This window comes from Staurois parvus, unplaced genomic scaffold (assembly GCF_062004578.1).
Source record: "Staurois parvus isolate SC_StPar_1 unplaced genomic scaffold, SC_StPar_1.0 ptg000311l, whole genome shotgun sequence".
Lineage (NCBI taxonomy): Eukaryota > Metazoa > Chordata > Amphibia > Anura > Ranidae > Staurois > Staurois parvus.
In genome coordinates, this window is record NW_028318107.1 from 486,503 (window position 1) to 558,591 (window position 72,089).

Here is a 72,089-nt window from a genome sequence, read left to right on the forward strand (position 1 = left end):
GTTACTGAGGGACACAGAATCGTTACTCAGGGACACAGAATCGTTACTGAGGGACACAGAATCGTTACTCAGGGACACAGAATCGTTACTCAGGGACACAGAATTGTTACTCAGGGACACAGAATCGTTACTCAGGGACACAGAATTGTTACTCAGGGACACAGAATTGTTACTGAGGGACACAGAATCGTTACTCAGGGACACAGAATTGTTAATCAGGGACACAGAATCGTTACTGAGGGACACAGAATCGTTACTCAGGGACACAGAATTGTTAATCAGGGACACAGAATCGTTACTCAGGGACACAGAATTGTTACTCAGGGACACAGAATTGTTACTGAGGGACACAGAATCGTTACTCAGGGACACAGAATTGTTAATCAGGGACACAGAATCGTTACTGAGGGACACAGAATCGTTACTCAGGGACACAGAATTGTTAATCAGGGACACAGAATCGTTACTCAGGGACACAGAATTGTTACTCAGGGACACAGAATTGTTACTGAGGGACACAGAATCGTTACTCAGGGACACAGAATTGTTACTGAGGGACACAGAATCGTTACTCAGGGACACAGAATTGTTACTCAGGGACACAGAATTGTTACTCAGGGACACATAATTGTTACTGAGGGACACAGAATCGTTACTCAGGGACACAGAATTGTTACTCAGGGACACAGAATTGTTACTCAGGGACACAGAATCGTTACTGAGGGACACAGAATCGTTACTGAGGGACACAGAATCGTTACTCAGGGACACAGAATCGTTACTGAGGGACACAGAATCGTTACTCAGGGACACAGAATCGTTACTCAGGGACACAGAATTGTTACTCAGGGACACAGAATCGTTACTCAGGGACACAGAATTGTTACTCAGGGACACAGAATTGTTACTGAGGGACACAGAATCGTTACTCAGGGACACAGAATTGTTAATCAGGGACACAGAATCGTTACTGAGGGACACAGAATCGTTACTCAGGGACACAGAATTGTTAATCAGGGACACAGAATCGTTACTCAGGGACACAGAATTGTTACTCAGGGACACAGAATTGTTACTGAGGGACACAGAATCGTTACTCAGGGACACAGAATTGTTAATCAGGGACACAGAATCGTTACTGAGGGACACAGAATCGTTACTCAGGGACACAGAATTGTTAATCAGGGACACAGAATCGTTACTCAGGGACACAGAATTGTTACTCAGGGACACAGAATTGTTACTGAGGGACACAGAATCGTTACTCAGGGACACAGAATTGTTACTCAGGGACACAGAATTGTTACTGAGGGACACAGAATGGTTACTGAGGGACACAGAATTGTTACTCAGGGACACAGAATTGTTACTCAGGGACACAGAATTGTTACTGAGGGACACAGAATCGTTACTCAGGACACAGAATTGTTAATCAGGGACACAGAATCGTTACTGAGGGACACAGAATCGTTACTCAGGGACACAGAATTGTTAATCAGGGACACAGAATCGTTACTCAGGGACACAGAATTGTTACTCAGGGACACAGAATTGTTACTGAGGGACACAGAATCGTTACTCAGGGACACAGAATTGTTACTCAGGGACACAGAATTGTTACTGAGGGACACAGAATCGTTACTGAGGGACACAGAATTGTTACTCAGGGACACAGAATTGTTACTCAGGGACACAGAATTGTTACTCAGGGACAGACACAGAATTGTTACTCAGGGACACATAATTGTTACTCAGGGACACAGAATTGTTACTGAGGGACACAGAATCGTTACTCAGGGACACAGAATTGTTACTCAGGGACAGACACAGAATTGTTACTCAGGGACACAGAATTGTTACTCAGGGACACAGAATTGTTACTGAGGGACACAGAATCGTTACTCAGGGACACAGAATTGTTACTCAGGGACACAGAATTGTTACTCAGAGACACATAATTGTTACTGAGGGACACAGAATCGTTACTCAGGGACACAGAATTGTTACTCAGGGACACAGAATTGTTACTCAGGGACACAGAATCGTTACTGAGGGACACAGAATCGTTACTGAGGGACACAGAATCGTTACTCAGGGACACAGAATCGTTACTGAAGGACACAGAATCGTTACTCAGGGACACAGAATCGTTACTCAGGGACACAGAATTGTTACTGAGGGACACAGAATCGTTACTCAGGGACACAGAATTGTTACTCAGGGACACAGAATTGTTACTCAGGGACACAGAATGGTTACTTAGGGACACAGAATCGTTACTCAGGGACACATAATTGTTACTCAGGGACACATAATTGTTACTCAGGGACACAGAAACGTTACTCAGGGACAGACACAGAATTGTTACTCAGGGACACATAATTGTTACTCAGGGACACAGAATCGTTACTCAGGGACACAGAATTGTTACTCAGGAACACATAATCGTTACTCAGGAACACAGAATTGTTACTCAGGGACACAGAATTGTTACTCAGGGACAGACACATAATTGTTACTCAGGGACACAGAATCGTTACTCAGGGACACAGAATCGTTACTCAGGGACACAGAATCGTTACTCAGGGACACATAATTGTTACTCAGGGACACAGAATTGTTACTCAGGGACACAGAATTGTTACTCAGGGACAGACACAGAATTGTTACTCAGGGACACATAATTGTTACTCAGGGACACAGAATTGTTACTGAGGGACACAGAATCGTTACTCAGGGACACAGAATTGTTATTCAGGGACAGACACAGAATTGTTACTCAGGGACACAGAATTGTTACTCAGGGACACAGAATTGTTACTGAGGGACACAGAATCGTTACTCAGGGACACAGAATTGTTACTCAGGGACACAGAATTGTTACTCAGGGACACATAATTGTTACTGAGGGACACAGAATCGTTACTGAGGGACACAGAATCGTTACTCAGGGACACAGAATCGTTACTGAGGGACACAGAATCGTTACTCAGGGACACAGAATCGTTACTCAGGGACACAGAATTGTTACTGAGGGACACAGAATCGTTACTCAGGGACACAGAATTGTTACTCAGGGACACAGAATTGTTACTGAGGGACACAGAATCGTTACTGAGGGACACAGAATTGTTAATCAGGGACACAGAATCGTTACTGAGGGACACAGAATCGTTACTCAGGGACACAGAATTGTTAATCAGGGACACAGAATCGTTACTCAGGGACACAGAATTGTTACTCAGGGACAGACACAGAATTGTTACTCAGGGACACAGAATTGTTACTGAGGGACAAAATCGTTACTCAGGGACACAGAATTGTTACTCAGGGACACAGAATCGTTACTCAGGGACACAGAATTGTTACTCAGGGACACAGAATGGTTACTTAGGGACACAGAATCGTTACTCAGGGACACAGAATTGTTACTCAGGGACACATAATTGTTACTCAGGGACACAGAAACGTTACTCAGGGACAGACACAGAATTGTTACTCAGGGACACATAATTGTTACTCAGGGACACAGAATCGTTACTCAGGGACACAGAATTGTTACTCAGGAACACATAATCGTTACTCAGGGACACAGAATTGTTACTCAGGGACACAGAATTGTTACTCAGGGACAGACACATAATTGTTACTCAGGGACACAGAATCGTTACTCAGGGACACAGAATCGTTACTCAGGGACACAGAATCGTTACTCAGGGACACATAATTGTTACTCAGGGACACAGAATTGTTACTCAGGGACACAGAATTGTTACTCAGGGACAGACACAGAATTGTTACTCAGGGACACATAATTGTTACTCAGGGACACAGAATTGTTACTGAGGGACACAGAATCGTTACTCAGGGACACAGAATTGTTATTCAGGGACAGACACAGAATTGTTACTCAGGGACACAGAATTGTTACTCAGGGACACAGAATTGTTACTCAGGGACACAGAATTGTTACTGAGGGACACAGAATCGTTACTCAGGGACACAGAATTGTTACTCAGGGACACAGAATTGTTACTCAGGGACACATAATTGTTACTGAGGGACACAGAATCGTTACTCAGGGACACAGAATTGTTAATCAGGGACACAGAATCGTTACTCAGGGACACAGAATTGTTACTCAGGGACAGACACAGAATTGTTACTCAGGGACACAGAATCGTTACTCAGGGACACAGAATTGTTACTCAGGGACACAGAATGGTTACTTAGGGACACAGAATCGTTACTCAGGGACACAGAATTGTTACTCAGGGACACATAATTGTTACTCAGGGACACAGAAACGTTACTCAGGGACAGACACAGAATTGTTACTCAGGGACACATAATTGTTACTCAGGGACACAGAATCGTTACTCAGGGACACAGAATTGTTACTCAGGAACACATAATCGTTACTCAGGGACACAGAATTGTTACTCAGGGACACAGAATTGTTACTCAGGGACAGACACATAATTGTTACTCAGGGACACAGAATCGTTACTCAGGGACACAGAATCGTTACTCAGGGACACAGAATCGTTACTCAGGGACACATAATTGTTACTCAGGGACACAGAATTGTTACTCAGGGACAGACACAGAATTGTTACTCAGGGATAATAATTGTTACTCAGGGACACAGAATTGTTACTGAGGGACACAGAATCGTTACTCAGGGACACAGAATTGTTATTCAGGGACAGACACAGAATTGTTACTCAGGGACACAGAATTGTTACTCAGGGACACAGAATTGTTACTCAGGGACACAGAATTGTTACTGAGGGACACAGAATCGTTACTCAGGGACACAGAATTGTTACTCAGGGACACAGAATTGTTACTCAGGGACACATAATTGTTACTGAGGGACACAGAATCGTTACTCAGGGACACAGAATTGTTACTCAGGGACACAGAATTGTTACTCAGGGACACAGAATCGTTACTGAGGGACACAGAATCGTTACTGAGGGACACAGAATCGTTACTCAGGGACACAGAATCGTTACTGAGGGACACAGAATCGTTACTCAGGGACACAGAATCGTTACTCAGGGACACAGAATTGTTACTCAGGGACACAGAATCGTTACTCAGGGACACAGAATTGTTACTCAGGGACACAGAATTGTTACTGAGGGACACAGAATCGTTACTCAGGGACACAGAATTGTTAATCAGGGACACAGAATCGTTACTGAGGGACACAGAATCGTTACTCAGGGACACAGAATTGTTAATCAGGGACACAGAATCGTTACTCAGGGACACAGAATTGTTACTGAGGGACACAGAATCGTTACTGAGGGACACAGAATTGTTACTCAGGGACACAGAATTGTTACTCAGGGACACAGAATCGTTACTGAGGGACACAGAATTGTTACTCAGGGACACATAATTGTTACTCAGGGACACAGAATCGTTACTCAGGGACACATAATTGTTACTCAGGGACACAAAATTGTTACTCAGGGACAGACACATAATTGTTACTCAGGGACACAGAATTGTTACTCAGGGACACAGAATTGTTACTGAGGGACACAGAATCGTTACTCAGGGACACAGAATCGTTACTCAGGGACACAGAATCGTTACTGAGGGACACTGAATCGTTACTGAGGGACACAGAATTGTTACTCAGGGACACAGAATCGTTACTCAGGGACACAGAATCGTTACTCAGGGACACATAATTGTTACTCAGGGACACAGAATTGTTACTCAGGGACAGACACAGAATTGTTACTCAGGGACACAGAATTGTTACTCAGGGACACAGAATCGTTACTGAGGGACACAGAATCGTTACTCAGGGACACAGAATTGTTACTCAGGGACACAGAATTGTTACTGAGGGACACAGAATCGTTACTCAGGGACACAGAATTGTTACTCAGGGACACAGAATTGTTTATTTAGGGACAGACACAGAATTGTTACTGAGGGACACATAATTGTTACTCAGGGACACAGAATTGTTACTGAAGGACACAGAATCATTACTCAGGGACACAGAATTGTTACTCAGGGACACAGAATCGTTACTCAGGGACACAGAATTGTTACTCAGGGACACAGAATTGTTACTGCGGGACACAGAATCGTTACTCAGGGACACAGAATTGTTACTCAGGGACACAGAATTGTTACTGAGGGACACAGAATCGTTACTGAGGGACACAGAATTGTTACTCAGGGACACAGAATTGTTACTCAGGGACACAGAATTGTTACTCAGGGACAGACACATAATTGTTACTCAGGGACACAGAATTGTTACTCAGGGAAACAGAATTGTTACTGAGGGACACCTAATCATTACTCAGGGACACAGAATTGTTACTCAGGGACACAGAATTGTTACTCAGGGACACAGAATTGTTACTGAGGGACACAGAATCGTTACGTTATTTTTGGGGTGCTTATAGAATTAAAGAGTATGTCAGACAACACGCAGAGGAGTGGCAGAGGAGGCAATGTTTCAGGAGCGAGTAGACGTGGCAGCAGAGGAAGGGGTCGAGGCAGCACTAGTCGCAGCCAGAGGCCAGTGCTCCCGGTGTCATCCAGCGGTCGTGTCTCCACCGACAACCCTGCCGTCATCGATTGGTTGGCTCGGTTGTCTTCCTCTTCCCAGGTCACCTCTGACACCTACAGCCAACGGTCGGTGGGTACGTCAGACACAACCGTTAGTTGGCATGGCCCGGGAGCAAGCCCACTGAAATCACGTGTCCTCTACCTGCCCCTGTCCTTTGGTGTTCCCTCACCAAGCGAAGTATCGCATGCTGTGGGCTCAGCCCCACTGTACAGTGAGGAAGAGCTAACAGAGGGCGGTCAGGAACGGGGGGAGACATCCGCCTCTTCAGCAGCCAGGCGAAGAAGTACTGGCGAGGAGAGTGGCTCGGTAGCCGGTCTAGAGACAGGTCTGTCTCCTGACCCACACGCAGCCGAGAGGGCTAGTAGTGAGGCGGAGACCCTAATTGATGATGATGAGGCTGATCGCACTTGGCAGCCTCGTCGTCATCAGGCTATTGCTTCCGCACCATCAGGAGAAGAGGGTGCCAGCTTGGCAGCGAGCAAAACAGTCGGTGGGTTGCCCAGGAGGTAGCAGGGTCGCAGCAGTGTCAGTGGAGGCAAACGGCCACGGAGTAGAGCACCAGCTCCACTGCAGCCTACCACCACGGCCAGTAGTGGTGCCGGTGTGCACGGAGGAAGTAGCAGTCAGCCAGTGAGGAGTATCGGGGGCAAAGTTTCCTACTCGGCGGTGTGGCAATTTTTCGTCAAGCCGCCCGAGGAAGTAAACGTAGCCGTATGTCGACTATGTGGCCAGAAAGTAAAGCGTGGCCAGGGGGCCCATGTTGGGACTACAGCGTTGCGTCAGCATATGCAGCGTCGCCATTTGGTGGCCTGGGAAAACCGTGATAAAGATACGGCGGTTCTGCCTGCCCCAGCCCCCGCTCCATCACCCGCTCCGTTACTTGCTCCGTCACCCGACGTCAATCGCCCTCTATCAGCCAGTCAAGGCTCCAACACCTCTGCTGAGGGGAGTTGTCGCTCGTTGGCATCTTCCGCTCGTTCAGATGCTCCTTCTCCTGCTACTCCTCTTCACGGATTCCGTCAGCAGTCTTTCTTGGAATCCGTTTCCAAGAGACAACAGTTTGCGAGCACGCACCCGACGGTGCAGAAGCTGAACGTCCTCCTGTCCAAGTTGCTGGTGCTGCAGTCCCTCCCTTTCTAAGTGGTGGACTCAGCACCTTTCCGAGAAATGATGGCTTGTGCCGAGCCGCGGTGGAGAGTGCCAAGCCGGCATTTCTTCGCCAAAAAGGCAGTGCCAGCCCTGCATTCACATGTAGAAGAGATATTGGGCCAGTCTTTGAGCATGTCGGTCTCTGCCAAAGTGCACGGCAGCGCCGACGTGTGGAGCTGTAACTACGGTCAGGGACAGTACATGTCATTTACGGCCCACTGGGTGAACGTGGTGCCGGCACAGCCGCACCAGCAACTTGGACAGGTCACGCCGCTTTTGCCTCCACGTTTGCACGTCCTTGGTCCAGCAAAGATGTCCGCCTCTACCACCTCTTCTTCCGCCGTGTCCTCAGCCTCAGTTAAATGCTGTTAACAATGGCTGGTCAGGGTGCGGTAGACGTGGCGCACAGATCTCAACGCCACATGACCCCTGTGGGGGCAGGACAGGAAGAAGAGGAGGAGGTAGAGGAGGACATTGGTGCTCAGGAATTATTGAGTGAAATGGGTGGTTTTTCCACTCAGCGGACAGGAGTGGAGGAGCAGGAGCATCTGGTAGAGGAGGAGGAGGAGACAGAGGACCCAGATGCACCGTGGCAGTATGCTGTGGAGATGGAGGCAGGGAGTCCCTCACATTCCTTGGCACAAATGGCCCATAGCATGCTCGGTTGCTTGCGTAGCAACAGCCGAATAATAACCATCAGACAGAGGGATGACTTTTGGCTGTCCACCTTGTTGGACCCTCGCTACCGTTCAAAAATGGTGGCCTTTTTCACACCTGCTGAGAGGGAGGCCAAAATAAAGTACTATAAAAACCACCTATGTAGTCAGTTGGTCTCTGCCTTTCTGCGCCAACGTCCATCCTCAGACACTGTGGGCCCTGTGCGCTCGCGTTCCGCTGCCATGGCAGCAGGGGAGGGTGGGGTGGTAGGAGCAGTGGCAGCTCCACCAGCAGCGGCTGCCTCAGTCTGCAGTCGATGATGAGTAGCTTTCTTCACCAGCGCAGTGAGGAAACTACTAACCAGCCGCAGCAGCAGCAGCATCAGGTGGACCTGGAGCAGGACCTCAAACAACAGGCTCGGGCCTACTTGGACAGCACCCTGCCAACCGAGGTAGACAATCCCCTTGACTACTGGGCAACGAAACTTGACCTTTGGCCCCAACTAGCTGAATTTGCCCTTGAAAGGCTGTCATGCCCGGCCAGTAGCGTGGCATCGGAGCGCGTGTTTAGTGCGGCAGGAGGTATTGTAACTGCGCGGAGGACACGACTGTCCACCCAAAGTGTGGAGAGACTCACGTTTGTGAAAATGAATCAGGCGTGGATTAGTCTGGATTTCAAACCACCAGTTCCTGACACAACTGACTAAATCCGCCATGAATCATGCCCCAAACATGTTATTATTTTTAACATAGGCCTCTGTATGGCCTTCAATTTAAGCTGCTTACGCTTCGCCACTCTGCCATTGGCCCCTGTACCGCCTCCTCTTGCTGCTGCCAGGTCCAGAGTGTGTCATGGGTCCCTGTACGGCCTCCCATTGCTGCTGACTTCATCGCCAGACTCTGCCATGTGCCACTTTCAGGTCTCCTTATGCTGTTGGTGGGTTCCATTTTGTGATAGGGTGCTGTATGGCCTTCCATTGCTGCTGCCTCCACCGCCACCCTGCGCCATGTGTCTCTGTCGTCTGCTCACGCTGCTGACGGCTTCCGCTTTTTAACCTAGGCCTGCGTATGGCTTCCGAATACTGCTGCCTCCACCGCCACCCTGCGCCATGTGCCTCTGTCGTCTGCTCACGCTGCTGCCAGGTCCATACTGATTCATGGCCCCCTGTACCGGCTCCTCATGAACGTGGTTCAGCGGGTTTGCATCACTTAACGGCAAATCGTTGACAAACGCTGGGACGTTCAGTGTTGTGCGCATTAAGCCAGACACCAAAGGGCAGCACAGACCTGTTATTACTCGCTCAAGCATGGCTGAACAAAACCAGTCTCTACCACAAATTGGACCCAGACCTGCCCAGGGTCTCGTAAGTAGATTGCACGGAGGAGTAGAGTTCGTTATTGGAATTAACTGTGAGGGACTTTTTAAACTAGGCCTGTGTATGGCCTTCAATTGAAGCTGCTTCTGCTCCGCCACTCTGCCATTGGACTCTTGATAGTCGTCTCCCCACGCTGCTGCTGGGGGGACTTTTTAACCTAGGCCTCTGTATGGCCTTCAATTGAAGCTGCTTCTGCTCCGCCACTCTGCCATTGGACTCTTGATAGTCGACGACTATCAAGAGTCCAATGGCAGAGTGGCGGAGCAGAAGCAGCTTCAATTGAAGGCCATACACAGGCCTAGGTTTAAAAGTCCCTCACAGTTAATTCCAATAACGAACTCTACTCCTCCGTGCAATCTACTTACGAGACCCTGGGCAGGTCTGGGTCCAATTTGTGGTAGAGACTGGTTTTGTTCAGCCATGCTTGAGCGAGTAATAACAGGTCTGTGCTGCCCTTTGGTGTCTGGCTTAATGCGCACAACACTGAACGTCCCAGCGTTTGTCAACGATTTGCCGTTAAGTGATGCAAACCCGCTGAACCACGTTCATGAGGAGCCGGTACAGGGGGCCATGAATCAGTATGGACCTGGCAGCAGCGTGAGCAGATGACAGAGGCACATGGCGCAGGGTGGCGGTGGAGGCAGCAGTATTCGGAAGCCATACGCAGGCCTAGGTTAAAAAGCGGAAGCCGTCAGCAGCGTGAGCAGACGACAGAGACACATGGCGCAGGGTGGCGGTGGATGCAGCAGTATTCGGAAGCCAAACACAGGCCTCGGTTAAAAAGCGGAAGCCGTCAGCAGCGTGAGCAGACGACAGAGGCACATGGCGCAGGGTGGCGGTGGAGGCAGCAGCAATGGAAGGCCATACAGCACCCTATCACAAAATGGAACCCACCAACAGTGTAAGGAGACCTGAAAGTGGCACATGGCAGAGTCTGGCGATGAAGTCAGCAGCAATGGGAGGCCGTACAGGGACCCATGACACACTCTGGACCTGGCAGCAGCAAGAGGAGGCGGTACAGGGGCCCATGGCAGAGTGGCGAAGCGTAAGCAGCTTAAATTGAAGGCCATACAGAGGCCTATGTTAAAAAGTCCCCCCAGCAGCAGCGTGGGGAGACGACTATTAGCCTCCTCATGCTGCTGCCAGGTCCAGAGTGTGTCATGGGTCCCTGTACGGCCTCCCATTGCTGCTGTCTCCATCGCCACACTCTGCCATGTGCCACTTTCAGGTCTCCTCACACTGCTGGTGGGTTCCATTTTGTCATAGGGTGCTGGCAGATTACGGGCCTCCCATTGCTGCTGCCAGGCCCGTAATCTGCCATGGGCCCCCGTACCGACTCCTCATGCTGCTGCCAGGCCCGTAATCTGTCATGGGCCCCTGTACCGCCTCCTCATGCTGCTGCCAGGTCCAGAGTGTGTCATGGGTCCCTGTACGGCCTCCCATTACTGCTGTCTCCATCGCCACACTCTGCCATGTGCCACTTTCAGGTCTCCTCACACTGCTGGTGGGTTCCATTTTGTCATAGGGTGCTGGCAGATTACGGGCCTCCCATTGCTGCTGCCAGGCCCGTAATCTGCCATGGGCCCCCGTACCGACTCCTTATGCTGCTGCCAGGCCCGTAATCTGTCATGGGCCCCTATACCGCCTCCTCATGCTGCTGCCAGGTCCAGAGTGTGTCATGGGTCCCTGTACGGCCTCCCATTGCTGCTGCCTCCATCGCCACACTCTGCCATGTGCCACTTTCAGGTCTCCTCACACTGCTGGTGGGTTCCATTTTGTCATAGGGTGCTGGCAGATTACGGGCCTCCCATTGCTGCTGCCAGGCCCGTAATCTGCCATGGGCCCCCGTACCGACTCCTCATGCTGCTGCCAGGCCCGTAATCTGTCATGGGCCCCTGTACCGCCTCCTCATGCTGCTGCCAGGTCCAGAGTGTGTCATGGGTCCCTGTACGGCCTCCCATTGCTGCTGTCTCCATTGCCACACTCTGCCATGTGCCACTTTCAGGTCTCCTCACACTGCTGGTGGGTTCCATTTTGTCATAGGGTGCTGGCAGATTACGGGCCTCCCATTGCTGCTGCCAGGCCCGTAATCTGCCATGGGCCCCCGTACCGACTCCTCATGCTGCTGCCAGGCCCGTAATCTGTCATGGGCCCCTGTACCGCCTCCTCATGCTGCTGCCAGGTCCAGAGTGTGTCATGGGTCCCTGTACGGCCTCCCATTGCTGCTGTCTCCACCGCCACACTCTGCCATGTGCCACTTTCAGGTCTCCTCACACTGCTGGTGGGTTCCATTTTGTCATAGGGTGCTGGCAGATTACGGGCCTCCCATTGCTGCTGCCAGGCCCGTAATCTGCCATGGGCCCCCGTACCGCCTCCTCATGCTGCTGCCAGGCCCGTAATCTGTCATGGGCCCCTGTACCGCCTCCTCATGCTGCTGCCAGGTCCAGAGTGTGTCATGGGTCCCTGTACGGCCTCCCATTGCTGCTGTCTCCATCGCCACACTCTGCCATGTGCCACTTTCAGGTCTCCTCACACTGCTGGTGGGTTCCATTTTGTCATAGGGTGCTGGCAGATTACGGGCCTCCCATTGCTGCTGCCAGGCCCGTAATCTGCCATGGGCCCCCGTACCGACTCCTCATGCTGCTGCCAGGCCCGTAATCTGTCATGGGCCCCTGTACCGCCTCCTCATGGTGCTGCCAGGTCCAGAGTGTGTCATGGGTCCCTGTACGGCCTCCCATTGCTGCTGTCTCCATCGCCACACTCTGCCATGTGCCACTTTCAGGTCTCCTCACACTGCTGGTGGGTTCCATTTTGTCATAGGGTGCTGGCAGATTACGGGCCTCCCATTGCTGCTGCCAGGCCCGTAATCTGCCATGGGTCCCTGTACCGACTCCTCATGCTACTGCCAGGCCCGTAATCTGTCATGGGCCCCTGTACCGCCTCCTCATGCTGCTGCCAGGTCCAGAGTGTGTCATGGGTCCCTGTACGGCCTCCCATTGCTGCTGTCTCCATCGCCACACTCTGCCATGTGCCACTTTCAGGTCTCCTCACACTGCTGGTGGGTTCCATTTTGTCATAGGGTGCTGTATGGCCTCCCATTGCTGCTGCCAGGCCCGTAATCTGCCATGGGCCCCCGTACCGACTCCTCATGCTGCTGCCAGGCCCGTAATCTGTCATGGGCCCCTGTACCGCCTCCTCATGCTGCTGCCAGGTCCAGAGTGTGTCTTGGGTCCCTGTACGGCCTCCCATTGCTGCTGTCTCCATCGCCACACTCTGCCATGTGCCACTTTCAGGTCTCCTCACACTGCTGGTGGGTTCCATTTTGTCATAGGGTGCTGTATGGCCTCCCATTGCTGCTGCCTCCACCGCCACACTGTGGCTCCGGCTCCACACTCTGGTTTTGGCCCCGTGACTGCCCAAATGAGTGAAGTGTGCAGTGATTCTACGATCGACGGCACTCATCTGCATGTCATACTGACTGACAGTATTATTTCTCTTCCCCAGCAGACTCCAAGGGCATTTAAATTAAAGATACAGTGTTCTGCACTAATATAAAGGCTCTCTGAAGCCTAGAAACACCCTTTTATAAGTTAAATTCGCAGCGAATATATTCGCCTCAAATCAAATTTTTTCCGCGAATTCGGCGAATCAGCCGAATCGAATTTTTGAATACTTCGCTCATCTCTAATTATAAACATGGAAAAATATTAGAAGCTATTGGTATAAAGTCTTCCACATGATATCAGAAATTACTGGGATATTAGAACAACCCGATCCTACCCCCGCCATTCTGAATATAAATATACAGTGGGGATCGAAAGTTTGGGCACCCCAGCTAAAAATTTGTATTAATGTGCATAAAGAAGCCAAGGAAAGATGGAAAAATCTCCAAAAGGCATCAAATTACAGATTAGACATTCTTATAATATGTCAACAAAAGTTAGATTTTATTTCCATCATTTACACTTTCAAAATAACAGAAAACAAAAAAATGGCGTCTGCAAAAGTTTGGGCCCCCTGCAGAGTTAATATCTTGTACTGCCCCCTTTGGCAAGTATCACAGCTTGTAAACGCTTTTTGTAGCCAGCCAAGAGTCTTTCAATTCTTGTTTGAGGTATCTTTGCCCATTCTTCCTTACAAAAGTCTTCCAGTTCTTTGAGATTTCTGGGCTGTCTGTCACGCACTGCTCTTTTAAGGTCTATCCATAGATTTTCAATGATGTTGAGGTCAGGAGATTGTGAAGGCCATGGCAAAACCTTCAGTTTACGCCTCTTGATGTAATCCCCCGTGGATTTCGAGGTGTGTTTAGGATCATTATCCATTTGTAGAAGCCATCCTCTCTTTAACTTCAGCTTTTTCACAGATGGCATCAAGTTACCATCCAAAATTTGCTGAAATTTTATTGAATCCATTTTTCCTTCTACTCGTGAGATGTTCCCTGTGCCACTGGCTGCAACACAACCCCAAAGCATGATTGATCCAACCCCATGCTTAACACTTGGACAGAGGTTCTTTTCATTAAATTCTGTGCCCCTTCTTCTCCAAACGTACCTTTGCCTATTCCGGCCAAAAAGTTCAATTTTAACCTCATCGGTCCACAGAACTTGTTTCCAAAATGCATCAGGCTTGTCTATATGTTCATTTGCAGAGTTCAAACGATGATTTTTGTGGTGAGGACGTAGAAGAGGTTTTCTTCTGATGACTCTTCCATGAAGACCATATTTGTACAAGTATCTCTTTATAGTGGAATAGTGACCACAACTCCAGTGTCTGCCAGATCTTTCTGGAGGGATCGTGCAGTCAAATGTGGGTTTTGAATTGTTTTTCTCACAATCCTGCGAGCTGTTCTGTCTGATATTTTTCTTGGTCTTCCAGATCTTGCTTTAACTTCCACTGTTCCTGATGACTGCCATTTTTTTAATTACATTCCGAACAGAGGATATTGACATCTGAAAACGCTTTGCTATCTTCTTATAGCCTTCTCCAGCTTTGTGAGCTATTTTCAGTTTCAGTTTTCTAGACAACTGCTTAGAAGAACCCATGGTGCTGATTGTTGGGGCAAGGTCAGATGAGTCTGGGCATTTAAAACCTTTGAGATTGACATCACCTGGTCTTCCCAGACGATGATTGAGAACAATCCATGACACTGGCAGGTCTCAGCTTGGCAAAGGGGGCAGTGCATGCTATAAATTCTGCAGGGTGCCCAAACTTTTGCAGACGCCATTTTTTTGTTTTCTGTTATTTTATCTAACTTTTGTTGACATATTATAAGAATGTCTAATCTGTAATTTGATGCCTTTTGGAGATTTTTCCATCTTTCCTTGGCTTCTTTATGCACATTAATACAACTTTTTAGCTGGGGTGCCCAAACTTTCGATCCCCACTGTAGATACATATCCAATCCATGATCGACTGTTAGTGACACATATTCTTCTAACATCAAGACTTACCATTACTAGACACTGGAAAAAAGACTCCGCCCCTTCTCTAAAAGAAGTCATTGGGCGAGTCCAGACCCACTTCATCTATGAGGAATCTTTGGCTTACCTAAACGATAGAATTACTACATTTGACAAAGCTTGGACTCCCCGGTCCGACTGGTTCAAAACTGGAACCGAAGATATTATTATGTTTAACCTTTTCTTGGATACTCTAAAATGATTATTTGTGGAACTAGTAGGACTGTTAGGAATTATTCAATATTTCCTTTTTTCTGTTTGTTAAACTTTACCGCAGCACCTATACTGTGATAATGCATAGCTTTTAACTGTCCGATTTTTTTTTTCTGTGAAGACGTCGAATGACGAAACACGTAGGGCGGGGCTTAATGGATGTGATGTCAGGACATTCCTCGAGTCTGTCGGCTGGGTCACCGTGGTGAGCGAGGCTTGTCCTTGGTATTGACAGATGCTGTGATTGCTGGTGTCGGCATCCAATAAAGCTTATGTTTTTTAGAACGTACTGCACTATTATATTTCTGTTCAATTCCCCGAGCATTGCCTTATCCATGGAGAGAGGGAGGAGGTCCATTTGATATTAAAGTCTCTTGATACATGCGGGCTGGCTGATTGCAGAGTACTGCTCCCATACTTTTGGATATCTCAAACAGATCATCACTCCCAGAGCACTAGCCATTATGCTGATTTATAATTTGATCAGCATATCGCTCTGGTGAGTTTATTTAATTCATTTGATGGTGGATTTTCTTCACAGTGTCAATTGTTTATGCAAGATTGCAACATTGTTTATCACTTTTTGGTGGTTGGACTGTATACAAGATTTGTGGACATTTGTATCATTATTATTATTTAGTATATTTTATTTTTTGTTTTGAATTATTTGACACTTTAGTGCATTCCTTTTATTATTTTATTATTGAGCAATTTTTTTTTTTTTGTAACTATATTTGTAAAATCCAATAAAAATGTATTATGGAAAAAAAAGACCTACAAGTCGACAGCTGCTAAGGCCGTCGGGACTTGTAGTTTCTCATTCATAGAGGACTGTAAATGAGCGACATGGCCCAGGCGGGGCAGGGCCACCCATGGGGATGTTTGTTTTTAATTTTGACAGCTAGCAGGAGGAGAAGATTCCCCACTAGCTGTGGGGGAACGGGGCGAGCGGGGGCCATTCTATTCATAACATGTTACACCCTAAATATGGGTGTAATGTGTAACATGTTTTGAAATGTGAACTTATCCTTTAAGGCTTTAGAACCATTTTAAATAGGCCATAGATTACAACTTGTCCAGTTCAGGAGGGGCGGCTAAATTTCCATCTATGACTGTTCCTGATCAACAGAACTCAATCTAAATATCGACTTCAGTGGAATGGCAATGTTTGAACATTTTTGTTTGCTCAGCGTCTGCAGCCAATTGACTCTAGCGCTGATCAGTGTATTCTGACAGTGGAGGAGCCCCTGCTATCAGAATGCAATAGCACAGTGGAGGATTCCTTCATTTGCCTTGCTTATGTGGATGAGGGATTTCATTTGTTTTTCAATCAGCTGGCTGGCGAATTGAAAAAAATGATCAATGTATGACCAGCCTTAGACTTTCTCAGCCACTACGTCAATCCATGTCACTCCACTTCCATATGTGACCTCAGGATGTTGTGTATTCTCCATGATAAATTTAAACCTCAGAGCAGGCCTGGTGTAGAGTGGGCAGCACAGTAGCTGAATGGTTAGCACTTCCGCCTGGCAGTACTAGGGTCGTTGGTTTGAATCCCAGCCACGGCACCACCTGCCCACGCAGGCATGTTCTCCCTGTACCTGTGTGGGTTTCCTCCAGGTACTCTGGTTTCCTCCCACACTCCAAAGACATTCTGGTAGGTTAATTGGCTCCTGTCTAAATTGTCCCTAGTATGTGTATGTATGGACTTAGGGACCTTAGCAGGGGCAGAATGACAACTCATGGGGCCCCTGGGCAATAGGAGATCATGGGGCCCCTGTGTCCTTGCCCAAACTCAAAAAAGCCTATGAAAAAGTTACCAGGGGCATCTCATGGGGCCCCTTACTGACCCCGGGCCTTCGGGCAGTGCCTGAGTTTCCAAATGGTCAGTCCACCCTTGGACCTTAGATTGTACACCCCTTGAGGATTAGGGACTGATGTGAATGTACAATATATATACTGTATGTAAAGTTCTGTGTAAATTGATGGTGTTATATAAGTACCTGAAATAAACAATAGAGTGAGGACAATCCAACAGAAGATCTGTAAGCATCTCCGGATAAATATTTATTTACAGAAGGCAGTACAATACAATGATATTCTGGAGGACGTTCATTATTAGTAACAAACATACTCCAAATGCAAATGAATTCAACACAGATCCATTGTAAGTTATCATATGCTGTTGCCAAACATGTAAGTTCCTACACTTATGAACAACCAGAACCCCACTAACATCTCTTCACAAATTTCAAAACAACTGAAGAATTGGCTGGAGCAGAACAAAGCAGAGACGTAGCGGCTGGCTTCCTCCCGGTCACAGATAAAGTGCCCTCTTTCCTGAACTTCTGTTCTGGTCCATGTTGAGTCCTAAAGTTTTAATGGAATCTCCCCAAAAACAAACAGTCCCAATACCAGCATCATTAGCAAAACTAAAATATAAGCCACCAGGGGATGATAACGTTTACACTGAAAGAGAGAAGGGAGAGTATATGATTACATTGAAAGTCAAAAGAAAACTACTAACGGCACTTTTTGAGGTCTTATCATTACAATTCCAAATTCATTTTGCAATTTACAATTCATGTCACATTAGGATTGACATGAATTAGCACAAAAAACATTCAGAAACCATAGTTTTATTTACAGTGGATTGTAGCATTTGCCTGTCTGGGTTCTGTCCGGGTGCTAGATCCGCGATGATCAGTCATCTTCTATGAATTCTTAGGGTTCCACATCCAGTGGTTTTAGTGAAGCAGAACCCAAAGCACAATGTCACCAGGTGGTGTTTCAAGCAAGATATAGAAAATATCGGATATGTGAAGTACCCTCTTACTTAGGGTGATAGTAAGATTAGGAAAAGTTTTTTTTTATCTCCTCTGTAGCCAGTGGGCATTATTTGATTGCCTTTGGATGTTCTGGGTCCTGCTGGTTGCAGGCTCAACTGCTCCCCCCTGTTTCTAGTAGGTTCTAGACCAGCAATGGGCAAACTATGGCCCGCGGGCCGTATACGGCCCGGCAGACATTTTAATCCGGCCCGCGGAGCTAGGCTCCTCTCACAGTCTGCCCTGAAGACCGGTGTAGCATGAAAATCTGTCCCCTATGAGGATCTGTCCCCCTCGACGTATCTGCGCATGTGCCGGAGATCACCGATCGGCTGCTAATGCCTGAAACTGGCACATGCGCAGATACGTCGAGGGGGACAGATCCTCATAGGAGACAGATTTTCATGCTACACTGGAACGGCGCGGGACACGGCGAGAGGAACGCGCGGAGCAAAGGTAAGTGAATTGACACAGGGGGGACTTAATATGGGGGATGAATTAATATGGGGGATGAATTACTATATGGGGGATGAATTAATATGGGGGATGAATTACTATATGGGGGAGGAATTACTATATGGGGGATGAATTACTATATGGGGGATGAATTACTATGGGGATGAATTACTATATGGGGGATGAATTACTATATGGGGGATGAATTACTATGGGGATGAATTACTATATGGGGGATGAATTACTATGGGGGATGAATTACTATATGGGGGATGAATTACTATATGGGGGATGAATTACTATGGGGGATGAATTACTATATGGGGATGAATTACTATATGGGGGATGAATTACTATAGGGGGGATGAATTACTATAGGGGGGATGAATTACTATATGGGGGATGAATTACTATGGGGGATGAATTACTATATGGGGGATGAATTACTATGGGGGATGAATTACTATATGAGGGATTAATTACTATGGGGGATGAATTACTATATGGGGGATGAATTACTATATGGGGGATTAATTACTATATGGGGATGAATTACTATGGGGGATGAATTACTATAGGGGGGATGAATTACTATATGGGGGATGAATTACTATATGGGGGATGAATTACTATGGGGGATGAATTACTATATGGGGGATTAATTACTATGCTTACTATGGGGGAATATTACTATACTTACTATGGATGACACATACACATCATTCATCTACTCTTGGTCCGGCCCCCGGGTCCAATATATAAACCCATTGCGGCCCTCAAGTCAAAAAGTTTGCCCACCCCTGTTCTAGACTATAGTGGGTTCAGAGAAGCAGACCCTGGACTGACTATTCAGACAGCCTCAGCCAATCCCTTATCAAGGGAATGACCAGCAGGGGTCTGCCATATGTATAAATACTCTGGGACCTGAGACAGAAGGGTCATTTGACACAAAAATAAATAAATACTCCTGCGCCACAAAATATCTATAGCCCTAGGTATAAGATGCTGCTGTGCAGTAGTGTAAACACCAAAACATCAAAAACAAAATTAACCAGCGCAAATAATACCTATCCAATCACTTAAATCACACTAAATACATAAATGTGAGGAAAATTACCCATACGTGTGACACTCTTAAAAATGTATATACGATGATAATAACAAATGTGAATGTGCCCAAATCACTTTAATGCATAAAGATTATATATAAAGGAATATAAAAAGTCCACAAATCCTTTTCCCAGCCTTCACAGTGTATAGAAAAAAGAAAAAAAGAGAATCGAGGTCATGTTGGTTTGCACTGGTGGAAGGTGGAAGCATATTTGCACAGAAGATTGTTTTCTCTTTTTTTCTCTTTTTTTCTTTTTTCTATACACTGTGAAGGCTGGGAAAAGGATTTGTGGACTTTTTAAATTCCTTTATATATTGGATAGGTATTATTTGCGCTGGTTAATTTTGTTTTAGAAGGGTCATTTGCCCTGGTGGAGAAAGGCCCAGCCTGGGGGGGGGGCTGTGTGTCCTGGCTACCAAGCTGAAAACTGCAGGAGGGTGATCGAGGTCACAACTCAGGGAAAGCTGGGGGGCCTACTTCTAAAACTGCTGAGAACATATGGGAGAGAGTCTGCTAAGGATCTTGCCTGGAGGCTCACAGTACAGGGTCAACTGTGGAGGCATCCATGTACACAAAGTCATAATGAGTGGAGGTCTGGGAGAGATCCTAAAAAGACTGCTACTGTCTGACTTTAGATGGACTGTACCAAAGTTGCTGGCTTAGGGCTGCTTCCAAAGAGGAAGTCTCTTAAGCTGAATATTCACTGCTTTCTATTACAAGAGATTCATCCTAAAGAGTGTACTTACTACCAGAGAATATCTGCTGTTTGCACTGGATTTGGAGTATCCCAAAGCTCACCCTATAAACTATTTAAGTTCTTCAAGCAATAAATCCTAAAAAGACAGTTTTTGTCTGGCTATTGGGTGGAGAGAAGCTGCTGTGCACCCAATAGGGAATAGAACCTGGGACAAACAGTGGGATCATCAGGGGTCTTTGCTCTACACGTGTAAGAGAGTAGACAACCAAGGGTAGAGTCCAAGAAAGTCCATGTATTGGTACAATTTCACTGAACAAGGAACCCTCCTTCATGGGGGTTTGAACCCACTCATTTATTGCATCTTTTATGTAATTCCCACGGTTTATAGTCCTGGTGAAGGAGGTGCCAAATAACTCCTGAAATGCATTGGCTTATTAATGTGCATTTCATCAATAAACTGGTTTTCTTACTTGGATTTCACCTCTGACTTGCTGCTCTTTTTGTTCTATATTTTGAATACAAGCTCTTGATCTTCCAGTCTACATCACTTGGTCCAAATATTACTGAAGAGTCTATAGTTTTAATTCAGACAGACCCTGTCTGGTGGAAATGCAGTAAGATCAGAGGATGAGCAAGGCACAACCCTTGGCTGCACAAATAATAATAATAATAATAATCAGGTGTTCAAAATGTTTGGCTATAACGTAGAATTGAATGTGAATGTAAATGTTGCACTAAGTCATTGAATGGCTTTATAAATTCTTGTTAAATGCTATCACACTAAGGCAGAGATTAAATATCACACAGTGTCATCCAATTAAACCAAGTGATTATACGTGCTTCATAACAAATACTCCATCAAAATGTATGATTTTGTGGGTAACCATCGCCATTGAGAATTTTGCCATATGTTTCAGCCTGCGAATGTCGGTGTGCAACCTTGTGAATACACCACCACCAGACAGCTACAGCCTCTTAATGAATGAAAAGACCCCAGATTTTTGGTGTTCTTTAGAGATGAGCGAATTATTCAAAAATTTGATTCGGCTGATTCGCCGAATTTGTGGAATAAATTTGATTCGATGCGAATTTATTCGCTGCGAATTTAACTTATTAAAAGGGTTTCTAGGCTTCAGAGAGCCTTTATATTAGTGCAGAACACTGTACCTTTAATTTAAATGCCCTTGGAGTCTGCTGGGGAAGAGAAATAATACTGTCAGTCAGTATGACATGCAGATGAGTGCCGTCGATCTTAGAATCACCACACACTTCACTCATTTGGGCAGTCACGGGGCACAACGAAGAAGAAGAAGAAGAAGAATGAAAAGAAGAATGAAAAGAAGAAGAATGAAAAGAAGAATGAAAAGAAGAAGAAGAATGAAAAGAAGAAGAATGGGAAGAAGAAGAAGAATGAAAAGAAGAAGAATGAAAAGAAGAAGAAGAATGAAAAGAAGAAGAAGAAGAAGAAGAAGGAGAAGAAGAATGAAAAGAAGAATGAAAAGAAGAAGAAGAAGAAGAAGAATGAAAAGAAGAAGAAGAATGAAAAGAAGAAGAAGAAGAAGAATGAAAAGAAGAAGAAGAAGAATGAAAAGAAGAATGAGAAGAAGAATGAAAAGAAGAATGAAAAGAAGAAGAAGAATGAAAAGAAGAAGAAGAATGAAAAGAAGAAGATGAAGAATGAAAAGAAGAAGAATGAAAAGAAGAATGAAAATAAGAAGAAGAATGAAAAGAAGAATGAGAAGAAGTAGAAGAAGAATGAAAAGAAGAAGAATGAAAAGAAGAATGAAAATAAGAAGAAGAATGAAAAGAAGAATGAGAAGAAGTAGAAGAAGAATGAAAAGAAGAAGAAGAAGAATGAAAAGAAGAATGAGAAGAAGAATGAAAAGAAGAATGAAAAGAAGAAGAAGAATGAAAAGAAGCATGAAAAGAAGAAGAGGAATGAAAAGAAGAAGAAGAAGCATGAAAAGAAGAAGAATGAAAAGAAGAAGAAGAAGAATGAAAAGAAGAAGAAGAAGAATGAAAAGAAGAAGAAGAATGAAAAGAAGCATGAAAAGAAGAAGAGGAATGAAAAGAAGAAGAAGAAGAATGAAAAGAAGAAGAATGAAAAGAAGAAGAAGAAGAATGAAAAGAAGAAGAAGAAGAATGAAAAGAAGAATGAAAAGAAGAAGAAGAATAATGAAAAGAAGAATGAAAAGAAGAAGAAGAATGAAAAGAAGAAGAAGAATGAAAAGAAGAAGAAGAAGAAAAATGAAAAGAAGAAGAAGAAGAAAAATGAAAAGAAGAAGAAGAAGAATGAAAAGAAGAAGAAGAATGAAAAGAAGAAGAAGAAGAATGAAAAGAAGAAGAAGAAGAAGAAGAATGAAAAGAAGAATGAAAAGAAGAAGAAGAAGAATGAAAAGAAGAAGAAGAATGAAAAGAAGAAGAAGAATGAAAAGAAGAAGAAGAAGAATGAAAAGAAGAAGAAGAATGAAAAGAAGAAGAAGAAGAAGAAGAATGAAAAGAAGAAGAAGAATGAAAAGAAGAAGAAGAAGAATGAAAAGAAGAAGAAGAATGAAAAGAAGAATGAAAAGAAGAAGAATGAAAAGAAGAAGATTGAAAAGAAGAAGAAGGAGAAGAAGAATGAAAAGAAGAATGAAAAGAAGAATGAAAAGAAGAAAAATGAAAAGAAGAAGAATGAAAAGAAGAAGAAGAAGAATGAAAAGAAGAATGAAAAGAAGAAGAATGAAAAGAAGAAGAAGAAGAATGAAAAGAAGAATGAGAAGAAGAATGAAAAGAAGAATGAAAAGAAGAAGAAGAATGAAAAGAAGAATGAAAAGAAGAAGAAGAATGAAAAGAAGAAGAAGAAGAATGAAAAGAAGAAGAAGAATGAAAAGAAGAATGAAAAGAAGAATGAAAAGAAGAAGAAGAAGAATGAAAAGAAGAATGAAAAGAAGAAGAAGAATGAGAAGAAGAAGAAGAATGAAAAGAAGAAGAAGAATGAAAAGAAGAAGAAGAATGAAAAGAAGAATGAAAAGATGAAAAGAAGAAGAAGAAGAATGAAAAGAAGAAGAAGAAGAATGAAAAGAAGAATGAGAAGAAGAATGAAAAGAAGAATGAAAAGAAGAAGAAGAAGAATGAAAAGAAGAATGAAAAGAAGAAGAATGAAAAGAAGAATGAAAAGAAGAAGAAGAAGAATGAAAAGAAGAATGAAAAGAAGAAGAAGAAGAATGAAAAGAAGAATGAAAAGAAGAAGAAGAAGAATGAAAAGAAGAAGAAGAAGAATGAAAAGAAGCAGAAGAAGAATGAAAAGAAGAAGAATTCCAGTACAGCAAAAAGTGTATCTGCAGAGAGCTCCGCTATTTCTGACAGTTCTCTGACAGTTCCTTCACATTTACAGCGGTTGAAACATTGTATCTATTTGTTTCCGAATAAAAACATCTGTATCCTAAATGGAAACTAATAGATACAATGTTTCAACCGCTGGAAATGTGAAGGAACTGTCAGAGAACTGTCAGAAATAGCGGAGCTCTCTGCAGGGACATTTTTTGCCGGCTGTAGAAGGGATGAAAATCGGCCGATCGGGAAAAATTTGATTCGTGCATCCGAAGTTTGCTAATTTTCGGATTCGGTGCGAATCAAATTTTTCCTAATATTTGAAACGAATTCCACTTCGCCTGGTTCGATTCGCTCATCTCTAGTGTTCTTATAACAGCATGGTTATCGGTAATCATCCATCCACAGCTCTGAAACCATATGGGAAATCACAGCAGCAAGATATTCAGTGGCACTTAGAAACTCCAGCGCACACCAGCAGGAATTCACTGTCCGCACCTCCACTCCGCCATGTAAGAAATAAGCAAACATCCCATAATAATGTAACTCTGCTTTCAGGGTTTTTATGAGTGCGGCTGTGGGTGTTTTTGGTTTTACATATATTCATTGACTTAAACCCAAAAACCCACAATTATAGTGAAAAAATCAAGACCCAAAGAATTCCCAAAAATAAAAATATATAAAAGAACAAAAATAAAATAAAGTCCCAATATGCAAAGTGTCCAAATAATGTGTCCAAACAAAGATCAATTTCTTGATAGGAAGACGCTTCCTACTCCACTGAAGAAGATGCAAATCAATCACAGGTGCTCTTCAAATACCTCAAAAAACAAAATCTCAACATAGTATATTACCTTTTAAATCCCAGAACTAAAGTGCCACACGTGTATCATGCAAAAAAAACCACTCCAGTGTCACAGCACTCATGTGAAAAGAAAATGAATAAATATCACTGCAAACTATATATAAAGTGCATAATTACCCTAAAACAAACAGATTCCAGCTTGTAATCAACCACATATGTACAGAGTGTCCTTAGATTGGTATCCTCTTGTTCCTCAGGACCCCTTGCTACTCCTATCCAGCACTATCACTGTTGTGTCTTGGCATCGGTTGTACTTGTGGCGAGATTCGTTTAGACCCGGTCTGTCAGAATGTGTGCAGCAAGTTGAATGATCGCCTTAACAGATAGTTTACTCAATGAATAACAACTTCAGAGGTATTTCCAATGCTTCTTTATGCTTCAAGGTAGCAAAGGTATGAACATAAAGGTGTTTTCATAGGTAAATTTCCAGTGATGTACATAGCCTCCTCACTCTACAGCATCTTGATAACCACTAAACTAAAATGGATTTGCAACAGGAAATGAAGGGTGGAAGCAACCAACTAGTCAGAAACAGCAGGGGTGTGTGGATGATACCAAATAACATTATAACATAACATGTAAATAACAACTGCTAAACAGTAAAGCTGCGTGGCAGCACAATCACTTTGTAGCTCTGGGGGACACCTGAAGTGCACCGTTACTCTCCAGACCTCCAACACACAGGGATTCCAGAATCCAAAATGGCTGCTGCAGCACTTCCGGGAACGTCAGTACGTCACGTGCCCTGCAGGACACTGCCCTGGATAGGAGTAGCAAGGGGGAATTACCTGGTGATCGGGAGACCCTCTACACACGGAAAGGGGATCGTATACTGGGCATGAGGAGTTGGATGCTGTCTTGCTGATCTTATTGTTTTTATATGTAAGTGGCTACAATAAATTTTATATATAATTATAATTCACATACTGATTCCTGGTCTGTTTGTGAGGTCCTGAGGAACAAGAGGATACCAATCTAAGGACACTCTGTACATATGTGGTTGATTACAAGCTGGAATCTGTTTGTTTTAGGGTAATTATGCACTTTATATATAGTTTGCAGTGATATTTATTAATTTTCTTTTCACATGAGTGCTGTGACACTGGAGTGTTTTTTTTTGCATGATACACGTGTGGCACTTTAGTTCTGGGATTTAAAAGGTAATATACTATGTTGAGATTTTGTTTTTTGAGGTATTTGAAGAGCACCTGTGATTGATTTGCATCTTCTTCAGTGGAGTAGGAAGCGTCTTCCTATCAAGAAATTGATCTTTGTTTGGACACATTATTTGGACACTTTGCATATTGGGACTTTATTTTATTTTTGTTCTTTTATATATTATATATTTTTATTTTTGGGAATTTCTTTGGGTCTTGATTTTTTCACTATAATTGTGGGTTTTTGGGTTTAAGTCAATGAATATATGTATTATTAGTACTTCAGGGGAAGGATATTGATATGACTTTAAGGGATTTCTGAAGATTTTATATATATATGTGTGCTGATTTATACTTATTCTGTTTTTTGGTTTTGTTTTTTGCTTTCTGAGGCTGAGCTCTAAGCGCAGTCTTTTCTGTTATTCATCTTATTATAACATAGAATTACCAATGAACTGCTATCTTCTCCCGCTTGAACCTTCCTTCATCTAACCATCAACTTTCCATATGTGTTGAACGTGTCCTCCTTATGTAGGACTCTCAAGATCATTATGCTGTTTATTTTTTGCATACATATATTTTTGGGTTTATTATTTGAATGAATCTCTGTAGAGCTGTTAGTCCCAGATATAATATGTATAGACATACTGACACTTACCCCTAGCCTTCTGTTATGAGCTGTAGAAAGAGAAAGCACAATATTAGAAATGAGATATTTCTTTATTAATAGGAAAACAATATTGAGTCACTAGCAAAGTTCTGTGATTGGTTTTTTAAAATGAAAAAACTAAATTTCAACCATTAAAATCCAAATGAAAGTAAATTAGAAATATGGAAATAAATATGGATTTTTTTATAGGAACTTAGTGATAAACCAGTCTTTACATTTTGACCATCGTCAGTCTTGACTCCTGAAACATAATATTTCCTACTTCATCGTGTGTTAGTTAAAAGGCTTCAGGTTCCTGAGCTGACTATTTATGTGACTTTTATTTTCATCTTCATCCTCTACCCATAATCACTTTCCCTCCATCCTGAGCTATGACTACACTATATTGCCAAAAGTATTGGGACACCTGCCTTGACATGCACATGAACTTTAATGGCCCCCCAGTCTTAGTCCGTAGGGTTCAATATTGAGTTGGCCCCGCCCTCTGCAGCTATAACAGCTTCAACTCTTCTGGGAAGGCCGTCCACAAGGTTTAGGAGGGTGTCTATGGGAAGGTTGGACCATTCTTCCAGAAGCACATTTGTCAGGTCAGGCACTGATGTCGGGGGAGGAGGCCTGGCTCACAGTCTCCGCTCTAATTCATCCCAAAGGTGTTCTATGGGGTTGAGGTCAGGACTCTGTGCAGGACAGTCAAGTTCCTCCACCCCAAACTGGCTCCTTCATGTCTTTATGGACCTTGCTTTGTGCACTGGTGGGCAGTCATGTTGGAACAGGAAGGGGCCATCCCCAAACTCTTCCCACAAAGTTGGGAGCATGAAATTGTCTACAATGTCTTGGTATGCTGACGCCTTAACTACACATGTAGTCTTTATCTCTTTTATGTCTGTTTCTTATAATAAAAATTGTCATTTAGCCTTTCAGATGAACCTTCTGTGCGGTTCTGCCTTTAACCGCCTCTCGCCCGCCCGCCATATAGTCCAATAACGGGTGCAAGGTGGTTCTCTCGTTCTGAAAGGACATCATATGACATCCTCCTATTCTAACCTCGCATGCGTGGATCTGGGAGTGCACAGCGCGGCGATCGGCGGTGTGCTGTGTCCTTCGGACACAGCAGATCACCAATCCATGGAAAGAGCCGAAGATGTCGGCTCGGTCATGTGATCAGCTGTGTCCAATCACAGCTGATCACATGTAAACAGGAAAATGCTGGTTATCGGCATTTCTCTCCCCACGAGCTGTCACGCTGACAGAGGAGAGGAGAGCCGGTAATCGGAATTCCGCGGAGGGGACATGTACACTGATCATCAGAGCACTGATGATCAGTGTGCCCTGATGATCAGTATGGCCCCAGAAGTGCCACCTGTCAGTGTCCATCAGTGATAGCTGTCAGTGCTCATCCATGCCACGTGCCAGTGCATATCAGTGCCAAATTTCAGTGCCTATCAGTGCCACATCAATACCACATATCAGTGCCCATCTGAGCTGCCTTTCAGTGTCACCCATCAGTGGCAGGCATTGCCGCCTATCAATGCCAGTCAGTGCCACCTATCAGTGCTGCCAATCAGTGCCACCTATCAGTGCCTGTCAGTGCCGCCTATCAGGACCAGTCAGTGCCGCCTATCGGTGTGCATCAGTGCCACCTATCAGTGCCCGTTAGTTCTACCTTTCAGTGTTAGTCAGTGCTGCCTATCAGTGCTGTCTATCAGTGCAGCCTATCAATGCCGCCTATCAGTGCCATATATCAGTGTCATGTATCAGTGTAATGTATCAGTGCTGCCTTTCAGTGCCCATCAGTGATGCCTGTCAATGCCCATCAGTGCCACCTACCAGTGCCTCCTCATCAGTACCACCTACCAGTGCCTCCTCATCAGTGCCCATCAGTGCCACCTATCAATGTCCATCAGTGCAGCCTATCAGTGCCCAACACTACAGCCTCATTAGCGCACATCAGTGAAGGAGAAAAATCACTTATTTACAAAATATTATAACAAAAACTAAGAAAAAAACTTTTTTTCAAAATTTTCAGTGGTTTTTGGTTTGTTTAAGAAAAAAATAAAAACCCAGAGGTGATTAAATACCACCAAAATAAAGCTCTATCTGTCACAAAAAAATGATAAAAATTTCATATGGGTACAGTGTTGCATGACCGCGCAATTGTCATTCAAAGTGTGACAGCGCTGAAAGCTGAAAATTGGCCTGGGCAGGAAGGGGGTAGAAGTGTCCGGTAGGCAGGAAGGGGGTAGAAGTGTCCGGGAGGCAGGAAGGGGGTAGAAGTGTCCGGTAGGCAGGAAGGGGGTAGAAGTGTCCTGTAGGCAGGAAGGGGGTAGAAGTGCCCTGTAGGCAGGAAGGGGTTAGAAGTGCCCTGTAGGCAGGAAGGGGGTAGAAGTGCCCTGTAGGCAGGAAGGGGGTAGAAGTGCCCGGTAAGCAGGGAGGGGGTAGAAGTGCCCGGTAGGCAGGAAGGGGGTAGAAGTGTCCTGTAGGCAGGAAGGGGGTAGAAGTGTCCGGTAGGCAGGAAGGAGGTAGAAGTGTCCTGTAGGCAGGAAGGGGGTAGAAGTGTCCGGTAGGCAGGAAGGAGGTAGAAGTGTCCTGTAGGCAGGAAGGAGGTAGAAGTGTCCTGTAGACAGGAAGGGGGTAGAAGTGTCCTGTAGGCAGGAAGGGGGTAGAAGTGCCCTGTAGGCAGGAAGGGGGTAGAAGTGCCCGGTATGCAGGAAGGGGGTAGAAGTGCCCTGTAGGCAGGAAGGGGGTAGAAGTGTCCTGTAGGCAGGAAGGGGGTAGAAGTGCCCTGTAGGCAGGGAGGGGGTAGAAGTGCCCGGTAGGCAGGAAGGGAGTAGAAGTGTCCTGTAGGCAGGAAGGGGGTAGAAGTGCCCGGTAGGCAGGAAGGGGGTAGAAGTGCCCTGTAGGCAGGAAGGGGGTAGAAGTGTCCTGTAGGCAAGAAGGGGGTAGAAGTGTCCTGTAGGCAAGGAGGGGGTAGAAGTGCCCTGTAGGCAGGAAGGGGGTAGAAGTGCCCAGTAGGCAAGAAGGGGGTAGAAGTGCCCTGTAGGCAGGAAGGGGTAGAAGTGCCCTGTAGGCAGGAAGGGGGTAGAAGTGTCCGGTAGGCAAGAAGGGGGTAGAAGTGCCCTGTAGGCAGGAAGGGGGTAGAAGTGCCCTGTAGGCAAGTGGTTACGTTTGCAGTTTCTCCATCACATGACCCTCCAAAACGCCTCTTCTGGGAGCAAAGACTGGTGATCCTACACTGCAGTCAGGGCTTGACAAAGACCTGCCATATGTTGGGATGTTATCACACTGCTGGAGTCTTCTAAGTCCACTGATCAGTTAGAGGGTGGTAGGGGTTATAGGGTAGTGGACAAGGACTTTGGTTTTCAAATAACATTCTTTAAGCCATGCAGAGAACTGATTTTCAGAGTGAAGAGGAAAGGCATATCCATGTATATATATATTTGTTTGTAATGTTTACTTTGTCTCCTAGACAAAAATTACCTTCAAAATGTTCCTTATTACTGTATAAATGTCATAAAATAGGTATCACTTCTGCTGCTGTTGAGCCTTTTTGAAAATAATTAGTTGCCTGACTGGAACAATATGGAGATTTCGGATACAATAAGGTTCTTCATTAAAGTATATTTAAAGCCAACATGTTGTATTTAGTTTTTATTGAGTAGGAAAGAGTTAAGACTCCTTTCAGGGCAAGTTTTCCCTTCCACTGAGAGGCTTTCCCTTCACTTTCTGTCCCATTCCTTCATGTTCCTGTTCTGTGAAAAGAAATCTTTCCAAAGTCAAGAAAACCATCTTTTAGACAGTAAATGGAATACTACAAGAAAGAACCCCTACACACTTGCCTTCTGGACACTTATACCCCCTTCCTACCCAGGCCAATTCTCAGCTTTCAGAGCTTTTGTACTTTGAATGACAATTGCACGGTCATGCAACACTGTATCCAAATGAAAGTTTTATCATTTTTTTTTCACACAAATAGAGATTTCCTTTGGTGGTATGTACTTGCCTCCGTGTGTTTTATTTTTTGCACTATAAACAAAAAAAAAAGCAAAACATTTGAAAAAAAAGTTTGATATTTTCTATTATAAAATTTTGCAAACAGGTAATTTGTCTCCTTCACTGATATGCGTTGATGAGGCTGCACTGATAGCACTTATGGTCACTGATAGGTGGCACTAATTGGCACTGATAGGTGGCACTGATGAGGTGGCACAGAGAGGCAGCACTGATGGGCGCTGATAGGCAGTACTGATAGGTGGCACTGATGAGGTGGCACTGATTATGGGCACTGATAGGCGGCACTGATTATGGGCAGTGATAGGCAGCATTGATGGGTGACACTGACTGATGGCACTGACTGGTGGCACTGCAGGGCACTGCTGGGTGGCACTGATGGGTGGCATTGCTGTGCAGCACTGATGGGCACAGGTGGGTGGCACTGATGGGCACTTGTAGGTGGCACTGCTGGGCACTGATCATTAGGGCACTGATCATCAGTGTCCTGATGATCGGTGCTGATCCCTCCTCTGACAATTGCCAGTTATCGGCAGTAGCGCAAGGAAAGTGCAGCCGATAACCGGCAACTGCATTTCCCGGTTATCTGCTGTGTCATTGGACACAACTGATCACGTGGTAAAAGGCAGCTGTGATTGGCCCTTTACCACATCACATAATCAGCTGTGTCTGTAGGATGCGTTCTGGGAGGACATCATATGAGGCCCTCCCAGAACTGGCCGGCTGCAGTGAAGCCATCATTTGGCTATCAGCGGTCGGCAAGTGGTTAAAGAAGAGGGTTTTTTTGAATGGCTGTGAGATGGAGGGCGATATGTGTGTGGGGTGGTACATTTGCTCACTTAGGGGCTTACAATACACTCACCGGCCACTTTATTAGGTCCACCTGTTCAATTGATTGGTAACACAAATTGTTAATCAGCCAATCACATGGAAGGAAATCAATGCATTTGGGCATCTTGGCACGGTGAGGACAACTTGATGAAGTTCAAACCGAGCATTAGAGTGGGGAAGGAAGGGGATTTAAGTGACTTTGAACGTGGCAGGACTGATCTGAGTATTTTAAAAACTGCTGATCTACTGGGATATTCACGCACAATCATCTCTAGGGTTTACAGAGAATGGTCCGAAAAAGAAAAAATATCCACTGAGCGGCAGTTGTGTGGAGGAAAATGCCAGGACAGAAAAGAGTGGGTAGACTGGTTCAAGATGATAGAAAGGCAACAGTAACTCATGTCAATATGGACCAAAATCTCTGTGGAATGTTTCCGACACTTTGTTGAATCCATGCCATGAAGAACAAAGGCAAAAAGGGGTCCAACCCGGGTCTAGCAAGGTGTGCCTAATTAAGTGGCCAGTGAGTGTATAACTAAAGGCTAAATGCTTGTCTTCACTTTGGATAGGGAAAGGGATATTACAACCCCTATGAGTTTTCCTAATGAAGAGATTTCCCTTCACTTCTTCTTCTGTAGATGAAAAAGGATGTTAGAGGAAAAGTCTACAAAGTGAGGGAAAACCATTCTTAGACATCTGTCACCAGACCAGGGGTCCCCAATGGAAAATGTACCCTATTCTTTTGACAACTCCAAAGTTTTGGATTTTCCCACATTTTCTGTCCTAGTGACACCAGTTATCAGGACGAATGGATAATAAATATCCTTCATAGTGTGACATCAGATAAAACCTGACAGAGACTAAACCCTTACCTCTCCAGTGGCATTTTTTAGTGCCCTTACCTTTAACTTTTGTAAAAATCTGTTTAAGCTTTCTTTCCTTGTTACTGGAAGTCAGAAGAGGAGAATTCTCAATATCTCCACTGTTATAGGTCCTATTATTGTTGTCACTGAACAAGAACAAGTCGTCGGCCAATTTGAGAATACTGGGCTGTTGTTCCAGGATTTGGCTCTTTGCATCTTCGGAGTCATCCACATTATCAATCACCACAATGACATTGCTCTTTCCTGAGAAAAAAAAGGAAGTCAACGAAAAAAAAACCCATATATTGTTAATTTATGATTTCACTATGAAATGCAGTAATTGTAAAATAAATGATCATGAAGCTATAAAACTGAGTTTCTTCTTCCTGCAGATGTCAATTGGCTCCAAGATATGAAAATTAAATCTAAAGAAACCGCTAAACACACAGTAGGGATGCATACACTATGTAGCTAAAGGTGTGTGGACACCTGACCATCACACCGATATGATATGGTGGACATCCATTCCAACCTGCCCTTCCTCAGTCCTTGCTGGTACAATGGCCTCCTCTCTTCTGGGAAGAATTTCCACAAGATATTGAAGGGTGTCTGTGGGAATTTGTCCCATTTGCGAGTTCAGGTACTAATGTTGGATAAAAGACCAGGCTCACAATCAGCATTCCAATTCATCACAAAGGTGTTCAGTAGGGCACAGCTCTGTAGAGGACACCCGAGTTCCTTCACACCGAGGCCAAACTATATCTTTATGGAGTTTGCTTTGTACACAGGGACATCGTTATGGTGGAACAGAAAAGAGTCTCCACCAAACTGGTACCCCAAGGTTGGAAGACCACGGTTAGCAACAATGACGTTCATGCTGCAGTAACAACACCCTCACTGGGAACACCTGAACCCATTCGGAGGTGGTGGTGGTGGTTGTGTGGGGGGGGGGCTAGATTCTTTTGGTAACAAACGTGGGTGTGATGGTTCAGGCACCCACATTTTTTCTTAGGCCTAAACTATCAGTAAAAACATACATACACTCAAAGTATAATGTGTTACAAGCAGTATGAGGTTTATCTCACCTAACATTTGATGGAGATACAATAGTTCCACATCATACAAAGAGTCAGTGACACCGATGAGATTCAATCTTCCACGATTTTTGGTGTGGTACAAGATGGCAAATGTGCAATTTCTGACCTCCTTTTGGAATTCTGAAAAGTCGTTAGATATATAACAATGATTTACAGATTGCAGTAGTGAAGAATCCTGCAAAGACTGACTTAACCACTGATAGCAGCTTCGGTCATCTCTGGAGAAGATTCCCAGCATGCCCTTCTCATCACACATCTTCAGTCCAAAGAGACTTCCTGAAACATAGAGTTCAGTATCAACCCCAATATTGGCAACGGAAAATTTCACAGTATCATCCAACCTACAGAACGGGGGAGATTTACTAACACTGGAGCACTCAGAATCTGGTGCAGCTGTGCATGTTAGCCAATCAGCATCTAACTTCAGCTTGCCCAATTAAGCGATGCCAAAAAAAATCCTGGAAGCTGACTGCAGTGCCGAGACAAGGCCATCTGGAGCCCAGGGTGAATGTGCCAAACTGCACCCCCTGTGAAAAATAACAAATGAGCACTAATCTGCTTACCCCCTATGCATAAATGTCCCCTCCTCCAAGAACAAATCAACCCCCCCTTCTGGAAGCCCTCCCTCCCAGCACAAATCTTTGCCCCCCCCTCAGAGGTCAAACCCTGCAGCATGAATGCCCCCCTGCCCACCCCAAAAAAAAATCACCCCTCCTAGCACAAATCCTCTACCCCTCAAATATTCCCTCCATGCACAAATTCTAAAAACTCAAAATCCCCCTCCTCCTCACAGCACAAATTCCCCTTTCCTAGCACAAATACCATTCCTACTAGCACAAACCCCCAAATAGAATTTCCCCTCCTAGCACAAATCCCCTCCCCCCTCTACCATATCACCACTTCTAGAGCAAACGCACCAAATCCCCCCCTCCTAACACAAATCGCCTTCCCCATCCCCCCTTCCAACACAAATTCCCCCAAACTACTATTCCTAGCACCCCCCAAATTTCCCCTCCTAGAACAATTCTTACCCTCTACCGCCCCCCAAATCCTTCCTCACAACACAAATCCCCTCCCCCAATCTCCTTATGGCTACCCTCCACCTCACATATTACAGCAGTTCCCAGGGCACTCCTGCCGCCCCTTGTCCCGGTCCTGGCTGATTGACAGTCACCAGCCCTCTGCTCACTGAAGACGGAGGCCTGAGCGATCAGCGGTCTTTGATCACTCAGTTCTCAGTCTTAGAGGTGGTGGGAGACAGATGCAGCATCCACCTAGATGAGTACAGTTGTTTGTTATTCTACATTCCTGATTTTCTCTTTTAACCCTTCGCTTACTCTAACTTCTTCTCCCTTCAGATATTATTTTACTGATGATTTTCTTTTGTTTATTTTTATTTTATTAACCATTCTTTTTTTTTTTACATTTATTTGTTTTGTCAATTGAGTGACTTAGAAAAAAAAAAGTGCAAGGTTGCAAAAAAACCCTCAGTATTTCTTTTGCCGCTTTGCAATGCTTTGTACCGGAATAATCATTTTACTGTTGTTTAAAACAGGACAAATAACAAAATAAAATGTTACTTTTTATTTATTGTAAAACTATTTTTTAAAACTTACACTGGGAAAAAAAGTGTATTTTTAATTTTGTTTTTTTGTTTTACTTTTTTTGCCTAAGATCTGAGAGATTTCAAGAAAGAAATCCATGTTTGTCCTTAAAGAATAAGTTCACCTTATCACCATGTTACATGTTAAACCCGTGTGTAGGGTGGAACACGTGTCACCTGACCGCACTCCCCTCAACCCCAAGACAGTGAGCCGGGGACCTTCCCCCCCCCCCCTTCCCCCGCACTGTCACAATTCAGAACCGAACAAAAACGCAAACTTATGAAACGCCCTCCTTCTACGCCAACTCCCCCCTCGCGGCACGGCGCCCCCACCTGAAATATCAAAGCAAACCAGCAGCTACAAATATTGTATTGTGGAAAGTATTTGGGGTTAATACCTAAAATTAGAGTATACCAGCATTGTCCTGAAACTACAGTATATGGGGGCCGGTCCTCTGTCAGAGCACAAAGGAGCAAATACTACAATGTAACATGTCCTCCCTCTGTATTATACACACCGCTACAATGTAACATGTCCTCCCTCTGTATTATACACACTGCTACAATGTAACATGTCCTCCCTCTGTATTATACACACCGCTACAATGTAACATGTCCTCCCTCTGTATTATACACACTGCTACAATGTAACATATCCTCCCTCTGTATTATACACACTGCTACAATGTAACATATCCTCCCTCTGTATTATACACACTGCTACAATGTAACACGTCCTCCCTCTGTATTATACACACTGCTACAATGTAACACGTCCTCCCTCTGTATTATACACACTGCTACAATGTAACATATCCTCCCTCTGTATTATACACACTGCTACAATGTAACATATCCTCCCTCTGTATTATACACACTGCTACAATGTAACATATCCTCCCTCTGTATTATACACACCGCTACAATGTAACATATCCTCCCTCTGTATTATACACACCACTACAATGTAACATGTCCTCCCTCTGTATTATACACACTGCTACAATGTAACATGTCCTCCCTCTGTATTATACACACTGCTACAATGTAACATGTCCTCCCTCTGTATTATACACACTGCTACAATGTAACATGTCCTCCCTCTGTATTATACACACCGCTACAATGTAACATGTCCTCCCTCTGTATTATACACACTGCTACAATGTAACATGTCCTCCCTCTGTATTATACACACTGCTACAATGTAACATGTCCTCCCTCTGTATTATACACACCGCTACAATGTAACATGTCCTCCCTCTGTATTATACACACCGCTACAATGTAACACGTCCTCCCTCTGTATTATACACACCGCTACAATGTAACACGTCCTCCCTCTGTATTATACACACTGCTACAATGTAACATGTCCTCCCTCTGTATTATACACACTGCTACAATGTAACATGTCCTCCCTCTGTATTATACACACTGCTACAATGTAACATATCCTCCCTCTGTATTATACACACCGCTACAATGTAACATGTCCTCCCTCTGTATTATACACACTGCTACAATGTAACATGTCCTCCCTCTGTATTATACACACTGCTACAATGTAACATGTCCTCCCTCTGTATTATACACACTGCTACAATGTAACATGTCCTCCCTCTGTATTATACACACTGCTACAATGTAACATGTCCTCCCTCTGTATTATACACACCGCTACAATGTAACATGTCCTCCCTCTGTATTATACACACTGCTACAATGTAACACGTCCTCCCTCTGTATTATACACACCGCTACAATGTAACATATCCTCCCTCTGTATTATACACACCGCTACAATGTAACATGTCCTCCCTCTGTATTATACACACTGCTACAATGTAACATATCCTCCCTCTGTATTATACACACCGCTACAATGTAACATGTCCTCCCTCTGTATTATACACACTGCTACAATGTAACATGTCCTCCCTCTGTATTATACACACTGCTACAATGTAACATGTCCTCCCTCTGTATTATACACACTGCTACAATGTAACATGTCCTCCCTCTGTATTATACACACTGCCACAATGTAACATATCCTCCCTCTGTATTATACACACCACTACAATGTAACATGTCCTCCCTCTGTATTATACACACTACTACAATGTAACATTCCCTCTCTCTGTATTACACACACTACTACAATGTAACATGTCCTCCCTCTGTATTATACACGCTACTACAATGTAACATTCCTTCCCTCTGTATTATACACACTGATACAATGTAATATTTCCTCCCTCTGTATTATACACACTGCTACAATGTAACATGTCCTGCCTCTGTATTATACACACTACTACAATGTAACATGTCCTCCCTCTGTATTATACACACTGCTACAATGTAACATGTCCCCCCTCTGTATTATACACACTACTACAATGTAACATGTCCTCCCTCTGTATTATACACACTGCTACAATGTAACATGTCCTCCCTCTGTATTATACACACTGCTACAATGTAACATGTCCTCCCTCTGTATTATACACACCGCTACAATGTAACATTTCCATCCCCTGTATAATACATGTCAGTCACATGGACAGGAGCTGATATTCAGCGTTGCATATCCCGACTTACCTCCCGTGTAGTCTGTGGTCGGGTTGCCTTTTGCTGGAGATTGTCTTCCTTGTAGAATAATATTGAGGCGTCGCCCAACTCTGTACAAAGTGAAAGGAGACGCGGCCCTTCCAGAAAACCTGCCGAGCTGCTATATGAAGGGACGTCCTACTCCGAGGACACGGCTTCTGTAATGTGCTTTATGTAACCGAGAATCCAGGACCATGGATGGCTGGAGCTGTAGGGCGCTGGAGCTGTAGGGCGCTGGAGCTGTAGGGCCTGGAGCTGTAGGGCACTGGAGCTGTAGGGCGCTGGAGCTGTAGGGCCTGGAGCTGTAGGGCGCTGGAGCTGTAGGGCCTGGAGCTGTAGGGCGCTGGAGCTGTAGGGCCTGGAGCTGTAGGGCGCTGGAGCTATAGGGCCTGGACATCATTGGAACAGAAAGGGTTTAGGAAGAGTCATCCGTGTTATAGCTGGGAGAGAACTATTGGCTGCCATCCATTAGTCCACTATGGTAGTCAGAAGAAACGAGGATAATACAAATGGACTTCCTAGGCACAGAGACTACATACACGTGTCAATAAAATCAGTATTGCTTTATTTAACATTACGTCACTGTCACGGAGTGCCTGCTCCTCTTCTGCCCCACCCCACCCCCATGGTGCCTGTGTCTTCCCTGTGTCCCCTCACCCTCTTCTCATCCTGTCGCAGCCTTTAAAGATAGGCTGCACAGGATGAGAAGTGTCACCTCACCCCCCCTGTCCCTTGTCAACTCCTCACATCCTGACGCAGCCTTTGAAGACAGGCTGCGCAGGATGGGAGGAAAGTGACCCCTGCAGCAGAACTCACACCTCTCCCGGCCATATTCCGGCGCGGGGCCGCCGACCTGTTACCGCGGGCCTCCCGGCAGGTGCAGCACGGGCACGAGTCTTCCCATGCCCTGCACCCACCTGAGACAAAGGTTGCGCTCTCGAGAACGCGGCCCGTGTCAAGGGGGCATACCACAACCAGTGATGAGGCATACCCAATGGGGCGGAAACCAGGTTCTTTCTGGCCCCTCATTATCCACTGTATTTGGAATTCAGCCTTTTGAGGTACCTTTGGTTGCTGGCCTGCCATGCCTTTTTGCACCCCCATGCCTGGCCCCGTGGATGGTTTCTGCCCCGTTGGGTACTGTAGCGAAACATGTCGGGCAAACTCTCCAGCGCTCCAGAGAAGCGGTATATAATATATACCTATTGAGTCCAAAAATTCCCCTCAATCTAGGGCTTAAGCAAACCTATTATTGCATTGGGTATAACTCCTGTTTATAAAAATTGCAGTCTAGATTGAGGGGAATTTTTGGACTCAATAGGTACAGTGAGGAACAGAAGTATTGAACCCCCTGCAATTTTGCAAGTTCTCCCACTTAGAAATCATAGAGGGGTCTGACATTCACATTGTAGGTGCATTCCCACTCTGAGGACAGAATTCAGGAAATCCCATTGTATGATTTGTAAAGAATGTATTTGTCTCGCACGGCTGAACAGAAGTATTTGAACCCCTGAGAAGATCCGTGTTAATATTTGGTACAGAAGCCTTTGTCTGCAATTACAGAGGTCAGACGTTTCCTGTAGTCCTTGGCCAGGTTTGCACTGCAACAGGGATTTTGGCCCACTCCTCCACACAGATCTCCTCTAGATCTGTCAGGTTTCGGGGCTGTCGCTGAGCAACACGGAGTTTCAGCTCCCTCCAAAGATGTTCTATTGGATTTAGGTGTGGAGACTGGCTAGGCCACTCCAGAACCTCGATATGCTTCTGACGGAGCCACTCCTTGGTTCTCCTGGCTGTGTGCTTCGGGTCGTTGTCATGTTGGAAGACTCAGCCACGACCCATCTTCAATGCTCTGACTGAGGGAAGGAGGTTGTTGCTGAAAATCTCACAATAAATGGCCCCATTCATCCTCTTCTTAATACAGTGCAGTCATCCTGTCCCCTTCGCAGAAAAGCACCCCCAAAGCATGATGTTACCACCCCCATGCTTCACAGTAGGGATGGTGTTCTTGGGATGCAACTTATCCATTTTTTTCCTCCAGACACGACGAGTGAAGTTTAGACCAAAAAGTTCTACATTGGTCTCATCTGAGCACATGACTTTCTCCCATGCCTCCTCTGGATCATCCAGATGGTCATTGGCAACCTTCAGACGGGCCTGGACATGTGATGACTGGAGCAGGGGAACCTTCAGACCGGCCTGGACATGTGATGACTTGAGCAGGGGAACCTTCAGATGGGCCTGGACATGTGATGACTTGAGCAGGGGAACCTTCAGACGGGCCTGGACATGTGATGACTTGAGCAGGGGAACCTTCCGTGCAATGCATGATTGGAAACCATGACGGCGTAGTGTTCTACCGACAGTGACCTGTGAAACTGTGGTCCCAGCTCTCTTCATGTCATTGACCAGCTCCTCCCTTGTAGTTCTGGGCTGATTCCTCACCTTTCTTATCATCAGTGATACCCCACGAGGTGACATCTTGCATGGAGCCCCAGTCCGAGGGAGACTGACAGTCGTCTTTAGCCTCTTCCATTTTCTAACAATTGCTCCAACAGTTGATCTATTTTCACCAAGCTGCTTGGCAATTGCCCCGTAGCCCTTTCCAGCCTTGTGGAGGTCCACAATTTTGTCTCTGGTGTCTTTTGACAGCTCTTTAGTCTTGCCCATGGTAGTAGTTGGCGTCTGACAGACTGTGGGATGGACAGGTGCTACTAAGTTAGATGAATGAGTGGAGTAGAGGTGGACTTTTTAAAGGCGCAGTAACAGGTCTTTGAGAGCCAGAATTCTTGCTGTTTCTTAGGTGTTCAAATACTTCTGTTCAGCAGTGCGAGACAAATACATTCTTTACAAATCATACAATGTGATTTCCTGAAGTTTGTTTTAAATTCTGTCTCTCAGAGTGGGAATGCACCTACAATGTGAATTTCAGACCACTCCATGATGGAGAAGTGGGAGAACTTGCAAAATCGCAGGGGGTTCAAATACTTCTGTTCCTCACTGTATATACCATATACCATGTGTTATACAGCCAGCGATATGGGACATCATTCTCACGCATCTTTATAGGAACAGCACCAACTCTTCAAAAAGAGTAATTTTTGGAACTCCTAGAGGGGCATGTACAAGAGGAACCATTGATGTGTGAATGTCTTTATTGGAATATCCATATTAACTACTCTGGACCAGGGGCGGACTGACCATTTGGAAACTCGGGCACTGCCACAATAGATGCCCCTGGTACCTTTTGTTGGGAATACAACAGCATGTACTATATAGTATTGTGTGTTAATATCACTTGACCAGTAGATGGCACTATACACTAAAGGTTACTAGTTGTGTATATCTGAAGACTTGTTGGTTCTTCCTTCTTCTCTATCATCTCTTCAGGAAGTAATTTGTCTGCTGAAATGTGCTCTGTATGTTCATAACTTAAGCCACACAAGTAAAGTCATAATTCTGCCTCATCACTACCAGTGTCTTCTATAACACATAACCAACACCTTTTTCATAGGCTTTTTTGAGTTTGGGCAAGAACACAGGGGCCCCATGATCCCCTATTGCCCGGGGCCCCATGAGTTGTCAGTCCGCCCCTGCTCTGGACTGTCACCTCTTTTCATATACACCAATGTTTTTTTCACATCTATAGTGAGAAGAATTTTTTCTGGCCTTCCTCATGGTAATTCACATGAATTTATTTCATGGCACTCTAGCACTATTGGTATTTATTCCTCATCATTTAATATTTATTCACTTTTAGAGTCACTTTTTAGTGTGGATTCATTTCCATCTATGTTGGTTATCCAGGAAGGTTTATACCCACAATGCTTATATTATGGCACAGTCACTGAGAAGGTAAAGAGAGATATATCTTACTAATTTAATATGTGCATCCTATTAGGCTGATGTCATGATGATTATCCCGTCTCCTCTATATTCATCATTATCCACTATTCCATTCCTAGGAGTTCATCCATCCTTACTGCGATGTTCATGAAGGAACAGCTAAAGAAGAAAACGATTCCACTAGGTTACACAATATGGAACTTTACTGCAGATGAATACAGAAAGGAAATTCCATTGCCTCGTATTGATCATTTTTGCCTACACAGCCACTTTTGAAGATGCCAAACGGTTCTTTATTTTAATTTTTTGATTTTAATATGATTGCAACATGTTCACCATGTCAATGTCAACCTTTTTTTGTGATCTAAGTGATCGAATAAATACAAATATCGCATTTTTTTTTGTAGTGATATATTACTCTGCATAGGATTTAATTAACCACTTTCCAGGCGGCTCTGCACTAGCCAACTGCCATTTTTTTGTGTTCCACTCAGAACAGACCTCGCCATGGTCCACCAAAGAAGTTGAGTGCACGTGCTCAGCATCATATCCAGAGGTTGTCTTTGGGAAATAGATGTATGAGTGCTGCCAGCATTGCTGCAGAGGGTGAAGGGGTGGGGGGGTCAGCCTGTCGGTGCTCAGACCATACGCCGCACACTGCATCACATTGGTCTGCATGGCTGTTGTCCCAGAAGGAAGCCTCTTCTAAAGATGATGCACAAGAAAGCCCGCAAACAGTTTGCTGAAGACAAGCAGACTAAGGACATGGAGTACTGGAACCGTATCCTGTGGTCTGATGACACCAAGATCAACTGATTTGGTTCAGATGGTGTCAGGCGTATGTGGTGGCAACCAGGTGAGGAGTACAAAGACAAGTGTGTCTTGCCTACAGTCAAGCATGGTGGTGGGAGTGTCATGGTCTGGGGCTGCATGGTGGTGGGGGTGTCATGGTCTGGGGCTGCATGAGTGCTGCTGGCACTGGGGGGGCTACAGTTCATTGAGGGAACCATGAATGCCAACATGTACTGTGACATACTGAAGCAGAGCATGATCCCCTCCCTTCAGAGACTGGGCCGCAGGGCAGTATTCCAACATAACGACCCCAAACACACCTCCAAGATGACCACTGCCTTGCTAAAGAAGCTGAGGGTAAAGGTGATGGACTGGCCAAGCATGACTCCAGACCTAAACCCTATTGAGTATCTGTGGAGCATCCTCAAACGGAAGGTGGAGGAGTGCAAGGTCTCTAACATCCCCCAGCTGAGTGATGAGGACATGGAGGGGTGTAAGAAGACTCCAGTGGCAACCTGTGAAGCTCTGGTGACCTCCATGCCCAAGAGGGTTAAGGCAGTGCTGGAAAATAATGGTGGTCATGCAAAATATTGACACTTTGTGCCCAATTTGGACCTTGTCACTTAGGGGTGGAGTCACTTTTGTTGCCGGCGGTTTAGACATTAATGGCGGTGTGTTGAGTTATTTTGAGAGGACAGCAAATTTACATGTTATACAAGCTGTACACTGACTACGTCACATTGTAGCAAAGTGTCATTTCTTCAGTGTTGTCACATGAAAAGAGAGAATCAAATATTTACACAAATGTGAGGGGGACTCATTTCTGGGAGATACTGTATATAAAAATGTTTTCTTTAGGTGAAGTTTCTCCCTAAGCTCCTATAATATATGTACAGTAATTCCAATTGTTACAATCTCAAATACATTTGACCACATTAATTACTTCTTTGAAGTAATTTTCAATGTTTTTAAATGTGCAGTTTTAAGTAAAATAGCTTCTCTCCTTTGGCTTGACATGGTTTGTGTTCTCCTAGGCTTCCAGTTTGCCCTCACCAGCCCTTGTTCGGCGGTCTTCTGCCTGGTTTGGGGAAACATAACTCATGGGGGGACGCACCATCTCAGTGATCCCAGAGACCACCATACACACACTCCTACCATTGTCCTGAGGCTTCTGAGCTGAGCATCCTACCGTTGGGTCCAGGATCATGTGTCCTCCTACAGCTTCTGGGAATCTGTGTCTCTCCTGTCCATTGACTTGGTGATGTATGAATCTGGGCACTCCTACATGTCATGCTTTTTAACTCAACATTAAAGTGAATTTCGATTTTAACTGTTCCTCTATGGACTTCCACAGGGTTGGGAGCATGTCTATAGTTGTTGTTTTGTGCTCAGGTCTCATTGCTGGCCAGATGAGTAGTTGTAGCCGCCCATACTGAGGTCATCCACATATCCCCTGGAACCTCATTGCACTTGGAGTTTGCATTTTTTTAACGCTTTATCCCTGTCTTTCAATTATTCTCTTGTGTTATCACCCTGTCATATGGGCTTCCCACAGAGATTCCAATCAGTAGTCATTTCAACACACATTACACCGGCATGGTCCTCTGCTGTCACCATCAGGAAACCCGTCCTAAAAGCCATCCATAGACATGAGCAATTTGGTTCATTAAGAAACGAGATTTGGAAGAGATTTTCATTACTCAGAGATTAAGATGTGTCTGAATTTCCAAATCACAATAGTAAAGAATTTCAATGATTCAGAAATCATTTAGAACAAAATGAATTATCCAAATTCGAAAATGAATATGAATTTAAAATGGAAACATATTGTAATAAATACAGTAAAGAATAAATAAATAATATCCCCGGACTCCGCATTCTCTATATCTGCTCTCCCCGGACCCGCATTCCTTATATCCGCTCTCCCCGGACCCCGCATTCCTTATATCTGGTCTCCCCGGACCCCGCATTCCTTATATCTGGTCTCCCCGGACCCCGCATTCCTTATATCTGGTCTCCCCGGACCCCGCATTCACTATATCCGCTCTCCCCGGACCCCGCATTCACTATATCCGCTCTCCCCGGACCCCGCATTCACTATATCCGCTCTCCCCGGACCCCGCATTCACTATATCCGCTCTCCCCGGACCCCGCATTCACTATATCCGCTCTCCCCGGACCCCGCATTCACTATATCCGCTCTCCCCGGACCCCGCATTCACTATATCCGCTCTCCCCGGACCCCGCATTCACTATATCCGCTCTCCCCGGACCCCGCATTCACTATATCCGCTCTCCTCAGACCCCGCATTCACTATATCCGCTCTCCCCAGACCCCGCATTCATTATATCCGCTCTCCCCGGACCCAGCATTTACTATATCCGGTCTCCCCAGACCCCGCATTCACTATATCCGCTCTCCCCGGACCCCGCATTCACTATATTCACTCTCCCCGGACCCCGCATTCACTATATCCGCTCTCCCCGGACCCTGCATTCACTATATCCTCTCTCCCCGGACCCCGCATTCACTATATCCTCTCTCCCCGGACCCCGCATTCACTATATCCGCTCTCCCCGGACCCCGCATTCACTATATCCGCTCTCCCCGGACCCCGCATTCACTATATCCGCTCTCCCCGGACCCCGCATTCACTATATCCGCTCTCCCCGGACCCCGCATTCACTATATCCGCTCTCCCCGGACCCTGCATTCACTATATCCGCTCTCCCCGGACCCCGCATTCACTATATCCGGTCTCCCCGGACCCTGCATTCACTATATCTGCTCTCCTCGGACCCTGCATTCACTATATCCGCTAGTCCCGGACCCCGCATTCACTATATCCGCTCTCCCCAGACCCCGCATTCACTATATCCGCTCTCCCCGGACCCCGCATTCACTATATCCGCTCTCCCCGGACCCCGCATTCACTATATCCGCTCTCCCCAGACCCCGCATTCACTATATCTGCTCTCCCCGGACCCCGCATTCACTATATCCGCTCTCCCCGGACCCCACATTCACTATATCTGGTCTCCCCGGACCCCGCATTCACTATATCCACTCTCCCCAGACCCCGCATTCACTATATCCGCTAGTCCCGGACCCCGCATTCACTATATCCGCTCTCCCCAGACCCTGCATTCACTATATTCGCTCTCCCCGGACCCCGCATTCACTATATCCGCTCTCCCCGGACCCCGCATTCACTATATCCGCTCTCCCCGGACCCCACATTCACTATATCCGCTCTCCCCGGACCCCGCATTCACTATATCCGCTCTCCCCAGACCCTGCATTCACTATATTCGCTCTCCCCGGACCCTGCATTCACTTTATCCTGTCTCCCCGGACCCTGCATTCATATATCCTGTCTCCCTGGACCCCGCATTCACTATATCTGGTCTCCCACAGTACACAGAACATGGAAGTGCAATTATTTTAGTAAATATAAACTGCTAAATATAAACACTATATCTGGTCTCCCCGGACCCCGCATTCACTATATCCACTCTCCCCAGACCCCGCATTCACTATATCCGCTAGTCCCGGACCCCGCATTCACTATATCCGCTCTCCCCAGACCCTGCATTCACTATATTCGCTCTCCCCGGACCCCGCATTCACTATATCCGCTCTCCCCGGACCCCGCATTCACTATATCCGCTCTCCCCGGACCCCACATTCACTATATCCGCTCTCCCCGGACCCCGCATTCACTATATCCGCTCTCCCCAGACCCTGCATTCACTATATTCGCTCTCCCCGGACCCTGCATTCACTTTATCCTGTCTCCCCGGACCCTGCATTCATATATCCTGTCTCCCTGGACCCCGCATTCACTATATCTGGTCTCCCACAGTACACAGAACATGGAAGTGCAATTATTTTAGTAAATATAAACTGCTAAATACCTTTTCTCATCAGCAGTATATAGCAGTCTTGTGACTTCTATCAGTGTCCAGCAGAGCACTCGTTAAAGCTTGTAGGAGTTTTCTTTCTGCTCTAGGAGGATGCAGAACCCCTTACCTCTGTTTGGGCAGTGCTGATTGGCTCTGCACTCTCCAAGAAAAAAAAACTCTCTAGCAATACACACCAAACTGAGCATGTGCAGGGTGACTCCATACAATATGTCTTATCAGGAGATAAGAGGGGGGTACTGGAAGAAGGGGAGGATCAGATAAGACAGGATCAAACAGCCTTTTTGCGCAATGCAGAGGATTAACCCCTTAGCTTCCACAGTGAGTATAACCAGCATGCTTTACTGCATCTACAGACTGATTGTGCTGTTGTGGGTTTAGTAACACTTTAATGTATTTATTACAATATGTTTCCATTTCAAGTTCTAATTAATTTTCGCATTTTAATTCATATTCAAATAATTTCAAATTGATTTGAAAATAACGAATATACGTAACGGATCCGAAGATACAAAACAAATTCTGAAAATGAATCATTCTAAAGTAATGAATGTGACAAAATGAAATTATTAATCTAATGAATGAATTTGAACAAAACAAATGTTTTCTGTGGTCACATCTCCAGCAGGCAGTCATCGCTGGATTGTAGGTAGGAAGGAAGTAGCTGTAACAATGCTTCAGGAGATGAAACATCGTCACCACTGTTGTCACCGTACTCTCGGTTTTTCATTTTGTATGATTGTGAGCTGCAGTAGGACCCACAAAGGAAGCTCATCTCAGCCGAGGGATTGTAGCTGATGATGGTATGTGGACAACCCCGCGCATGTGTCCTGCAGAGAGCTGCCACTTCCAGTATTGGGTCACTGGAGAGATGGCTGAGCATTAGGTTTCCTTACTCAAATGATACTGGTGTGGTCTGGAGGCAGGTGTGGTCCTGGACAGTGACATCTAAGGAGTGTTGGAGTAACTAGAAGAACCCGGGAGGGGAGATATCCACAAGTCTGGTTAACTCTTATACTAAGAGCAGGAGGTCAGAGATCTCTGGTGAGTGCAGGAGCACCTGAGGGGGGGGGGTCACAGATTGGTCATAGAGGTCACCATGAATATATCATTGCACCATACTAGAGGACTTCTCTTTCACAGACTGTAACTAGAAATTGAGAGACTTCATTCTTTATTGATCATATGTTGGTTATGCAGAGCATGTTATTCATGAGTTCAGAAACTAGACAGCGCTGTGAACGATTACTGATTAAGAATATAAAGTGCCTGAAAGTATGACATGCCTGTTCTAGAGGAAGGATTATTTTACAATTCCAGAAGCTGAGTAGATCTGTTGTCAGCCATGTTTCTGTGTGCTCTTTGTGTGCCATGTCTTGTAGGGATGATGAAGGAATAAGTGCTTCAAAAATGCAACATACAGTGTAAAAGCAAATAAAACAATGAGGATAATAGCCAGAAAAAACCATTTGTTTTTCCAACATTCTGTGACCTGAAAAAGAGAAAAGACATAAATGCCCTGCAGCGGTAAGACCCAATAAATATCTGACTGAATAAAAATATATTTGTACAAATTTCTAGCATCTATGGAAGCTTAGGTTGACTTGGAGTCATGGATACAGTTTGCAGGAAACAACCCAATGTCAGGTTATAGGGATACAGGAAATTGCCCCAATGTCAGGTTATATGGTTACAGGAAACCATCTCAATACCAGGTTATGGGATACAGGAAACAACCCCAATGTCACATTATGGGTTATAGGAAACTGCCCCAATGTCAGGTTATGGGTTACAGGAAACTTCCCCAATGTTAAGTTATGGATTACAGGAAACTGCCCCAATGTCAGGTTATGGGTTACAGGAAACAACCCCAATATCAGGTTAAAAGGAACAGGAAACCATCAAAATCTCAGGTTATGGGTTACAGGAAACAACCAAAATCTCAGGTTGTGTGTTACAGGAAACTGCCGCAATGAAGGTTATGAGTTTGTAGGGAGGTGCTGTGTGGTACAAGCAGTAAATACAGAGTCCAGTTACAGTAAAACTTGGAACTTGTATTAGACAGAATGCCAATGTTACTAACACACTGGCAGAAGAGCATCGCTGGGGCAATAACTCCTAACTAGATGTGGCGGAGAGGTGCCAACAGCATCTGTTTCAGATGGTGCAGCCCGGCCTGGCTAATCTGATCCCAAGAGGGAAGTTTCTTCCCTAATCTTTCCCTGCTCATCAGGAACCTTTTCCTACCGCTAGTTACTTTTCCTAACAAGCGGGTCTCTCTCTCTACACCAGCCACACACCAGAAGAGTACCAAAACCCCAAGGGCAGGGACAGATAGACTCTGCTGACCCCAGGTGGCCACCAAGGGTCACATGGGTTCACTGTAGCCAACCGGAACACTGCTCCATTGACCCAGGAAACCCAAGAGAAATGTTGTTATTCTTGGACTTCCTCTCCAGGCTGAGGTGTCACTTGATTTGAGCATCACCAACAGTGGAGAAAACCTACCTGCCTACAAGTTACAGGAAATCGCCCCAAGGTCACATAATGGGTTACAGGAAACCACCTCAATGTCAGGTTAAATATTACTGGAAACCATCCAAATCTCAGGTTATGGGTCATAGATAACCTTCCCAATGAAGTTTATGAGTTACAGGAAACTGCCCCAATGTCACATGATGGGTTATAGGAAACTACCCCAATGTTATATTACAGGAAACTACCTCAATGTCAAGTTACAAGAAACTGCCCCAATGTCACATTATGGATTACAGGAAACTTCCCCAATGTCACATGATGGGTTATAGGAAATCACCGCAATGTCAGGTTATGAGTTACAGAAAACCACCTCAATCTCGGGTTATGTGTTACAGGAAACTACCCCAATGTCACTTTATGGGTTACAGAAAACCACCCTAATGTCAGGTGATGGGTTACAGGATACCACCCCAATGTCAAGTGATGGGTTACAGGATACCACCCCAATGTCAGGTGATGGGTTACAGGATACCACCCTAATGTCAGGTGATGGGTTACAGGATACCACCCCAATGTCAGGTGATGGGTTACAGGATACCACCCCAATGTCAAGTGATGGGTTACAGGATACCACCCCAATGTCAAGTGATGGGTTACAGGATACCACCCCAATGTCAGGTAATGGGTTACAGGATACCACCCCAATTTTAGGGTATACGAAACTACTTCACTATCAGGTTATGGGTTATGGGAAAGTGCCCTAATTTCAGGTTTTGGGCTACAGAAAATCACCCCAATGCCATATTCGGGGTAACAGAATACCAACTTCCCAAGTTATTGGATATAATTGTTTCTCACATTGGACACTTAATAATGTAAAGTCATCACCTCTGTATTGTGGTTTGCAGTAATGATTGTACACTTGTACATTATTAATGGAGACATGGCCAGAAATAGGTCAGTGGGCATTGCGTGTCACCATGTATTGGACTAATAGTAAGCAAGCCATCACTGTGATGTCACAGATAAAAGTTGTCACCCAATGTTATGACTTACCCACAGTCTTCTGTTGTGAGCTGTAAAAGGCAAAAAGAGAGGAAATCAATACAGAGAACTCAGTGGCCTTTCATCTTTTTGTCTTTCATTATTCTGTACATTTTTCCATCCATGGTGAGTCGAACTGATGAATCAAACACCTTTTTTTTAAAGGGTTCACAGTATTATGTTAATAAGGACCTGGTCACACTACCATCCAGCTGCAGCAGACAGCAGGGAAAAAGCTCACCTACTTCATGCGTTGCTCCCTTCCAGTCCAAACAAGTGAAGTGTCTCCTCCTCAATGACAGGAAAACTCTAGAGAATGTCAGTGATCAGCAATGGAGGGCATCCAGCCGGTGAGGAAGTGACACATTGAAACAGCTGAGTATTTCACTTGCACTGCACAGCCCTGCAGGGCAGTAGATAATTATTTTCTGGGGGGTCAGATCTCAGACTCCAAGAGAGACACAAGATGGTGCCTCTTGCACTGCTCAGTAAGGTTGGCTATGGGGGTGTATCTGAAAGCAGTGGTCCTGTGTGCAAGCGGAAAAAAAGGGTGGTGCAACGAATATTGGAGGTGGTTGTCATAGTGCTGAATATTGGCCGTGGCTTATATGGACACGGAGTTCAGGTGTCAGTAGTAAGTGTGTGTTACATTTCTGAGAGTAGTTATGGTTAGGCAGGAATACCACTTTAGGAATAAATGAAAGAACATGCCAGCCACATAGGGAGTGCATTGTTTTATGTTGACTGTTTGTCAACGGTTTAGGAGAGTAGGAGAGAGGTGAAATGAGTGGGAGATGGGTGGGAGTTGCTATAACCTGGGGGGATTAGGTGGGTGACAGGGATGCACAGTGATTAGGAAGGGATAGAGGAAGGGGCTATACCTGGAAGAGAGAAGGTGAGATGGTATGTAGGGGGTGAAGCAGTATGGGGGGCAGGTGAAGTGGTATGAGGGGGAAGGTGAGGCAGTATGGGGGGTAGATGAAGCCATATGAGGGGTAGGTGAGGCAATATGGGAGGTTGGTGAGATGGTGTGGAGGGTAGGTGAGGTGGGGTATGGGGGGGTAGGAGAGTGTGGAACTATGGGGGATATGTAAGGCAGTATTGGAGGTGGGTAAGGCAGTATGGGGGGGGGGGGGGTGGATTAAGTGGTATGAGAGGGGAACTGAGGCAGTATGGAGGGTAAGTGAGGTAGTATGGGGGATAAGTGAAGTAGTATGAGGGGGTGGGTGAGACACTATGAGGGATAGGTGAGTAGGTAAGGGGGGGGGGGGGTAGGTGAAGCGGATCGGTGCTAGGTGAAGTGGTATAAGGGGTTAGATTAGTTGGTATAGGGGGTAGGTGAAGTGGTATGGGGGGTAGGTGAGATGGTATCAGGGGTAGGTTAAGTGGTATAGGGGGTAGGTGAGGCAGTATGGGGGGTGGGTAAGGAAGTATGGGGGTGGATGAAGTGGTATGAGAGGGTGAATGAGGCAGTATGGAGGATAGTATGGAGGATAGGTAGGGTGGTATGGAGGATAGGTGAAGTAGTATGAGGGGGTGGGTGAGACAGTATGGGGATAGGTGAGGAATTATGGGGGGGTAGGTGAGGTGGTATAGGGTTCTGTGGGGCAGTATGGAGGTTAGGTGAAGTGTTATGAGGGGGTAGGTGAGACAGTATGAGCGGTATGTGAAGCGGTATGGGGGAGGGTAGGTGAAGTGGTATGAGGGGATGAGTGAAGCATTATGGGGTCAATTAAGTAGTATTGGGAGTAGGTGAATTGGTATGAGGGGGTAGATGAAGCAGTATGGTGGGGTAGGTGAAGTGGTATGAGAGGGTGGGTAAGGCAGTATGGGGTGTAGGTGAAGTGGTATGAGGGGGTAGATGAGGCAGTATGGGGGGTAGGTGAGGCAGTATGGGGGGGGTAGGTGAAGTGGTATGAAGGGGTAGATTAGGCAGTATGGGGGGTAGGTGAAGTGGTATGAGAGGGTGGGTGAGGCAGTATGGGGGGTAGGTGAGGCAGTATGGGGGGTAGGTGAAGTGGTATGAAGGGGTAGATGAAGCAGTATGGGGAGTAGGTGAAGTGGTATGAGAGGGTAGATGAGGCAGTATGGGGGTAGGTGAGGCAGTATGGGGGGTAGGTGAAGTGGTATGAAGGGGTAGATGAGGCAGTATTGGGGGTAGGTGATGCAGTATGGGGGGTAGGTGAAGTGGTATGAAGGGGTAGATGAGGCAGTATGGGGGTAGGTGAAGTGGTATGAGAGGGTAGATGAGGCAGTATGGGGAATAGGTGAAGTGGTATGAGAGGGTAGATGAGGCAGTATGGGGAGTAGGTGAATTGGTATGAGAGGGTAGGTGAGGCAGTATGGGGAGTAGGTGAAGTGGTATGAGAGGGTAGGTGAGGCAGTATGGGGGTAGGTGAAGTGGTATGAGAGGGTAGATGAGGCAGTATGGGGGTAGGTGAAGTGGTATGAGAGGGTAGATGAGGCAGTATGGGGGGTAGGTGAAGTGGTATGAGAGGGTGGGTGAGGCAGTATGGGGGGTAGGTGAGGCAGTATGGGGGGTAGGTGAAGTGGTATGAAGGGGTAGATGAGGCAGTATGGGGGTAGGTGAAGTGGTATGAGAGAGTAGATGAGGCAGTATGGGGAGTAGGTGAAGTGGTATGAGAGGGTAGATGAGGCAGTATGGGGGTAGGTGAGGCAGTATGGGGGGTAGGTGAAGTGGTATGAAAGGGTAGATGAGGCAGTATTGGGGGTAGGTGATGCAGTATGGGGGGTAGGTGAAGTGGTATGAAGGGGTAGATGAGGCAGTATGGGGGTAGGTGAAGTGGTATGAGAGGGTAGATGAGGCAGTATGGGGAATAGGTGAAGTGGTATGAGAGGGTAGATGAGGCAGTATGGGGAGTAGGTGAAGTGGTATGAGAGGGTAGGTGAGGCAGTATGGGGGTAGGTGAAGTGGCATGAGAGGGTAGATGAGGCAGTATGGGGGTAGGTGAAGTGGTATGAGGGGATTAGTGAGGCAGTATGGGGGGTAGGTGAAGTGGTATGAGAGGGTAGGTGAGGCAGTATGGGGGGTAGGTGAAGTGGTATGAGGGGATTAGTGAGGCAGTATGGGATCATTGAAGTAATACTGGGGGTAGGCAAATTGGTATGAGGTAGGGGAAGCGGTATGGGGGGGGTAGGTGAAGTGGTATGAGGGGATGAGAAAAGCAGTATGTATGGTAGGTGAAGTGGTATGGGGGGTAGGTGAAGTGGTATGAGAGGATGAGTGAGGCATTATGGGGTCAATGAAGTAGTATTGGGGGTAGGTGAAGTGGTATGAGGGGGTAGGTGAGGCAGTATGGCGTAGATTAAGAAGTTTGGGGTTGTAAGTGAGGTGGTATGGGGGGTAAGTGGAGCAGTATGGAAGGTAGGTGAAGTGGTATGAGGGTGTGGGTGAGGCAGTTTGGGAGGTTACATACAGAGTGCAGAGTTGGACCTTCTTCCGCAGCTACTTACCTCTGCATCCCCCATCCACATCTCACTTTCACCCCTCTTCATCTCTGACCTCTGCATACAATCCCCCCTCCACTGCCCCCATCTTCTCCCCCCTCCATCTTCCACATCTTACCGTTGTTGCTGTATTAAGCTGAAGCACCCAGTTAGATCTAGTAACTCCTCCCACACTGTAGGTGGCTCCGCCTCTCTCACTTGCAGGTAGATCATTGTGTGGGGGTGTCGGTATCCGCACTGCACCTGCATCTCCTTTGTCCCCATTCTGCACTCAGTGGGAGCCACTCAGGAGATCAGATCTATGGGATCCACTGGGGGACAAGCTGTCCCTTGTAAGCACAGAAGCCGGACTTCTGCCTTTACAAGTGATATCGGTGAGCGGGGAGCAGAGGGGCGGAGACAGAGGTGGGGGAAGTTACAGCTGAGAAAAGCCCTGATTAGCATGTTAATTCAATTTAAAAAGTAATTTTATTGTTTTTTTTCTAAACTATAACTTTTACTAAATAAATGATTTTGACTACTCCAGGCACTTCCTGTTACAAGCTGACAACACTCTGTTCCTGCCTCCCAATTGTTCTCTTGTGTTGTCACCCTGTCACATGCTCTTCCACTGCAGACTCCAAGTAGCCGTGCACTTTTCCCCAATACATGGGGCCAAAATCATACTAGTAGATTTAATACATGAAACACAAATATGGCCATAGCTTGTCCATGTGTTTCTATGATTGTGGTGCCGGCATTAGAGTGTAAGCTCTTCTGAGGAGGGAAACAGCAACACAACACAGATGAATTCATTACCTCGGATGATGTGTTGGATCTGTTGATGCTTTTTCAAAGATGCTTTTGTTTTTATCTGGTTAATGAACATTTTCTTGTCCTCTTTTCTAAAAAGGACAAGTTCCTGGGCCAGTTTCTCTATACTTGGCTGACATTCCAGAATCCTCTCCTTCTCTTCATCACTGGCGCTCTCCACATCATCGATCAGCACAATCACATTCTTCCTCCCTGTGGGGAAATGATTGCCTTATTGATGATCAGTTTTGTATTATTACATTGCACAGATCTGTGTAGCAGAGCTTTATTGTCTATACAGTACATACTCCATGCAGAGGGGTAACTAGAGCCTTTCATGCAAGCAACCATAAAGGGCCCCTCTGACACCCGGCCGAAGCCCTTCCCCCACGGTGGTGGAATGCCAGGGCCTGGTCAAAAGTACAACCTATATGACCCTGCTAGTTCAGCAACTGTTGTCAGTAGTTTTTTTACATTTTTGTCATTTTATTTTTTATTTTTTTGTCATTTTGTTGGGGGATGTGGTGAGATATCAGGGGTCTAAACAGACCTCTGATGTTCCACATTTGAGACAGAAAGAGGAGATTGATGGCACAGCCCTCAATCTCCGTCTCTGCAGCCTCAGCTACACAGAATGAATGGGCAGGAAAAGCTCTGTACAGAGGCTTCCTATTCATTCACAAACTGAAGCATAGGAAACAGTTCTCTATGCCTTTGTTACTGTGTGAATGAACAGAATCAGCGATCAGTACGGATCACTGACTCTATTCATTAAATCAAGGAAGGGACAGTAAATTACACATTTACCGGCCCCTTCCCCACTTTCCATCCCATCCCATGCAGTAGGTGACGGGAGAGGGGAGGGGGGAACCTGTTAGCGCTGGGGAGGGGGGTGAGGGTCAGCTTGGGGAATACACAGGGGCCTGATCACATTACAACAGGAGGTGGATAGGAAAGGCTGTGTGGCAGCATAGAGAGGAACTGATCCACTCCATTTTCCTCCTGCATCCCCTGAAAGGCTGGAGGGGATTGGACCCTCTAAATGCCAGCCCCATTGCCCCTCCTATCTAGATGTACAGGAGCTTCACAGGCCCCCTGGAGCATGGGGCTGTGTCACAATTGTGACCCTTGCAACCCCTATACATATGCTCCTGACTCTATGTCATTCCTTGACTCCATGATGTCTGGGTAACAGTGTCAAGCTGTTCTTGGCTCAGCTTAGTATAAATAAAGACAGAAATGTTTTGTTAAACACACAAATAGCCTGAGATCTATTGTAGAAGTATGTTGGTGAAAGACACTCGGTGGCCCTGGTCAAGGACATGTTTCGTCCTCATCTCTGTGGTGTCCCCCTGTAGTCGCCATCTTACAGAAGGAAGTTTTGGCTCATTTTAGCAGATGAGAAAGATTATAAGTACAGCGATCATCACAAATAAAGTTTACAGGAAAGCTTAGTCCTTTCACCTAGGATGTCTGATAGATCCTTCAGTTCCTCATCGTACAAAGAGTCGGTGACATTGGTGACATTAATTCTTCCTCTGTTCTTGGTGTGGTAGAGAATACCAAACGTACATTGGCGTATTTCCTGTCTGAGGTTCCAGGTTTTATTTGAGATGTAGATGTGGTGGACATCTCTCACAAGGGATGAATCCAGGAGTAAATCAATCAGCCATTTATAGCAGCTGGCAGGTTCTCTGGAGAAGATCCCAACCAGCCCCTTCTTCTGACACATCTCCCTTCTTATCCAAGGAGACTTCTGAAGTCCTGGATCTCACCATCGGCTCCTAATAAAGACGGTTCTCCATGATTTCTGTAAAGTATATAGAAAATGGCAATGTGATCTTGTGGTGCTAATTCCTCATATTACATTTATGGGGCTTCCTACGATGGCTGCAAGGAGGATGAACATTATTTATAGTCTAAATTCTACTGGTGGTGTTCCTCTCTTCCGAAACTGAATTGAAATGCCATTTAGCTGGGCAAAATTTGTTCTAAATGTTAATCAATTTGTTAAAGATAAATTACTTGATACAGTACAAAAAGAATAATAACGCCACACAATCATTCAATGCAAACCCTTTTGGATGACACTTAGGGGGTTATTTACTAAAACTGGAGGGTGCAAAATCTGGTGCAGCTCTGCATAGAAACCAATCAGCTTCCAGGATTTATTGCCAAAGCTTCATTGAAGAAGCTGAAGTTAGAAGCTGATTGGCTACTATGCACAGCTACACAAGTTTTAGTAAATGTCCCCCATAGCTTGCTCTGTGCACTGCATATGATAAACAATTGGCATAACTTCCTGCTTTCCACCTTTTTTAATCCTTTGTTCCATCTCAGTGCTGCTGATTGTCTGCAGCGTCTATAAAGCCCCTTCCTGTCTATGTGCATTGCTGCATTGGCTACATGACATTTCTAGGGCGGGTTTACTGATGACCACAGTGGATCATGTCACTTGCAATGTTCCTTTAGAAGCCCATGTGGGGGGGGGGACCACTAGACTTGTGTGTTTCGTTTCATAACGATTCAGTTTTCGGATGAAAATTTCCGAATATTTGGATGTATCTGAATTTCCAAATGTACATAGTAACAAATGTTAATGAATCTGAGAAAAAGTTATAACTGCCCCCCTTTTCAAATCTATACCAGGCCCATCAAGTCTTGTATGGATTTTGAGGGGAACCCCACAACAATTTTTTTTTTAAATGGCATGGTGTTCTCCTTAACGATTTCAATACCGTGCAATTTTCCCCCTTCCTGCCCAGGCCATTTTTCACGTTTCAGCGCTCTCACACTTTGAATGACAATTGCGCGGTCATACAACATTGTACCCAAACTAAAATTTTATCATTTTCTTCACACAACTAGAGCTTTCTTTTGGTGGTATTTAATCACCGCTGGGGTTTTTATTTTTTGCTAAATTAACAAAAAAAGACCAAAAATTTTGAAAAAAAAACCACACATTTTTCTTTGTTTCTGTTATAAAAGTTTACAAATAAATAATTGTTCTTCATAAATTTAGGCCGAGATGTATTCTGCTACATGTCTTTGGTGAAAGTAACCCAAATTAGGATGTATTTTTTAGTTTGTAGGAAAGTTATAGAGTTCACAAACTATGGGATAGATCTGAATATTGATCAATCCTGAAGTACTGACAGCCAATCTAATTTCTTGAGGTCCAAGAATGTCAGGACAGTACAGATATCCCCAAATGACCCCTTTTTGCAGAGTAGACAGTCCGACGTACTTCATAAGAGGCATGGCGAGTTTTTTGAAGTTGTATTTTTATGTCATAATTTTTTGGAAAATGAAAAAAATTAAAAAAATTATTTTCACTATTTTTTTTTTTACATACTGTCACCAGTGCAGTACAGCGTCATCATATAACTGGCATGGCGGTTAACAGGGACACTGACTGGTGACAGTATGAAAAAAAAAAAAATATATTTTTTTTATTTTTTTATTATATTTAATTTTTTATTACATTTTTTTTTTTTTTTAAGATTTTTTTTTCATATTTTACTATGACCAAAGTAGTACAATGTTACCATAGTAACACTGTACTACTTTGGGGAAGTGATCAGTATTTTTTTTTTTTTTTTTTTTTTTTACACAATTTGCTTATAGCAAAGAATTACTTTGCTATAAGCAAGCATTTACCTGAATGAAATCGATTCATTCAGCTTTTTTTTTTTTTTTTTTTTTTTTTTTGTGCTTAGCTGTGATTTGGTCACAGCTAATCACATGACATGTGCATGTGATCGCTGTGACCATTCACAGCTAGGCACTAGTATACAATGGATGGCATCATGAATGAAGCCATCCATTGTATACAACTGTCATGTGACCTGCTGTGATTGGTCACAGCAGGTCACATGGTACCAACAACGGGAGCCGGTACTCGGATCTGTCATCGGCCGTGTCCGAGGTGCACGGCCCGTGACAGATCCCGCTGCTGCGCCGCTCTGCATTACCGCAAACGGCGCATGTGCAGGAGCACGCCAAATGGCGTGCACCCGGAATGAAGAGGCACATCTGAAGCCGCCAAACGGCCATTGGCCGGGCGGCTAATGGTTAAAATCCATACGAAACCCATATCTGAACATGTGGCCTGGCAGGCCAGTAAAGAGGAGGAGGCAAGCAAGCACCTCCCCTCTTGAAGCATACCAGGCCCCTCACGACCCACACAAACATGAAAAAAACACGTGAACATGACAGATATCATCGAGAGATGTTGCTCTGAGACCGCTTTCCATGACTTCATAGGGAGATTGATCACCCGGGACATCATGGGTGACCACGCTCCCATGTTTACTTGCTGGCACGTGCCTGTCATTCCGCGAGTATTTGGCTAGTATGGATTCAGGAATGGAAGGGGCTGGTAAGTGTGACATATTGGACACATCCAGCACCTCCTGTGCTCAGGGACCCAGATCAGAAGAAGGCCAATTGAATAAAATGATAAATGTTCATCCAACACTGATCAAAGGTTGTGGGGCTCTGAAACACGTCAACTTGACCAAGAGTTTATCTCCCTTCCGGATGGGACTTGCATGTGTCTCCTAACCCTCTGTTTGGTTTTGGATGTTATTTGCTTTTTTTACTGCTACTCTTGTGAGTATAATTTATCATTAAATTTAGGAATTACTGAATTAATGCGCAAGGTTGGTGCGCTTTGTTTTTTGTTCTCTACTAAAGTGTGGCATATGTACAGGACCCTTCCCCCATTCTGCATCCTGAAGGATCCTATTGTGTGCTTGCAGCTGCCAGTAGGAAGGAGAGGAGGGAAGCCGGCACCACTGCAGGGGTAGGGGGCACACAGGGGGGCCTGGACAGCAGAGGGAATTGTATGGTGCACAGGGAGGGTGATTGGTGTGGCGGGGGGGGAAATTACTGGAACACCCCCCTGTATGGCTTTTTCTGCAGCAGCTGAAAACCAGCAGGAGGAAGAGGAGAAGCCAGCTTTCAGCTGCTGCAGAGAAAGCCATACAGGGGGTTGGTTCCAGTAATCCCCCGCTCTGTGCCGATCACCCTCCCTGCCTACATCTGATTCACCCAGCTGCCTGGACCCTATACATTGGTAATACCCTCCCATCTACAGCCCTGATACACAGTACACAGAGCAAACTAAATGTTCTTCAATTTACATCAACAGTAAAGGGCGACCTTACTCTTCCTAGCAAGTTTACAGACTTTTTCTCAGCCCCTCCTTCTCCAAAATGATTGTAATTTTTTTAGGGGGGAGGTATAAACACAGGGACCCCCTCCCGGCACGTCATTATTTCTGGCCTAGTTCTTAAAGACCGATGCTACCGTTGTTCACATCCTATGTGGCCCAGGGTAACCTACAGCTCATGACTCCAAAGAAACAGCCCCCCCGGAGATATCAGGACAAGAAGATGGGATGTTTACTGTGGTGAAGAGACAGATCCCTAAGGAGCACCCTGGATTGCCAGATTTGTGAGTATACTTTTGGGGAATAACCCGGCTACACAGGTAAGGGGGGGGGGGATGATAAGCTCTTCCTTAAAAGACATCGTAGACTTACTGCTGGCTTGGCTTCCCATCTACTTACTGTAGTTACCGTCTCATCTGATTTACATAAGAATCCATTGTTCCTCTAAACTACAATCTGGGCTCTCCAGTCTTCTGGAGCTTCAACAATAACATGAAAATAATCAGCCGGTGCTTACCATCCATAATGGCTTCCCAACCGCTGTACCCTCCCGCTTCGGCTTACCTGTGTGCACCTCTCCGACTGCCACGTTTGCTGATCATTAAAGGTTTTTCTTCTTTAAACTTTCTTCTGATCTGCAAGAATAACAATTGTAAATGGTGAAATGTGGAAAAACCAGTCCCCAGCCTGATATTTCCCCTAGCTGCTGTAGGGCACGTCACATCTTTACCTCTCTTCCATCCACCAACATTTTAAAAGAAAAAGAACCTTTTTCTTCGATCTGATCGATATATATTGTCCAAAGGATGCAGATCACTTCATACCCGGCTGTGATGAGCATGTTATATAGAAATACAGACACACTTGTATTCATTGTGATATATTTTAACCACTTGCCTACCGGGCACTTATACCCCCTTATTTACCAGGCCAATTTTCAGCTTTCAGCGCTGCCGCACTTTGATTGACAATTGCGCGGTCATGCAACATTGTACCCATATGAAATTTTGATCATTTTTTTCTCACAAATAGAGCTTTCTTTTGGTGGTACTTAATCGCCACTGGGTGCTTTACTTTTTGCGCTATAAATAAAAAAAGTACAAAAAATTTGAAAAAAAAAAAAAGTTTCTTTGTTTCTATTATACAATTTTTCAAACAGGTAATTTTTCTCCTTCACTGATGTGCGTTGATGAGGCAGCACTGATGGGCACTGATAGGCGGCACTGATGGGCACTGATAGGCAGCAGTAAAGGGCACTGATAGGCAGTACTAATGAGGCGGCACTGATAGGCAGCACTAATGAGGTGTCACGGATAGGCGGCACTAATATGCAGCACTGATAGGCGGCACTGATAGGTGACACTGATGATGGGTACTGATAGACGGCACTGACTGGCATCACTGCTGGGTACTGACTGGCGGCACTGACTGGCACAACCGCTGGGCACTGACTGGTGACACTGACTGGCAGCACTGCTGGGCTGCACTGGTGGGCAGCACTGGTGGGTGGGCACAGGTGGGTGGGCACAGGTGGGTGGCACTGCTGGGCACAGGTAGGTGGCACTTCTGGGCACAGGTGTGTGACACTGCAGAGTGGCACAGGTGGGTGCACTGCTGGGCACAGGTGGGTGATCTGCTGGGCACAGGTGGGCGGAGCTAGTGGGCGCACTGCTGGGCACAGGTGGGCGGAACTTGCGGGTGGCATTGCTGGGCACTGATCATCAGGGCACTGATCATCAGTGCCCTGATGATCGGTGCCGATCCGCGCTCTGACAACTGCCGGTTCTCGGCAGTACTTTCCTCACAATCTGACAGCGTGAGGAAAGTGCAGCCGAGAACCAGCACTTGCATTTCCCTGTGATCAGCGTGTCATTGGACACCGCTGATCACGTGGTAAAAGGCCGCTGTGATTGGCCTTTTACCACATCACGTGATCAGCTGTGTCCGTAGGACACAGCGATCACGGAGATCGCCAGGTGCGCGCCCCCTGGGGCGCGCAGGAGAGAGCATTCTGGGAGGACGTCATATGACGTCCACTCAGAACTGGCCAGCCGCAGTGCAGCCGCCATTCGGCTATCTGCGGTCGGCAACTAGTTAATGTAGATATAAACCCAACTGGTAAAATCTCTAACTTGTTAATTTTATTCCAAGTATATTTTCCAAATGTTTCAACTGTGCATCTCACATTAAAGTAATTCCTGGTGATCCTGCCATAAATGTCCTTGTCTAGCTATTTCCTGTAATAGTGTGACACAGCTCTGTTACTGTCTCCCAATTGCTCTCTTGTGTTGTCACCCTGTTACATGGCCCCTGGTGGAGAATACAAACACCTGTCTTGACATACATTGTGAGGGTGAAAAGGAAATATAATATATAGCTACTGGTCAGAATCAGACACCAGTAGTCATAGCAGTTGAGAGATTCCCAGTGACCAGCAGGATAAATACATGAGCAGATCATCCTGGCAGATGACACGGGCTTACCTGAGGTGTGAGGTCTAAGCACTAGCCACAATTCACCAGAGCTCCTGATGGTGGGGATGGGTTTTGCTACATGTTAGTACCAGGTTTTAGTCTTCAAGATCGCCCCACCAGGAGGTGAGCAAGACAGGATCCAAATGCAGATGTAGCAGTTAGGGATCACAGAAGCGTAGTGAGAAAACAAGCCAAAGGTCAGTAACAAGTGGCTGAAGGTTAAGATTAGACAGCAGTGTAGTCGAGGATCAAGTCAAGGTCAGTAAAAATGATTGGAAGTTGGGATTAAGCAAAAGTGTCAAGGAACCAGCCAAAGATCATTAACAAGTGGTAGCAAAGATGTGAATGGCAGAATGAGTAAAAGGAGCAAGATATTGGCTGGAGTTAGCTCAATAATCTGGCAAACAGGAAGTGCAAAGGCATGGCTTAAATAGGAAGTTCACAGGAGGAGCAAGGAGTTCAAGGTTCACAAGAAACAATAAGCGCATTATCCAAGGTTCATTTAAAAATGATTCAAAAGCAATAACATACAAACATGGCAGTCTATAAAGCCATTAAGATGACCCAACGTGGTAGCAGAGTTCCCAACTGGTTTTGAAGTTAGCCTGCTGACGTGTTTCGGGGAGGTGTCCCCTTCCTCAGAGCTCTGAGCTCTGCTACCACGTTGGGTCATCTCAGTGGCTTTATAGGCCTTTATGCTTCCATGTTTGTGAGTATGTTATCGCTTTTTTATGTTTTTAAATAAACCTTGGATAATGCGCTTGGTGTTTGAGCTCACTGTGTGCTTCTTTTTCCAGTTTGCGGTTTGATCCCCCAGTCACAGGAGGGCTGCACCACCAAGACCTGTTCCAAGGCTAGTTGCACTTCTGAATCTCTCACCCATTGTCTGCTTTCCGGTGTCGATCCCTTTGGAGCGCTGGAGAGATGGTTCTTTTGTGTCACAAGAAACAATGTTCAAGGGCAAGATTATCTTAAGATTCAAGCAAGATGTGTCCAGCATGCCAGGTGGCTGAACAAGGGGAGCTACTGCCAGATGCAGCGGATCTTGAGGGGTCAGATCCTGGCCCTGACATCTAATGAGTAAATAACAATAGAACATGCTTATATGCTAATGTTAGGTTCTTTGCAAAATAAAAGGTTTGTTTGCTAGAATGTCTTTGCAGTGAGATGTTATCAGAACATTTTGTTGTTCCCCATTCTTGGAACGTCCTGTTTTTCTAAAATTGTAGATATAGTTATACTCCATATATTCTATAGCGAGGCATGTCAGCGTGTGGGTTAGACATTTGCAGTTTATTTCATTACGAATTGAAATTTGTTCAAGATTTTTGTAATTCGGCGATTTGAATGTATCGGCATTTCCAAATCACAATAGTAACACATTTCAATGAATCTGAAATAAATAATATTTTGAATTTGAATTAAATTGAACGGATATAAGAAACAAATCCGAATATACAAAACAAATTCTGAAAACAAATCATTTGAACATAACGAATATGACAAAACAAAATGATTAACTTTCTGTAATGAACGAATCTGAAGCAAAAAACTATTTTTTAGCTCTGTGGGGGTCGCAGTCCCACTGATAAGGTGTTCCAAAATAACAGAAATGAACATCTCTTCAAATTGTTGATATGGTGGAAATTTCTCAGTGAATGAGTTTGTGCTTTGGGGGTCCCACATGATAACAGTCCAGGATTAAAGCTTAAAAGCCTCCCCTTAAATCCTAGGTATACTTACTTTAGTTTAGAAAGCAGAGAGATTCATGCACATGGCGGTTCTGGATATCAGAACCGCCATGTGCATGAATCTCTCTGCTTTCTAAACTTTACTTTTACTTTTTAACTTTTCTCTTCTAAATGTACTTTCAAAACTTTTCACCATGAGCAGAGGTTGATGATTTACTTATTAGTTGGTGGAGAATGCAGGTCTGTCCACAACCTCAGCTGACATGTCAAATTTGTCACTGCCATGGCAAAGTAAGAAACAGACAACTGGGAGAAAATCATAAAGTCCATACATTTCTCTGCTCATTTCTGAGCAAAATGGCAATAATGACCACAAGTGTAGCATGTATGTGTCAGGGCTCCGGGTATGACCAGAGGTATGTGAACTGACGCAGGGAAACGCAGGCTTCAGATATGTTATAAACAATATAATTTATTAATACCAACAATACAAACGCAGTGCAATACTAAAACATAAACACAGTGCAAACGAACCAAACCACCCACAGATAACAATACATACAATGCAAGCATAGTCAGGCAGGCCGGGTCAATAACAATCGGGCAGGTAGGAACAGGAGGAGCAGGCAGAGAGTAGTCAGGTCACGAGCCGGGTACAGCAACTAACGGGCAGGTAGGTACAGGGGGTCAGGCAGAGAATGGTCGGGGTCACAAGCCAGGGATCAAACAGGAGGAGTCAGCAGAGGTCAGGATCAGGTAGGGTCAGCAACGAGTCAGTCAGGCAGGAACAGGAAGATACAGGGGCCCATAGAAAAACACACACCAAGGCACAGACTGCAGGTCTGGCCATTCCTTAAATACACCTCCGTAATCAGCTTCAGGTGTTTGGCTGACTACAGGGTTGAGTCTCTGATTGCTGAGAGCACCCGGTGGCCAGCCCTGGTACTGCAGCCCACAAGGCAGGTGAGTCCTACCATTACTGGCAAGTCCATTCCTGACAGTACCCCCCCCCTCAAGGAGCGGCCTCAGGACTCTCCAAACAGTCCTAGCTGGGCAAAATGTTCCACCGCCCTGGTCTGGTAACTGGCGGGATATCAAAGACTGGCACATCGGGCTGGACTCCGGGCAGCGGCACATCGGGCTGGACTCCGGGCAGCGGCACAGGGCCCCCAGGAGGAGCGGCAGGCACAGGGCCTCCAGGCAGGGCAACAGGCACAGGGCCCCTAGGCGGGGCGGCAGGCACAGGGCCCCCAGGCGGAGCGGCGGGCACAGGGCCCCCAGGAGGAGCAGCGGGCACAGGGCCCCCAGGCGGAGCAGCAGGCGCCGGGCCCCCAGGCGGAGCGGCGGGCGCCGGATCATCAGGCACGACAGCGGGCATCAGGTCACCAGGCATCAGGTCATTTGGCTCGCCAGTGGGCACCGTGTCATCTGGCAAGGCAGTGGGCACCGAGTCACCAGGCACGACAGTGGGTTCCGAGTCAACTGGCATGACCGCGGGCATTGGGTCAGAGATTGGATCGTCTGGCTCGACAGTGGGCATCGGGTCACCAGGCATCAGGTCATTTGGCTCGACAGCGAGCACCGCGTCATCTGGCAAGGCAGTGGGCACCGAGTCACCAGGCACGACAGTGGGCTCTGAGTCAATGTGCACGACAGCGGGCACCGGGTCATCAGGTACCGGATCGTCTGGCTCGACAGCAGGCACCGGGTCATCTGGCGCTGGATCGTCTGGCTCGACAGCGGGCATCGGGTCACCAGGCATGACAGCGAGCACTGGGTCATCAGGCATTGGATCGTCTGGCTCGACAGCGGGCATCGGGTCATCAGGTACCGGATCGTCTGGATCGACAGCGGGCACCGGGTCATCTGGTGTTGGATCGTCTGGCTTGACAGCGGGCATCGGGTCACCAGGCATGACAGCAGGCACTGGGTCATCAGGTACCGGGTTGTCTGGATCGACAGCGGGCACCGGGTCATCTGGTGCTGGATCGTCTGGCTCGACAGCGGGCATCGGGTCACCAGGCATGACAGCGGGCACTGGGTCATCAGGCATTGGATCGACTGGCTCTACAGCGGACATCGGGTCACCAGGCATGACAGCGGGCACTGGGTCATCAGGCATTGGATCGTCTGGCTCGACAGCGGGCATCGGGTCACCAGGTATGACAGCGGGCACTGGGTCATCAGGCGTGATAGGATCATCAGGCTGGATCAGTTCATCAGGCTGGGTACAGACATCAGGCTGGGTAGAGACATCAGGCTGAAGTGCGGGTGCCGAGGCACCAGGCTGAACCACGGAAGGCAGGTTCTCAGACGGCAGGCTCACCGGTTTGGATACTGGCAGGATGGTACTGGTTGGAAAGAATTTTCGCTTTTTTCTGGTTTTAACTACTGGAGCACTGCAAGTAAATGCAGGTCTGCAAACGAATGGAGCAGCTGAGGACAGAGAAGAGCTGGAAGATGGAACAGAGGAGGGAGCAGTTGCTACAGAGGACTTCTTTACAAGGTTAAAGAAAGGATAGGTGCAGCGAGTGGGAGCAGAGGACTGGTATGTGGTAGTTAGAGTATACTGGGCAGTCACTGGGGGTGCTGTCAGGGATGCAGGAAGAGTGCCTTGAGTGGAGGAATGATGTTGTAAGCTGACTGAGGCTGGGTGCAACAAATCTGTCCATGTCTGCAGTATGGGTTGAACAAAGCTCAGCTTACACAAAGCCTGTCTGGTCAAAGACTGCACTGCGTTTATACAATCTCTTAGTACCTGTTGTGAACATGCAGCATAATGCTCCAGAAAGTAATCCACATCATCCTCTAATAACCACACCAGGGACTCTACCTGGTCTGCACTAAATGGCGGCAAAAATTCATCCCTGCATTGGGGGGTACCAGATGAAACCAACTCAGCACAAACCTGAATCAATGGCTGCACCTCAGAGAATTCTGTGCCCTGATCTACTAGAACATGAGCGAGCCGTATACATTCTAGCAGTTGATCCCGGGGATACTCCCTCAGAGTCTGATAAGCATATTCTCTGTCATCAAACACTAGCAGAGATAAATACACAACCTCATCAAGATCCATCCTTCCCAGCAACAAGCCAAGATAGCTTCCCTGTGCAGCCACTTCTGGTCAGGATTGGCCTTGGTGTAATGTCAGGGCTCCGGGTATGACCAGAAGTATGTGAACTGACGCAGGGAAACACAGGCTTCAGATATGTGATAAACAATATAATTTATTAATACCAACAATACAAACGCAGTGCAATACTAAAACATAAAACACAGTGCAAATGAACCAAACCAAACCACCCACAGATAACAATACATACAATGCAAGCGTAGTCAGGCAGGCCGGGTCAATAACAATCGGGCAGGTAGGAACAGGAGGAGCAGGCAGAGAGTAGTCAGGTCACGAGCCGGGTACAGCAACTAATGGGCAGGTAGGTACAGGGGGTCAGGCAGAGAATGGTCGGGGTCACAAGCCAGGGATCAAACAGGAGAAGTCAGCAGAGGTCAGGATCAGGCAGGGTCAGCAACGAGTCAGTCAGGCAGGAACAGGAACGCAGGTAACAAGATACAGGGGCCCATAGAAAAACACACACCAAGGCACAGACTGCAGGTCTGGCCATCCCTTAAATACACCTCCGTAATCAGCTTCAGGTGTTTGGCTGACTACAGGGTTGAGTCTCTGATTACTGAGAGCACCCGCTGGCCAGCCCTGGTACTGCAGCCCACAAGGCAGGTGAGTCCCACCATTACTGGCAAGTCCATTCCTGACAGTATGTCTCCTGGCCTGTCCACCCCAACTGGGACGATTACAAGGGCAAATACAATTTAAATGTTGGGTAAAGCCATACGGGTTGGAAGAGAGGTCTCTTTCATAATGGTCCTCAAATCCTGGATGTCTGTGGTACCTAATGTTTTAGGGTTACTTTGAATCCCTCCTCTTCTGTAGTAAAGAACCTTACTGAAATCATAATAATGAGGTTGGCAGAGCCAATTTGTTGGAATGAGCACTGACTTTACACTCTGCAGAATCCCTGCCTCTGAAGAATGGGTACAGTCTACATACATCTCCTTCAATTGAAATATAATATAGCCACTACGGTCCATTAAACCCATTACATGAGAGAGTGTCAACCTGAATGCATTAACCTATTTGATGGCACTCTCAGAAGAAGTCATCACATCCTCCATGGTCCCAGGGGCATATTTACCATGAGGCAAACATCATGAGAGGACTTCCCCGAGGGGGGTTCTTCTGGGCTGTGCTAGGCAGGGTCACTACTTTACACATGGGGTACTTTTACTTAATGGACTAAATGCAATTTCTCCTGCGCTCCGGGACCCAGGCCGGTGGTGAGTAGATCAAATCCCAACAAAACAACCACTGGGGCATACAAGGTCGTGCAGCTCCAAACCAAGGCTGGGGAAGCCCGAATAGAACTGTGAAGTAAAACAAGAAGAAGCGCACCAACCTTGCGCATTACCTCAGTAACCAAATTTATTTAGTAAAAGAATGGTACTCACAAACAGCAAATAAAAACAGGCATGTAAGTCCTCCCAGGGACTTCAAAGGCAAGAGGCCAGCGCGAATCCCATCATGGGGGTGTCTTGGAAATTCGCTTTAACAAATTTCTCCTTACCGTGAGTACTCGCAGTTGGATGCGCAGAAATCCCCCATAAAGCGGTGCGAATCTTGCTTACCACGACTGCAGCTAAACTACACGATTCCTGCCCATCCAACTGGGTTAGCTCTGTTGAAATGTGGGGGATGGAGCTCCGTTACCCTAGAATGATCAGGCGACACTCTCAGGATGATGTTTGAATTCACATAAGGGCCGGCTTCAGACTCAGCCCTCGGTTTTATTACAAGCACACACATGCCCCCCACATGAATAAAGTCAATCCCCTCCCACCGAACAATGCAATGGGGAGTGCCTATACACAGGATGTACATTCCAATTGGAGCATAGTCTTTCCTATTATCTATCACTGGTCCTCCCCCATGAGCCCTCTGAGGTCAGCAGACTTCCTCCCCTTCCCCCCATGAGCCCTCTGAGGTCAGCAGACTTCCTCCCCTTCCCCCCATGAGCCCTCTATGGAGAGCATATTTCCTGTCCTACTAGCTCCTATTGGTATGTAAATTCTTTGTACAAGCATTCCCTAGGAACACCAGTCTGTACCTGGATGGGCCCGATACGATCTTTATTAAAACACATCCATCCAGATACAGTTTTAAGTTGGTAATGGGTTGTAAGATATGCATAAGCCTACACGCGGGGTTCGTACTGCTTGGCGCCTTGCGGCACGAAGTCCATGTGGTACTATGCTGCTGATATGTGGATACAGGCCGTGGTGGTATACACGCCGGTCTATAAGCGCAGATCTGCCATCTCATCCATTACCAAGCTGAGTACTGTAATACATACATTGTACATGGCATGGCCCAGTTGCAGCCTTCAGAGCTTTAATTAAGCCACACGAGAGACATATGAATAACAAGAATATATGACACATTTAAAGTTCAACCAACAATACAAAATTTCCATGACATTCCCTCCTGTTTTATCATATTCTCCTTGTGTCCCTTCTTGATCTTCTTCAGCTTGATGGGTGTAGTCTCAAAACCTCAAAGAGTTGGTCTTAGACCAGAGTTCCTGTAGTTGTCCCTGAGAATAAAACTCCACGGGGTACCTGAAACAACAAGACCCGACGCAAACTCGACGCAAACAGGCTTGATTGAAGCGATGATCCTCAAGAGCGTTGGAACCTTCACTACAGGAAGGCTCTTGCAAAAACCACAAACAGACTTGTGGTATGAATAAAGCTTGTGATCCCACGGTGGTCTGGGGAGATCCAGCAGCAGATTCTCAAATTGCCCCTGCAGACGGGGCCACCCAAGGTTGGTCTCGACCCAGACAGTTTTCCAAATCGCAGACACAAACCATGATGAGGCTTGAAGCTTGCTTGGAGGTCTTGGAGAATGTGGTCTTCAGGGAGATAAATTAGAGGGAAGCCAGGACGTAATCTGCAGAGAAGGTGGTTGGTTAGTGAGGTCTTCCTCCGATTAGTGGTTGGAGTGGGATCCCAGGAGCGGGCATGGAGATGTGGTCGTCTGCCCGAGCTTGGTTTACACGGTCGATGAGGCAACAGGAACATCTCACCGCGGCATATAAAAGGGAGATGAAAAAGAGAAGCATCAGGACATACACTCCCACTTCCTTCAACCAAGATCCGATGGAGAACAGGAAATCTCCCAATCCTCCCAAACCCTTGAACGGATTCCAACCCTCACTAGCTATAGCTCTAGCTTTTCCCTGTAGTTCACTAACTTTGTCCATAGGAGCCTGGACCTTGTCATCCCTCACAGGTGGTAGTCCCAACAAACTTGTTACCTGTGCCAAAGCTGATGTGAAAGCACACCTGAGTGCTGTCTAGCTGTCCAGTTACCCATAATGGACTGACAAGGGCCATACAGGAGCTAGAGCTAATGTTGGTACTGAAACTGGTGTTACCTGCTAAAAATGTGTCATTAAGTTCTACAGACAAATGTCTACGTGGGGGCTGACCAGGGGTCCCTTGCTTTTTCATGCCGACGCGGATGTCATATAGGGCATGAACAGCGGTCATTGCGGACATGTGATGACTGGGTGGGGGCTTAGAGCATACCCAACAGTTGGTTTTGTTGGCGGTTCTGGCTAAACGCAGATGCATTTTAAATAAAAGGTTGGGGTATCTGCCGTCTTTTCCTCCGTTCACACACATGTAAGACATACAAACAAAAAGAAAAAGGAAAATGACACCCCTCATTTTCTGGTGTAGCTGAAAAGCTTCTTGCAGTGGCTTGCGTGCACCCAGTTGTCTTGTCCCTCGAGCTTGAGTGAGGTAGGTGTCGTCAGCTGGACTTGGTATGGTCCGGTGAACCGTGGCTCGATTTCGGTTCTTTGATGTTTCTTAAGGATGACCCAATCACCTGGCTCAATAGAAAGAACACCTGTTATTGCATTTGGATCCGGGAGCGATTTACAAACCCGGTGGTGTATCTTCTGCAGCTCCCGTTGCAGAGATTGCACGTAACCTGTAAGCTGTGAATACAAAGATGACAACTGTTGAGGAAAGTACAACCCTGTTTTGGGAGGTCTCCCAAACAACACCTCGTAGGGTGACAGCCCATGTGGTTGCCGAGGGGCATTCCGGATGGAATAGAGGGCAATGGGGAGACACTCAGGCCAAGGTTTTTGGGTATCGGCCATGATTTGGAGATCCTGTTTTTAAGGATTCCGTTGAGACGTTCAACCTTACCGCTACTCTCGGGGTGATACGGGGTGTGTCGCCGCTGACTCCAGTTCCACCAAAGAAATGCAGTCGTGTCCTTTGGAAAAGAGGTTAGTAGTGGACAAAGAAGACATGTTAGCAGAAGAGGTGTTAGTATTGTTAGTCGTGTTTCAAAATTCAGCACTGTCGTTGCTGTCCTCCCCCCCCTTCTCATCTTCCGACACAGGAAGAAGAGAAGCTGGGTTAAGAATAGTGCATCGTTTGATAGTGAGGTTAGTAGGGTTAGAAGGGCTTTCCCCTGAGAGGGGTACCTTGCCTTGGATGTCCTGTTTTTGCAAGACCGTTCTTGCTGCACTGGTGTCGGTGAGGCAAGGGAGGGGATATTTTAATTCCTCTAGAAAAAGATGGAACTGGGCCGACACCGATTTGTCACCTTCCTATGAGGATTCATAGGAGTTACTTACCATGGTGGTCACAGGGGCGGAAGACTCATCAGGAATGAACTGCCACCGACCTTTAGGTAATTGGGGACAGCTCCTCCTCATGTGCCCCGTTTGGTGGCACTGGAAGCACCTGGGAGGGGGCCTATCCTTCCTGTGACCCAGATCCCTTGGTTTTTCATGTGGGGTCTGGGACAAAGGAACTTTGGCCTTGTCCTGTTTTCTCCTATCCATTTCCCTCTCTATTGCCGCAAGAGTGGAAAGGATGGCAGGGATAGACATCTCATTATATTCGGGTCGGGCCAGAACCAGCCTTTCCCGAATGTTAGTATCGATGCCTTCCAAAAATTTGGCCCGCAAAAGAATGTGCGTCGCGGTCACCTTTACCCCTTCAGTTGGAGCATCAGGTCCAACTTCCAGATCCGCATCCAGTGCCGTCTGTTTGAGACGGCGCCAGAAGCAGGCGCTTTCCTCATTAGGACCCTGGGTGAGCTTCATCATGTCCGTAGTAGAGGTAGCACCATACATTTCTGGAAGCTTTGCCTTTAGCTGTGCACAGAACTCTTTGCCCCCTGAAGTCATCTCCTCATGAGTGGTTATAGAGCACCCTGCAATCACTGTACTGGCCACTTCCATGCCCACCTTTGCCCGCAGAATCTGTGCACAATCTGACCCGCTCATACCATAGCTGAACTGGTTTTGTCCAAACATTCGAGCAAATCCTCTTGGATTGACTCGATAGTCCGGGAGCTCAGCCAGAATAGTGCGGATCTCTGCCGGGGTAAAGGGGACATGCCAAACTACCCGTTCCCCTAAAGTCCGTTCCCCCTGTGCATTGGGAGGACCTTCAAATTGCTGCACCCTGACTAGATAGGCCTCGGTCCGGGAAGAGTGCAAGGGCTGACCCAGCTTCATCGGTGGGCTTAGATTAACCACCTCGCTTACTGCACCTTCAGGTTTGAGGTCCCTCAGATCAGGGTATAGCTGGGGGGCAGGGGTCTGATCAGTGGCTCGTAGCGCTTTGATGCAATCCGCCCTGTTTCTTAACCGGGTGTCTATTCCCCTTGATTCACAGATAGTCTGCAAATCGGTTGTTGAGAAGGCTTCATAGT

General features: G+C 45.9%; 2 protein-coding genes across 3 annotated transcripts; both read right to left on the reverse strand.

Annotated features, from left to right (window-relative positions):
- Nucleotides 1-17,520: 17,520 nt before the first annotated feature.
- On the reverse strand, nt 17,521-37,719 carry LOC149457604 (uncharacterized). The gene is made up of 5 exons (XM_089683469.1): nt 37,569-37,719; nt 33,347-33,634; nt 32,301-32,525; nt 26,548-26,567; nt 17,521-17,935 (listed from the first exon to the last, which is right to left on the reverse strand). Exons 2-5 carry the CDS (start codon nt 33,612-33,614, stop codon nt 17,837-17,839), a joined length of 612 nt encoding a protein of 203 aa, XP_089539595.1. The 5' UTR covers nt 33,615-33,634; nt 37,569-37,719; the 3' UTR covers nt 17,521-17,836.
- Nucleotides 37,720-47,296: 9,577 nt separating this feature from the next.
- On the reverse strand, nt 47,297-59,746 carry LOC149457605 (uncharacterized). 2 transcript variants are annotated; one of them, XM_089683462.1, is made up of 5 exons: nt 59,662-59,746; nt 55,386-55,731; nt 53,928-54,134; nt 49,674-49,693; nt 47,297-47,631 (listed from the first exon to the last, which is right to left on the reverse strand). In XM_089683462.1, exons 2-5 carry the CDS (start codon nt 55,651-55,653, stop codon nt 47,479-47,481), a joined length of 648 nt encoding a protein of 215 aa, XP_089539588.1. In that variant the 5' UTR covers nt 55,654-55,731; nt 59,662-59,746; the 3' UTR covers nt 47,297-47,478. The 2 variants fall into 2 exon arrangements, with proteins under 2 accessions (XP_089539588.1, XP_089539589.1); XM_089683463.1 differs by having other exon boundaries at nt 59,615-59,680.
- Nucleotides 59,747-72,089: the final 12,343 nt, after the last annotated feature.

Bases quoted from the DNA above. Each gene is read 5' to 3' on its own strand.
- LOC149457605 (XM_089683462.1), bottom strand. From the start codon at position 55,653: ATGTGTCAGAAGAAGGGGCTGGTTGGGATCTTCTCCAGAGAACCTGCC. The intron at 54,135-55,385 runs GTGAAAGGACTA...ATTTCCCCACAG, and splicing joins GGATCTATCAGACATCCTAG to GGAGGAAGAATGTGATTGTG. The intron at 47,632-49,673 runs GTAAGTCATAAC...TCTCTTTTTCAG, and splicing joins CTCACAACAGAAGACTGTGG to GTCACAGAATGTTGGAAAAA.
- LOC149457604 (XM_089683469.1), bottom strand. From the start codon at position 33,614: ATGTGTGATGAGAAGGGCATGCTGGGAATCTTCTCCAGAGATGACCGA. The intron at 32,526-33,346 runs GTGAGATAAACC...TTTTTTTCTCAG, and splicing joins GTATCTCCATCAAATGTTAG to GAAAGAGCAATGTCATTGTG. The intron at 17,936-26,547 runs GTAAGTGTCAGT...TCTCTCTTTCAG, and splicing joins CTCATAACAGAAGGCTAGGG to TGTAAACGTTATCATCCCCT.